Source organism: Silene latifolia, chromosome 1 (genome assembly GCF_048544455.1).
Source record: "Silene latifolia isolate original U9 population chromosome 1, ASM4854445v1, whole genome shotgun sequence".
Lineage (NCBI taxonomy): Eukaryota > Viridiplantae > Streptophyta > Magnoliopsida > Caryophyllales > Caryophyllaceae > Silene > Silene latifolia.
The window spans coordinates 20,218,993-20,291,081 of record NC_133526.1 but is presented as its reverse complement, the minus strand read 5'-3'; the positions used below and the strand labels follow the sequence as shown (position 1 = coordinate 20,291,081).

At 34.7% G+C, this 72,089-nt stretch overlaps 6 protein-coding genes across 6 annotated transcripts; 4 read left to right on the top strand and 2 right to left on the bottom strand.

The window, feature by feature from the left end:
- Window positions 1-16,280: 16,280 nt before the first annotated feature.
- Window positions 16,281-16,760, bottom strand: LOC141641575 (uncharacterized). Its single transcript, XM_074450233.1, has one exon. The coding sequence runs from the start codon at window positions 16,758-16,760 to the stop codon at window positions 16,281-16,283; it is 480 nt and encodes a 159-aa protein (XP_074306334.1).
- Window positions 16,761-37,680: 20,920 nt separating this feature from the next.
- Window positions 37,681-40,092, top strand: LOC141641566 (protein FAR-RED IMPAIRED RESPONSE 1-like). The gene is made up of 2 exons (XM_074450224.1): window positions 37,681-37,916; window positions 38,936-40,092. The coding sequence occupies exon 2, from the start codon at window positions 38,938-38,940 to the stop codon at window positions 40,090-40,092; it is 1,155 nt and encodes a 384-aa protein (XP_074306325.1). The 5' UTR covers window positions 37,681-37,916; window positions 38,936-38,937.
- A 270-nt stretch (window positions 40,093-40,362) lies between these two features.
- On the top strand, window positions 40,363-41,013 carry LOC141641558 (protein FAR-RED IMPAIRED RESPONSE 1-like). Its single transcript, XM_074450216.1, has one exon. The coding sequence runs from the start codon at window positions 40,363-40,365 to the stop codon at window positions 41,011-41,013; it is 651 nt and encodes a 216-aa protein (XP_074306317.1).
- Window positions 41,014-41,039: 26 nt separating this feature from the next.
- On the top strand, window positions 41,040-41,935 carry LOC141654965 (uncharacterized). Its single transcript, XM_074462094.1, has 3 exons — window positions 41,040-41,308; window positions 41,435-41,605; window positions 41,683-41,935. Exons 1-3 carry the CDS (start codon window positions 41,096-41,098, stop codon window positions 41,761-41,763), a joined length of 465 nt encoding a protein of 154 aa, XP_074318195.1. The 5' UTR covers window positions 41,040-41,095; the 3' UTR covers window positions 41,764-41,935.
- Window positions 41,936-53,564: 11,629 nt separating this feature from the next.
- On the bottom strand, window positions 53,565-55,025 carry LOC141641551 (protein FAR-RED IMPAIRED RESPONSE 1-like). Its single transcript, XM_074450210.1, has one exon. It carries the CDS (start codon window positions 55,023-55,025, stop codon window positions 53,565-53,567), a length of 1,461 nt encoding a protein of 486 aa, XP_074306311.1.
- A 6,212-nt stretch (window positions 55,026-61,237) lies between these two features.
- On the top strand, window positions 61,238-65,227 carry LOC141600914 (protein QUIRKY). The gene has a single exon (XM_074421172.1). The coding sequence runs from the start codon at window positions 61,593-61,595 to the stop codon at window positions 64,860-64,862; it is 3,270 nt and encodes a 1,089-aa protein (XP_074277273.1). The 5' UTR covers window positions 61,238-61,592; the 3' UTR covers window positions 64,863-65,227.
- The last annotated feature ends 6,862 nt before the right edge of the window (window positions 65,228-72,089 follow it).

Sequence of the window (72,089 nt, the reverse complement as noted above, 5' to 3'; positions counted from 1 at the left end):
GAGGCGGGTATTATAAAATATGTAACAGTTATCCGGCTTTTTGTGTGAGTGTCAAGTCGGTCCAAATGAAGGTTTTATATTTGGCATTATTTTACTGTTAATATTTGATTACTACGCCAAGAGTGTCACTTACATGTCTAATTTTTTTTCAAATATGAGGTTAGATGTTGTGCTAGGTATCTTGTGATAATGGAAATGCCAATATTAAATCTGAAAATTAAGTTAAAGGAGTATCATTTTATTTATGACACTCATAAAGATAATGCCCATAAAGCTTTGAGGTGAATAAATTCAATTTTTGGGTTTAGTGTGTTTAATTCATGCGAATAATGGTCGGCCAAAGGAAGACCATTATTTGACCAAATTGCATATACACGTTGGGTAATAAATATGTGACGATCACTCGGATTTTCAAGTGAATATTGAGTTGGCCTAAAGGAAGCTTGGTGTTCTACGTGAGTTTATCATCAATATTTGATTACAATTACTAAAGAGTAGTGTCTTTAACTAGTTAATATTTATGTTTAACAACTAAATATTAATTTTGCAAAGACACGTTAATTTTCTGAATTTATTCAAAATACAAGAATATTGTTTTTTTTTTCATTCTAATTGACATTTATGGTTATTATTATTTTTATCTGTCATATTCAGGTTACATTCTCAATTCAGATTGAAACCATCAATTAAATGAATAGTCGGAGAACCTGAGTAAATTTTGGGCAGTGATAATTTTGGCATGACATTGAGCATGTATAACCCTACTACTCATAAGGATTAAGGTATCGTGTGGACTCACGTGATTAGAGAGGTAAAACATTAAAAATACATATTTAGTAATTATCTAAGGTGTCATTAGGGAAATATTTAAGGGCATTGTTTCACTTAATTAAATAGCTGCAAAATTCAAACTTAAAGATAATAATAACAAACATAAGGTTAGACTTTTTGGTAATACCCCTCATATTCTATGGTTATAGGATCATTTGTGTGTGTGTCTAAAGTACAAGATAGACTATGAAAGATTAATAGGAAGCTTGCACAAATGTGTCATAGTTGGAAATGTGATCACTTATTTTAGAGGTATTTTGAAATGATCATATATAGAGTTGTAGAGCTCCTATGAGGGTGATTCAAATTGGAGGTGAAAGCTTATTTTTTTAGCTTTCCAACGCATGATCACAAGCTTTATTCCGATTGGTAACGAGAAAATGGCTGCTGTTTGAAATTCAATGCGCAAAGTTGAATTCGCTGAGTCAGCTACACGCTAATCTATTTCCTAATTTCGCACCTTCCTAGAATTTTACTAATATTATAATATTATATCCTATTCCTATCTCAACTTTATTATTATTATTATTATTATTATTATTATTATTATTATTATTATTATTATTATTATTATTATTATTATTATTATTTTATATAAAATGCGCACAACTTGCATTATAATAAAATTAAAAGGTTTACATGAAATTGGTGGGGAGCCGAGAGACAATCTGGGCTCCCACACCCTTAGCAATAGTAAAGCTAATACGAGTAAAAATGTAAGCGGCTACCGAGCCCCAAAGATCCGAGATGCCGAGAATTTCGGATCCGCTTGAGCAAGGCAACAAAGATCCGAACTCAACTCCCAAGTGAAGAGAAAGAGAAAGGTAGGAAACCATAACCCGCTACCGCGCACAAATCCCCATACTTAGCACACTTTTGAGCAAAGATCGGCGACAACCCGGCCCGCACAAAATCCGCTAACCCGCCCGAGTCAAAGGTGAAGAACCCGTCGGTCGACGCACACATCACGCCCCCGTCCCAAGAATAAAGCAATAAATCCGCAGGACGAAGAGAGCCACCATGCCCATCAACCAAACCGATATCAACCTCCTTCCCCGCAGAAATACCGGATCTATAGCAGATGTCGAAGAGAGTGTCCCGGACAAGGTTATGCCGATGTTTAACGCCCACAAGACCAAAAGACAAGAAACAGCATGGTCCCCAAAAACATCCCAGAAAAACCCGAGAGCAAGCGGGGACGGGGCCTAGATACCGAGAATAACGGAACACCCGGGCGATACCCCAAAGACACTACGGTAAGTCCGCACGTTCATAGTCCGCCCCAACCCCGAGATAGGAACCGCACGTAACCAATCGGAGGAGTGAGAGCCTGCCGAGACCGCCATAGAGCGATCCGGCGAGGTGTCAAAGAAAAACAGACTCGAGGCAAGAGAGCAACCGTCGTGAAATAAATATCCGCCAATTTCTTCATAAGTTTGGGGCGCAATTTCACTAGGGTGACCTAAAATATCGAACCCGTAGTCGCGATAAAACACTGTGCGGCATCATCAAAAGCAGGGCCGGCGGCTACAACACGAGAAGGGCCGAGGAGCTTAGCTCGCAAACCAACAGATCGCAAGCGGGACGCAATAAAAGCATAGAACAAAACATCTCCGACCGCATAAACACCAAGGCCACCCAGATGAAAAGGGAATGTAGCAAGGCGCCACTGCCAATCCCCAAAACCCGGCCCTGATGCGGTGACAATACGTTCCAAGCTAGAACGCAGAGCGGCATCAAAAGGAAGATGAACAGACCCAAAAACACTAGGGGAGCAAGTACGAAGAGAGAAGTAGAGCTTAGATATACCAGTACAAGCTCGAAGAAGAAGCAACTCACACTGCGGGTCCTCAATCCTCGCAACCAAATCCATCAGCTCAATGGTCTTGGTTACTCTCGTCGCCACAATCTCACTGCTAAAACCAGGACAAATCTTGTGACAGGTCCTCCCAAAGCGTAACACCGCGCAATGGCCGAGAAATAGAAGTGGGGAAAACCCCGGAGCCGGCTCGTGGATCCTCAACAGGCCAAAAGACCTCCGTCTTGGAGACATTTAGGTGTAAACCAAAACGAGGGCCATCCAACCTAATCAAGTCCAACACCTTCCCCACCTCCAAAGTATCTCCCACAATGGTGCCATCATCTAAGTACCATGCCTGCAAAGTGAGGTCAAAAGTGTCCGGATCTTGCAAACCAAAGGATGCAAAACCAACGCGAAAAGCAAAGGCCCCAATGGATCACCCTGCTGAACACCCTGACAAGACCATAAGCAGTGCTCCCCATAAAAAAGGCGGGCCGGGCTGGAATAACAAAACTCCACCCAACGGGAGAGAGCCGGGCACCGACGGCGGACCTCCTGAAGCATGGTCGAACGGTCAACAAGGTTGAACGCGTCGAAATCAACCGGCAACATAGAAAGCCCCACCCGTTCCCCCGAGCCTCAATGAGCGGTTCAAGGCATGCAAGATAGCCTCTCCTCCACCGGACACACCCACCCCGAACTGAAGCCCATCAAAATAAGAAGATAAGGACGGGCCAACCATAGAAGCACCAACCTTAGAGACAAGCCGTCTCCAGACCGTACCGACAGCAATAGGACGAACTCCACCACCCGGTTTAACGAGTGGTGTGAGAGGAGGCGCCGGCAATGTACTCACCAGGAGGAAGAGGGCACCGACCCTCAAGAAAAAGATTAACCACCCTAGTAATAGAAGTGATCAAATCATCGGAGATAGCCACGCAGCGGCGCCACTCAAACAGTCCATAAGGTCTTTGGGCACGAAAACCATCCCTCCCACAAGAAGTACCACGAGGGAAGCTCCGAATCATATCCAAGACCACCGCGGAAGAGGCAACCAGAGGATGATGATCCCCAGACAGAGGAGGCAATGAAGGAGGCGGGGCGACAGGATGCTTCTCACGCAGGGCCATGAGAGTGGCATCGGAGTAGGGGGCGACCCCAGAGGAAGAAAGCACTCGCACGACGGCGGAGATAATGCCCATCGATATTTTCCGCCGGCATTGGCGGAGGTTAAGGTCACTCAAATCGAGATCCTCATCCACATAAAAAGAAGAAGGACCCTCATCAAAGCACTCTCAGAATAACCGCAAACCCCCCGGTGTCCCCCAAGCAAGAATAGCCCGGCAATACTCTCCTCCCGATCGACGCCGAATAGCAGACCGACACTCATGATTACTCCGAGGAGCGAAAGTCCTGAGCAAACAAAGAGGTAAAGCAAGCAAACGAACCCAGCGGGAGAGATCACTAGGGGCATCAAACACCGCATCCAAGGCCCCTTTCAAAGCCCGAGCAAACCCAAGACGGCACTTAGGAGGAATAGATTTCACCGTGCGAAGGCCCAAAGACAGCAAACGATCCAACGAAGATATAGACCACTGAACGAGCTCCACACTATCATCAGAAGAAACCGAAGTAGAAGGAGCCAAAGGTCTCGGAATACCATGAATATGGAAGGAGTAAATGCCATCAACACACTCCGGATGCTCCACAATATCACCCCGATTATGCCGACATCTAGCACCAAGAGTATGGGTCATAAAACACACCCCACACAACCAGAACCCCATCCGTCTCAAAGAACTCTCGGCATTGGAATAAACAGTCAAACTATCAGAAAGAGTCTGCCGCGTAAGGTCCAACGCCCCGTCATGACAATGTCGGTCCTGCAAATGTTTCTTCCAAGCTGCCTTTGTAAGGCCCTTACCGAAACCATCCCGACACCCATGAATACTCGAAAAAGGACAATGATACCGCACAAGCTCAGGCATAAAAGAAATGCCTTCCTCTTCACGCGCAAGGAACCATGCAACACCAACTAAAGACTTTAAAGAAGAAACAAAAACTCAAAAAGCAGCAGCCAACATGACAGGAAGCAGGTCAACGTTTCAAGAGTCAACGCAGCACAAACCAAAATGCACCACGCAACAACGTTAAACGCTACAACGCACCAAAATCGCACACCGCACCCAAGCAACCACGAACCCAACAGCGGCCACCACAGAAACCCAAACCCCCACGGCCCAAACAGACCTTGGAAAAGCAGCGGGCAGCAGGACCACCACCGGAGAAGGCAGCCGAGGAGACACAAAGAGGAAAAGGAAAACAGAAACGCCGATCGAAAGAAAAAAAAAACAAACAAAAGGAAGCCTTGACACAACGAACCTGACCGGAGACGACAGCCAGCGACGATAAATGGCAGTGCCAGCCAAGAATTTGTCGAGCAAGAAAGCCGGCAAGAAACCAAAGACGAAAACAAAAAGATCTCGGAAACGAAAACCCCACAAAAGACAACACTCGTCGCAGATCTTAAACAGCAACCACACAGAAACCCAACAAAAGACCACCCAACACCGGCGCCGTGCGGTCTGAAGGACGACCCAGGGGGGTTGTTGATGGCGAAACAGTGACAGAAAAACCCGCAGGGTAAAGCCCAACGAGAAAACCCACACGCAAACCCGTAACGAGACCCTGCAACCCCACACCGGGACCCAGACAACCGAGTTGATGGCCGGCGCCGTGGTGGCTGGTTATGGCGTAAAGTGGAAGTAATACCCGTAGGGTAAAGCCCGACCAGAAAAACCACAAGCAAACCCACGACGAGACAACCTCACACCCAACACCGGGAACCCTTATTATCATTATTATTATTATTATTATTATTATTATTATTATTATTATTATTATTATTATTTTATTAATAAAAACCGCAACTTTTATTGAGAGATCAAAAATAATTCTTACAAGATTTTGGTGGGCAGCCAAGATACAATCTGGGCTCCCACTCCCTTAGCAATAGCAAAGCTAAGTCGAGTAAAAATAAAAGCAACAGCGCGCGCCCCGGCATCCTGAGACAGAGAAAATTTCTGAATCCGCTTGAGTTAGGAAATAACTTCCGTCTCCAATTCCCCCAAAGAAGAGAAAGAAAAAGACAAGAAACCATAATCGAGCGTCGTACACAAACCTGATACTTGACACATTTGCGCCGAGCAACATTAATCACCACACGGCCGGGCACGAAATCAGACATATCAGACTGAGTCAAGGGGGAAGACCCGGTCAGATCCACATACACGTCACGACCCCGATCCCAAGAATAAAGCTACAAATCTACAGGACGTAAGGACCTGTCATGCCCATCGATCAAACCAATATCTACCTCCTTACCAGCAGAGATCCCAGAACGGAAGCAACTATCTAAAAAGGTGTCGCGAACAAGGTTATACCAATGTTTGATACCAACAACACCAGCACACGACACAGCATGATCTCTGTAGATATCCCCATCAAAGACCCGAGAGCAAGCAGAGCACGGCCCAGGCACCGAAAACAAAGGAATACCCAACTGATAGCTAAGCACACAACGGTAGGACCTGCCGTTCATAGTCTGTTGTAACCCAGAAATAGAGACCGCACGAAGCTAATCAGAAGCGTGTCCACCCTGTTGGGACCTCCACAACGCAACCTGTCGAGGAGTCAAAGAGAAAAACTGATTCTGCAGTATCAACAACCCTCACGAATTATATGTCTGCCAATTTTCTTCATAAGTTTGGGGGCAGCGATCTCACTAGTGTTATGCATAAGGTCAGAACCTGTAAGCTCATCAAACATACTCAAACATTCTGAAGGATTCAAGCAAGTTATAATATGTCGAGTAAATCAGAACAAGGCAGCTAAATGATGTCTCTCGTATCTCCACATTAGTACTGTGAGCATTCTGAAGAAGCAAATCAATGATACGCTTCTGATCCGCCATAATCTCAAAGTTTTTTTACAAAAAACAATAACTGTTCTTAGAGATCTTAATCCAGTCAAAATAGCTTTTTCGTAATTTATAGCAAGCCCAATGCCATGATATATAACTATTAGTATTATATCTGATTCACTTGACTCAAACTCTGGAGGAGAGAGAGCCTCACACAACTTGCAAATTATCTCCAATATTTCTTGGTTAATTGGAATGACGAAAATAGATCTAGCCACTGAGTGCAATAGATTAAAATATATGTGACTCAGTACCATTTGACATCTCCCTAACAAAGGAAAAAAAACGAACTGGATTCGTTCTCGGAAGTGAATCAGACCATACTAGCCATTTTTTCTATTATCATCATCGAAGGCTCAGTCATTCGTAGACATGCATTAATATCAACGACTATAATTTACATATCTATCCAATCCCATTAGTTATATTTTTTTTGGTGGAATGTAAAAATTATATAGGACATCTATAAACATACATCATATTCCACATTATAGCCTTATTTATATAAATCATGTTGATCACATGAGCAGGTAACAAGTTTCAGACTAATAGGTTTCACCACAGGCTATGAACTATTAATCTATAAGGTATTACGATTATTAATAAGATGTTGACAACAACAACGGTTGACGCAGCAACAAACAACAACTAACTATGTTGTGACGTTGGTAGTGTAACGCAAGACCGTATTTGCGGTCGCACTGGGTTCTGGGGAAAAAAAGGTCTCGTAATAAAAAAAATTCTACTTATCATTACGTATATTTGTATTTTGCCACGAATATTGCTATATTTATTATTGTTTTGCCACTATTATTGTTATTATTATTGTTGTTCTCTTAGATTTTTTTTACGTCTTTTTTAGTATACTCCCTCCATTACGGTCATTTGTTTCACTTTTATTGTTTTTTCATTAAAAACAGTTGTGTTACGTAATTAATTCAACCAAAAATATTTCTTTGCAAAATATAAATTTCTATATTTTATTTGCAAACTATAATTCAAGGTAGATTGAACGATAAACATTGTGTTTCAAAGAATATAGTGCGAATTATAAACGCTGAAGAAAAAAAAATTATTTATTCTAACAAAAAAATCCAAAATTTATTTAATATTTGTTTTGATGTTTAATGATTGTATAATCTATACTATATAATTAAAAGGCTAGGCAAAAGCAATAAATTTAATTCCACATGTCACTAGCAATTAATTTAATTCCACATAGGATTAGTAATCAATTTACTTTCTATACATTTTAATTATCTATTTAATTTATTTACTAATTAACAAGTCAAAAGATGAGGAGACAAAGGAGTAGCAAAAAAAAAATGAAAAAAAAAAGTAGTTTATTATTCACATTTCACCCAACCTCATCCAATTTCAGTTCTAATTCCACTGACACCAAAATACCAACTTCATTCCCTTACTACTATCTATCTACGATCTATATATATCTATATAATTTACTTAAAAGATTACATAAACCATTTAATTTTATTAATCCATAAAATATTATATTATTATTAATTATAGTTAAAAGGGTAAAGTTAAACAAAGGCTACCTAAACCATTTAATTTTATTTCAAATGACATTTTATAATACATTACTTCGTATGATATTACTATAACTATATCTATACAATATTGTTAAAAGGCTTCTAAAAGCATTACATTTAATTCCATGTGTCATACTCATTAAATTTTATTCTATGTTGCATTTTCATAAAGGCTAGGCAAAAGCAATAAATTTAATTCCACATGTCACTAGCAATTAATTTAATTCCACATAGGATTAGTAATCAATTTACTTTCTATACATTTTAATTATCTATTTAATTTATTTACTAATTAACAAGTCAAAAGATGAGGAGACAAAGGAGTAGCAAAAAAAATGAAAAAAAAAAGTAGTTTATTATTCACATTTCACCCAACCTCATCCAATTTCACTTCTAATTCCACTGACACCAAAATACCAACTTCATTCCCTTACTACTATCTATCTACGATCTATATATATCTATATAATTTACTTAAAAGATTACATAAACCATTTAATTTTATTAATCCATAAAATATTATATTATTATTAATTATAGTTAAAAGGGTAAAGTTAAACAAAGGCTACCTAAACCATTTAATTTTATTTCAAATGACATTTTATAATACATTACTTCGTACGATATTACTATAACTATATCTATACAATATTGTTAAAAGGCTTCTAAAAGCATTACATTTAATTCCATGTGTCATACTCATTAAATTTTATTCTATGTTGCATTTTCATAATTTTTAAATTTGTATTGATTAATAAATTTACTAAAATTTCTTACAAAAGTGACATCATATATTTTTTTAACATATAAGTTAAAGTAAATCAAAGTAAAAGACTTTTAAAAGCATTAAATTTAATTCCATGTGGCATAATCATTAAATTTCAATCTATGTTGCATTTTTATGATTTTTAAATTTGTATTGATTATTAAATTTACAAAAAAGTTCTCACAAAAGTGTCATCATATATTTTGTAACATATAAGTTAAAATAAATAAAGGGATATTATCATTATTCTTAAATTAATTGTATACATTAAATATTTCTTGAGTTAAAAAAATTTCAAAAGTGATGTGATTATACAAATTCACTTACAAATTTCATAATTGTAACATATAAGCTAAACCAAATCAAAGGATATTAGCATTATTCTTAAATTAATTTTATACATTAAATATTTCATGAGTTAAAAAAATTCAAAAGTAATGAAATCTATACAAATTCACAAATAAAATTTAACATTTTAATTAAAGTTTTTGTAATAAAACTTGTTAATGAATTGATTAAAAGTTCTTCATACTTATTTCTTTAATTTATAAATTTGATTAAGTGTTTGTTGGAAGTCACTACTACAAATCCAGGCAACTACAACGCCCCTTTAACAACGATTATTCACGAAAATCACAATAGACGTTGTAGAATGTATGGCGCGAATTTTACTAAAATGAATTACAACGGGTATGGTTATAAAAACCGTTGTTATAAGTTTTAACAACGGGTTACACATGCACAACCGTTGTTAATAATTTGGCGCAAAATTGACGCAAAGTTAGTGAAAAGTAATCACAACGGTTACTTTTGGAACCCGTTGTTAAAACTTATTTGACAACGGTTGTTGATTTACAACCGTTGTTAAAACTTATTTGACAACGGTTGTTCTTTAATAACCGTTGTCAATACCTTCCATACTATAAACCACACAAACACAAGTCTGCTACAGCCACAAAACACAAACCTTAATACAAAAACACAAACCCAGCAGACAAACACAAACACAAACACAAAACACACACTTTCTCATCGTCTCTTTCTCTCTTTCTCATCGTCTCTTTATCTTCTCGCCATCACTGTTGATTTCATCGTCTAATTATCAGGTAAATCTCGCTGTCACTGTTGGTTTCATCGTCTTTCATCGTCATTATTTTCTTTTTCTAATTATTTCATTTGCATGTGTATGTGTTAGTTTTTATCGACCATTATGTTATTTCTTTAAGTATTATTCGCTTAATTAGCTAGTAAAACAAATTAAATAAACTAAAACAAAGAAGAAGCAAGATGATAGAGAGGAATGCATGATAAACATAATATATATATATATATATATATATATATATATATATATATATATATATATATAGAGAGAGAGAGAGAGAGAGAGAGAGAGAGAGAGAGAGAGAGAGAAGGGTTCTAGTAAGGCCACTACATCTAATAAGTCCCTAAGTCCTTATAAGGACCTTAGGATGGAAGGGATGGAGGGATGAGATTACATCTCATTCAAGGGTCACAAATGAACCTCTCTAATCTCCTCCCTAATTTCATGCACAACTCCACCTAATTTTGTACAACTCTTCCACCATTCTAATCTCCCAACTCACTTCCTCATTCACTCATCCTCTCTCATTTCTCACATTCACTCTTTCTCTCTCATTTTCTTCCCACCCTCTCTAAAAAAAAAAAAAAACAAAGCTCATACAAAAAAAAACCCAAACTAAAACAAAACAAAAAAAAATAACCAAAAAAACCACTCCACCTCCACCTCCATCACCCTCACCAGCCGACACCACCACCCTCCCTCCCTTCTTCCCGGCCCACCACCACCCGACCTCCCTCCCTTCTTCCCAGCCCACCATCCGACATCCCTTCCCGCACCACCCCACCATCCCACCATCCGACCTCCCTTCCCACCTCCCTCCCTCCATCAACCAACAACAACAACGCCAACAACAAGCAACAACAACCAGCAACAACAACACCACCACCGACATCAACAACCAGCAACAACAACAACCCCACCAACAATCCTCCTTACCGCCCCCTCTGCCGCCTCCCTACTCCTCTCCTCCTTGCCGCCACCATTCACGCCTCACCTCAACCCTCCTTACCCACGACAAAAACGCACGACAAAAACCCCACCACCACATTCCCGCCGCCACCATTCACGCCTCACCCTCATTTTTGTTATTTTTCCAGATTTGCGTTTTTGTTCTTTTTGTTATTTTCGTTTTGGTTATTTTTGTTATTTTTTCAGATTTGCGTTTTGTTCTTTTTGTTATTTCCGTTTTGGTTATTTTTGTTCTTCATTTTTTGGTTATTTTTGTTATTTTTTTATTTGGTTATTTTTTATTTTTGTTCTTCATTTTTGTTCTTCTTTTTGTTCTTCATTTTTTTGTTCTTTTTGTTATTTTTTTATTTGGTTATTTTTGTTATTTTGGATTTTGTTATTTTTGTTTTTGTTTTCATATTCAAATCTTTGTTTTTGTTATATTCTTTTATTTTGTTATTTGGTTGTTATTGTTATTTGATTTTTTTTTCAGATTTACCTTTTTTATTTATGTATATAATTTGTTATTGTCATGGCTCATTCATACTATTAACCTCTAAAGTTATACATTGTATAAATTGGAGTTATACAAATTTGGGACTAAAGTTATACATATTGTTTATTAAAGTTATACACTGCGTGCATTAAAGTTATACACTGCGTGCATTAAAGTTATACACACGATATATAAATGTTTCATTGTTAATTTTTTTTGATGAATCATGATTTTGTTATTTGGTTTTATTTTTGTTATTGTTATTTGGTTTTTTTTTATATTTGGTATTTTTGTTAGATTTACGATTTTGGACTAAAGTTATACGATTTTGGACTAAAGTTATACGATTTTGGACTAAAGTTATACAAATTTGGTTTAAAGTTATACAAATTTGGATTAAAGTTATACAAATATGGACTAAAGTTATACAAATAAGGACTAAAGTTATACAAATATGGACTAAAGTTATACAAATATGGATTAAAGTTATAAAAAAATTGGACTAAAGTTACAAAAATAGACTAAAGTTATACAAAAATGGACTAAAGTTATACAAATACGGACTAAAGTTATACAAATAATGACTAAAGTTATACAAAAATTGACTAAAATTATACAAATATGGACTAAAGTTATACAAATAAGGACTAAAGTTATACAAAAATGGACTAAAGTTATACAAAAATTGACTAAAGTTATACAAAAATGGACTAAATTTATACCAAAATGGACTAAAGTTATACAAAGTTGGATTAAAGTTATACGATTTTGGACTAAAGTTATACAAAATTATACGATTTTGGACTAAAGTTATACGATTTTGGACTAAAGTTATACGATTTTGGACTAAAGTTATACAAATTTGGTTTAAAGTTATACAAAAATGGACAAAAGTTATACAAAAATTGATAACTTTAGTCAATTTTTGTATAACTTTAGTCCATATTTGTATAACTTTAGTCATTTTTTGTATAACTTTAGTCCATTTTTGTATAACTTTAGTCCTTATTTGTATAACTTTAGTCCATATTTGTATAACTTTAGTCCATTTTTGTATAACTGTAGTCCTTATTTGTATAACTTTAGTCCATATTTGTATAACTTTAGTCAATTTTTGTATAACTTCAGTTCTTTTTTGTATAACTTCAGTCCATTTTTGTATAACTTTTGTCAATTTTTGTATAACTTTAGTCAATTTTTTGTATAACTTTAGTCAATTTTTGTATAACTTTAGTCCTTATTTGTATAACTTTAGTCCATATTTGTATAACTTTAGTCAATTTTTGTATAGCTTTAGTCCATTTTTGTATAACTTTAGTCCATATTTGTACAACTTTAGTCCTTATTTGTATAACTTTAGTCCATATTTGTATGACTTTAGTCAATTTTGGTATAATTTCAGTCCTTTTTTGTATAACTTTAGTCCATTTTTGTGTAACTTTAGTCAATTATAAGATTAAAATCAACAAATTATATGAATTTTTATATAGCTAAGATTAAAACAACAAATTTTATGAAAAATATTTTAGTAGATCTTAGATGAAAAAAAAGTATCTCATAAAAAAAACGAGATTTAAAACCCGAAATCTTAAAAAAAAAGTATAACAAGAAGAGATTTGAGAAAATAATAAAAAACGAGAAGTAACAAAATAAAAGAAAATAAAAGACAAAAAAAAATGAATGGAAAAAACAACTCAAAACATAAAAATAAACACCAAACGAAAAAAAAAAAAAAAAAAAAAAAACAGGTGGTGGGTGGTGAGTTGGTGTCGGGTAGGGTGGTGGTGGGTGGTGGTGAATGAAGATGAGAGGAGTGAGTGATTTATTTGGGTTTTGATTTTTTGGGATTTTGGGGTTTTTTTAGAGAGGAGAGAAAAGTGAGATGTAGAGAGAGGAGGAGGAGTTGTGATAATGAAATGATAAATGATTAGTGAGGTTGGTTTATTGAATTGATGAGTTAATTAGAGAAAAAGGTGGAGGGATTAATTTGTAGCCACATATTGACATCAAATCCTAGCCTTTCATTGCCTTGATCCAATGGCCCTTAGAAGGACTTATGGACTCAAATATATAAGTGGCCTTAGTTGATCCTTTTTTTTTTTTTCTCTCTCTCTCTCTCTCTCTCTCTCTATATATATATATATATATATATATATATATATATATATATATATATATATATATATATATATATATATATATATATATAATAAATACATAAATTTTAAAAAAAAAATTACATTAATAAAAATGCAATTCTTATATTTTCATAGAGGGTCTTATTCTCCTTTATGATATCCGTCCTCTCCTCCTTGGCTATTTGGAGGTTCCGTTCAGCAATTGCTATATCGTCATATAGCTGCAACTGCTGATGCTCCGTCAAGCCATCTTCTTTGGCGTCCTTCAGAATGGATCGAGCATCCGCAAGGTAGCTCCTGAAATCCTCAATGTGGAGCAACCGGCGGATGAAATCGTTGTTGTTCTCGATCATAGTAAGAGTCTTAAGGATGATATCATTCATTTTGTTGGAGTTTGGAGTTTGTTTTGAAAGATTAAGTAGGGTTAATTTATTTGGAGTTTGTTTTAGCAGTTAGGGTTTGGAGATGTATATAGTGAGATAATGGAATGTTAGTTGAGATAATGCATGTATTTATACTAAGCAATGTGTGGTTTGAGTTGTTTTTTAATTAATATATATGTTAGGAAGTTGTGCCATAATCATCATCATATCTCTCAATGCTGCTTCAAATCTTATTACTAACCCTTCTCATTCCATATTGTCCGTTCATATGCACAGGGATGGCAGTAATAATGCATGCATCGGAATTATAACGGGCCGTAATTATGCATGCATCTAGTAATATTTAATTTTTTTATTTTTTTATTTTTTAAGAACAAACAACAACGGTTATTTATAAAAAAAACCGTTGTCTTTAGTTATAACAACGGTTTTGTATATTACAACCCGTTGTTATAACTTTCCCCCCAAAATTAAGTCACACTTTCCACAACGGGTTTTTATACTTAAAACCGTTGTTAATAGTTTTAACAACGGGTTCCTTAAGAAAACCAACCGTTGTTAAAACCTTTTACAACGGACGCTTTAACAACGTCCGCTTTTTTATATAACAACGGTTTTTAACCGTTGTTATAGCCTGTATCTGTAGTAGTGAGTGTTGTATTTTTTTTTTATAAATTGTTATACTTTACTTTCCTAAAATTAAAACCTTTTTAATTAAAAATAAAAATAATTTTGTAGTTTAATAACATTCCTAAAAGTAAAAGTATGACATTTTACTTCAACTACTATTTAAAAACAAGGCAATTGAAAAACTATGAAATTTTTCACATTAGTCCAATTTACTTATTATGTGAAAAACTATTCACGCGTCTAAAAACAAGGCAATTGAACACCCATAATTTTCATTAACCTTTTTCCTAATTAATTTACCTCTTAAGGTCCTCATAATCAATTATCTTATTTATTAATACTCATAACTCACAAAATAAATGAAAAGGAATATGAAAAATGAGAATCAATGGTTGTATAATCTTATTTAATAATACTCATAACTCACAAAATAAATGAAAAGTAAAATGAAAAGTTTAAAACTAATGGTTGTATAATGTATATAAAACTAATAGTTTCCATTCACTAATCCTCCGTTTAATATTCATTGATCATAAATTTTCAAATTACATACTATATTTCATTGTTGAATATTATATTTGATTATGGTTAGTATGAACGTATGGTATATAAAAATGAATTAACATCTCTTATATGAAATTGTTATTGTTGTTGTTTTGTAGTATGATAAAGTATTTTAATTTTTAATGTTATTCGTTCTTATGAATCGTTTGCTTTATATTGGAATTTATATTTTTCATCTGGATTAATTTAAATGGCCTACATGTGAGAATATTTTGATTCTTTTGTTAAATCTTCGCCATGTTGATGTTTTCTCTTTGATCAATAAAACATGTGTATCAACTCTACAGCACCATCAAAGGCACGTGAATGTAGATATGGTAGAGCCTCATGCAAGTTGTTTGAAGAAAGAAGATAATCAAAAGGCACAAGACTAAGGCGAAAACTAAAGATAAAACTTAAGGTATAAACTAATAAATCATTGATGTATCGTTTTATTAGTAGATAAAGACAAAAAAATGTACTTTGTGTCAAGACAATGAGTTGTAAAGTTTGTATAACAGATTTTGTATAACTATTTTGTTCATATTAGGGTAAGTTTTTTTCACTTTCTCATATTTAATTTCGTAGATCAAACTATTTATGTTTCAAACACAATGTGTAATTATTGTCTTGTACTACTATACTACTATATCTTGATTTGTGCAAAAATTATTGTACATTTAGTTTAATTAAACATTATTATTCACTTTGAGTATTAAGAAGCACATCTAAATTTTAGTAAGAAAACTTATATTTATCCCGTGCATTTCACATGTAACAAAACGAATATACAATCAAAAGGCTACCTAAATCATTTAATTTTAATTCACATGACATTTTTATAATCCATTCATTCATAAATTATTATCCTTATTATTACTATTATTATTACTATTTTATTACTATTATTATTATTATTATTACTATTATTATTATTATTATTATTATTATTATTATTATTATTTTGCAGAAAAGCTTGGGTCTATATATCAAAAAATAATCATAATTTACAAGACCCCGTCCATTCTTTCCTACAAAGGAAGCCAATAAAGCCCCCTAAGATGAAAACAAAAAAACACCTAACAAAACCCAACAACAGACAGATTACAAAGAGCCAAAAAGACGCAAGTTTACATGAGATCTAATCTTAAAACAAAGCATCTCTGGAGTAGAGCAAGTCCCCTTAAAAATGCGATCATTTCTTTCCTTCCAAATGTAGTAAACCATAGCCATAAACCCTGCCCTTTGCTTCTTGGATAAACCCAGGGAGATAAAGGTCTGGATGACCTCCTGCAACTCAGAAGAACCAACACTAATTGACAACCAGTTAGCAATATCAGAGAGAACCTCAGTAGAATATCCACAAGAGAAGAAAATATGGTGAAGATCTTCAGCCTGGCATTGACACAAAGCACACCTGTTAACCATCACAATCCCCCTAGATACAAGCTTATCAATCGTGGGCAAAGTATTATGCATCAGCAAAACCCCTGTAAATGAATGTTTAGGGTGACATCCTTTACCATGAACAAGAGGAGCCCAGGTGACAGTGTCATGTCTCATTCTCAAAGCATTATAGTACATAGCAGTGTTGTACTTAAGCTAAGGGGAACAAGACTCCAGCATCAACAAAGCTTGGCCAGCAGTTCCTGTCAACTCCAGAAGCTTATCCTTCATACGAACATTATTCCGATACCAAGACTGAGATATACTAGCTGTAGCAGACCAGAAATCCCTCCCTTTAAGAACATAAGTCTGAACCCATCTGGATCAGAGGCACTGAGGTTTGAACAGCAGCTTCCATACCCACTTTGTCATTTGAGCACAATTCCAACTGAGAACCTCCTTTATCCCCATACCCCCTTCTGTTTTAGGGGCACACAACAGTTGCCATTTCATGAATATATGCCTCCTGTGACCCTCATCAATACCCCAAATAAAGTCTTTGCACAGTTTAGTGATTTTCTTGGCTATGCCCTTAGGTAATAGGACACTAGCACCCCAAAAATTATTCAAACCAAAGATAACTGAGTTAACAAGAAGGGTCTTGCCTGCATAACTCAAAGTCCTATTTGCCCAATGCATAATCTTGTCCTTAATCTTATCAAGGAGAGGCTGGTACATATCCTTAGTAATTCTAGCATTAAAAAGTGACAAGCCTAAATACCTGAAAGGAAAAACACCAGCACTAAAACCAGTAGCAGCCAAGATGAGCTCTTTGATATCAGATTTCACCCCTCCAAAGTAAAGGCTAGTTTTGGTAGGATTGGCTTGCAACCCAGACATAAGATCAAATTCATCCAAGGAAGTGGCAACAGCTTTAACAGAGGGAAGATCTCCCCCAGTAAAGACTAGCAAGTCATCATCAAAAATCAGATGTGTCAGATTCAGTTGGACACACTTAGGGTGAAAAGAGAAATTATCATATCTAGGAAGTCTTCTCAAAAGTCTTGACAAAACCTCCATACATATGACAAAAAGATAAGGGGATAGAGGGTCCCCTTGCCTAATTAGTCCTCTTTTCCCAGGAAAGAAACCCTCAATCCCAACATTAATTTGAAGAGAGTAATAAGGGGAGGTGACACAAGCCATTAGCCAGTCCACAAACTTAGTAGGATACTTCATTTGCACCAAGCAGTCTCTAAGAAAACCCCAGTGAACAGAGTCAAAAGCCTTCCTGATGTCAACTTTGAGAAGACATCTAGGAGTAAGGTATGCTCTGCCATATTTAGAGAGAAGTTCATGAGCCACAAACTTATTATTATTATTATTATTATTATTATTATTATTATTATTATTATTATTTTTATTTATTTTTTATTTTTTTTTATTTTTTTTAATTTTTTATGGGAAGATGCGCGCAGCTTTCATTAAAACAGAAGTAAAAGTTTACATGAAATTGGTGGGGAGCCGAGAGACAATCTGAGCTCCCACACCCTTAGCAATAGCAAAGCTAAGCCTAGTAAAAATGTAAGCGGCTACCCGAGCCCCCGTATCCTGAGATACCGAGAATTTCTGGATCCGCTTGAGCAAGGCAACAGCATCCGAACCCAGCTCCCCAAGGGAAGAGAAAGAGAAGGGTAGGAAACCATAACCCGCTACCGTGCACAAATCCCCATACTTAGCACACTTTCCCTGAGCAGCATCAGCGACAACCCGGCCCGGCACAAAATCTGTCAACCCAGTCTGAGTCAAAGGTGAAGAACCTGTCAGGTCGACGCACACATCACGCCCCCTGTCCCAAGAATAAAGCAATAAATCCGCAGGACGGAGAGAGCCACCATGCCCATCAACCAAACCGATATTATTATTATTATTATTATTATTATTATTATTATTATTATTATTATTATTATTATTATTATTATTATTATTATTATTATTATTATTATTATTATTATTATTATTATCTATACAATAACATAAAAATGATATTTTGAGCAATTCCTTAAGTATAAAGTGACATCATCTTACTCTAACTAAGTGATCATTTAAGAACCTTTATAAATTTTCTAACATAAATATGCACTAAATTTTTCATAACCACTAATGTAACTAAAAAGACAAAAAAAAAATAAAAAAGATAAATATGCACTAATTTTTTCATAACTACATGAGTAATGATTTTGGTAACTATAAAGACAAAATATAAAAATTGGTTAAATAAATGACTATGTAAGAACCTTGGCAACTAAAAAGACAAAAAATAAAAATTGGTTAAATTAACTCATTAAAATGATGTTTACATCAACTCATTATAATTCATTAAAGTTTAATTTCAATAACTCTCATTATCATTAGCACTAGGAGGGTTTATTTAGATCAATTATAACCGATAACTCAAAAGATATATCAATAAAAGTCATATAATCCAAGAATCTAAGATTATATATAAGACCACAAAAAGGCGGGGGGACTTCCATTCACCAATAATTTTTTATTTGCATACTTTTGTTTAGTCTTTTACACTCTATTTAATTGGATTCTAATTTATTTTTGTTTATTTTCAAAGTTACTTACCAAGGATCTAAACGTGAAATGTCGAGGTATAAACAATTAATATTTTATTCTTTTTTACTTTTATTTCACATATACCAAGTATTTTTGTTTCGCTTAAGTAAGTTTAATTTAGTGGTTACAATGCTCGAATATTAAAATGGAATACTAACTTAGGTGTTGTCATTAAGACAAATCAAACCATCATACAGATTTAGGAGTTTTGGTGTCATTCCTCATTACATAGTTTTGACTCATATCACAAAATTTCAAAATACCCTAATTATAATATATCTCCAAGTAAAAAAGAAAGTACAGAAAAAGCCGAAAAACACTTTCAAGAACAATACACCAAAAACAAAACAAAAAAAAAAAATCAAACCCGTGATTTTCACGGGTCACAAAACTAGTTTACTTCTATACTATATAATTAAAAGGCTAGACAAAAGCAATTAATTTTATTCCACATGTCGCTAGCAATTAATTTAATTCCACATAAGATTAGCAATCAATTTACATTCTATACATTTTAATTATTTATTTAATTTATTTATTAATTACCAAGCCAAAAAAAAAGAGCAGAAAAAGGAGTAGCAAAGAAATGGAAAAACAAAAAAAAATGACAAAAAAAAAGAGTAGTTTATTATTCACAATTTCACATTGCACCCAGCCTCATCCAATTTCACTTCCAATTCCACCGACACCAAAATACCAACTTCACTCCCTTACTCTTATCTATATATGATCTATCTATCTATACAATTTACTTAAAAGACTACATAAACCGTTTAATTTTATTTCACATGGCATTTCAATCCACGTGACAGTTTTTTAATCGATTAATCCATAAAATATTATATTATTATTAATTATAATTAAAAGGGTAAAGTTAAACAAACGCTACCTAAAATATCTTTAAAATCTATTTAAAAGGGTATCTAAATTAATGTGACATGGCAAATTAAAAGCGACGTGACAAATTAAATGGGACATAACAAATTAAAATTAACTCAACTATTTCTAAGAATATTTAAATTATTCCCTTTAAAAACGAAACCATTCATCTACCAATTTATGTGCTAACTCTTGATGACATTAACTTGGAGTGATACGTGCATGTTCATAAATTACACTAAATATATATAATTGAAGAAGTTATTTGTTAATCACTCCCATCTTTTGGGTTTCTAATCCCAACAATCCATCTTTATATATATATATATATATATATATATATGTATATATATATATATATATATGTATATATATATATATATATATATATATATATATATATATATATATATATATATATATATATATATATATATATATATATATATATATATATATATATATATATATATATATATATATATATATATATACATCATCTAACACTCTACACAACCATCAACTATATTATGTGTATGGATTGTATGTATTTTCAATCACTTCTTTTAAATGGTATTATGTATCCACAAGTCATAAATCTTTGTATTGATCTAATAATTTTTCTTTTTAGCCACCATATTCGATGAGAAGCTCGTAATCCCTCACCCATCTCTAAATTCTACGCTAACATTAGATGAATGAGCTTTAACCTTAATTTTTGTCTTTTGTCTCTTTTAATTGTAATTTTTATTATTAATACATTGTCTTTGTAATGGTTATTGCATTTTTCAAAGGTTATGTAATTGAAATTTTAGGAGACAATGGTATTTAAGTATGACAATCTAAAGAACATATCAATTACGTGGGTTTTGCGATGGGTGGCAAATACTCGAAGTACTTCATTTTTTGAAGTATATGGCTAAAGGTGAAAATTTTTGGAGAGATGACATACAATTTTGTATAATATTGTTTTAATATATAAAGTATTATGCCTTAATGATGTAATTGTTGTTCGAGTTTCTCCTTTGGAATTCTTAGTTTCGCAATTTATTATTTTATTAGCTACAATATTATGGGTGGTGTGAAATGTTAGTTTTGTCATAACAATTCTAATCGTGTGTGTTATGTTATTTCCTGAATTGTTGATACAATTTTAATATCTAATAATTAGCGAGGGTTCTCATTGATAATATTATAGTTTTGTGTAACAATTAAACTGTTGTACAAAAAATTAACTGACTTTATACAACCTTAAGAAGTTTTAACTTAAAACATGAAAATCGTAAGTTGAGTTGATCGTAGTATGTTATGATATTAAATCACTAAAAACATTACGGTAGAAACAAAACATCCCGTGAATTTCACGGGCCACAAAACTAGTTTAAAATGAAAAGCCAAATTTTAATGATTGTGTTTAATGCTACAAATTCTTTCAATAATTTCTCTTTTTTTAAAAAAAAATAAATAAAATAAATGCATGACAATATGGCTTGCTAAAATTTTGTAAAACGGGGAATGATTTAATGTATGCTTTGCCATGCCTTTTTATTATATACTAGTTTAATTTCCCGTAAAATCACTGGAATTCTCTAACTATTCGTTAACAAATGTTTGGTTACGTAAATTATTTTTACTACTTTTGTAGTGGCTTGATATTCACATAATTTTGTTGAGTTTTTTTTGGTGTGTTATTATAACCTATTATTTTTTTATTCTAATTTGACTTTTGTAACCGAATTATATCAATTTTGCCCGTGGACTGAATTATATTTTTCTTAGTCCAACTTTATCAAAATGATAATAAGAAGTATTAAGCATAAGTATATACTTCCTTTTTTTAAACTTTTGGAGATAACGATGATATTTTATGAATTAACTTATTATTTTTCCCTCATTTTCCATTAACCATTGTAACGTTTAATCAAATAAAAACAATTTAAATTAGAAGGGTGTAGTAGACAAAACAACATTAATACTCATGCAACATTCTCACATTAAAATTAAATGGTATACTATTTATTAGTAGTAAGTGTACAAGGAAATTAAAAGGAATATTATGTTAGAAATTTGTTTATGCACGAATAAGGATTGACAATAATGAAAACCGCACCGAATCGCTATGCTTTCCTAATAGAACAATTCGACCCTTACTTTAGTGCCTGGGTTGTATCGAATTTTTTATTGAGATAAGACGGTTGCCCTCTGTATTCGGCACAGAATACAGAGATATAATTAAGAAGTATTTTGTTGTAGGATGTTATGTTGTTCGTTCTTTATGATGCAAAAGAAGATTGTTCTGTTACCTTTTTCTTCTTTTCCCTTTGTCTATTTATAATGACAAAGAAACTGGAAAGCAGGGGATTGGGAGATGCATTTATGAAGAGTTACAACTCTTCAGAAATTCCGGTTTCAATTAATTAAAACCCGAGTAATTTAATTACTACCAACCTCCGTCATAGTTATTCGAACCGAAAACTATACCGTAATTCCGTAAATAATTATGCGAGTGTACACTTCGTACTTCCTGAACTCACATTATATTATTTAGAGATTACCCATCTACGAACCAATCTTAATTACGTTAAATGAACCGGTAATTACTCTTAAATCACCAACATTCCTCCCCCATTTAAGCGTAATTCAAGAATTTAAATAACCTAACAAACATACCAATTTATGCATAAATGAAAATGTCACGAAGATTGAATTTTCACATAGTGAAATTACACATTCCAAATATTCGAGTATCGGGGTGTGACTAAGCATTGAACCCTTTCTACCCATTTTGAATACATGAAGATAACTCACGCATAAACTAATTTACTTCTAAAAATTACATAAACCGACACTTAATTACAAGCCTAGTGTCCCATATCTATTCATGAACATATCAGGACTCAAACCCATACTCCCTTGAAGCGGCTGTACTTCATGTTCATATAGGTTGATTCTTTTCATCGTGTCCTTGCAAACACACTTTTTCAAAAGATCAACCATACAACATGCAAGTCTAAGCACACATGTGACACCCTTAAATCTAGCCTTAATTAATTACGTAAATTCTACAGAAAAACTGACAGGATATGTTTGTAATTGGTTCAACTAGACAAAACCTGTAATTTCAAAAAAAATTTAAACCAATCACAAACATTTCCAACATCCCAAGAGGCGGATGCCAAAACCTGCAATGCTAACGAACTACTTTACATGCCATAGCTAAATAAGAAAATAGAATGATACAAACCAAAAATAGAAAAGGGAGACATATGTCCCTTCAAATTATATACAAAACCAAAAGTTAAAAGGTTTACTATAAGAATAGCCAAACTAGGTCCAAGGTTCCTTATGCTCGCTTTCTCGTCTGTGACCCCAACAAAGCATCAACAACCTGTCAATCGCATTTTATACAAACACGAAAGCCACAATTCAGTGGGGAGTAACTTCGAGTCCTCCCAGCCACGAATCGTCATATTTAATGTAACATGTAATAAAACATGTAAACAACATGATAAACAATTTAATTATCAAGTATTCTAACCTATGACCCCCTAACTGACCAAAATAAACTATCATGTGAAATATATAACAAACCGTAATCCAAACTTTATCAATCAGAATCGCTTACATCTCACCTATTACGAGTTCATAAAATCACCATACAAGAAAGGGCAATATATCAAAGCGGGCATAAGTTCTTAGTACGGTCAATAGTCACTTTGTAACTCGAGTCTATACCACGAGGTAGGGAAGGTAATCGAACCGGTATCTTGGCTCAGCGGTTAATATTAATAAAACATGGCCAAGACACAACACAACCCTAGCCTAAAATCTCTTGAGACCTAGACATGCGGATACACACCACCGCACCCAAGACCCACAATTTTTCTAAAACAAAGTGAGTACCCTAAGGAGTCCACCAAAGGGTTGGCTAGTACTTAAGTTGACCACTTACTATCAAAATAAGTAACGAGGTCATGCCCCAACTTGGATATAAATCCACTAGTCAGGAACACAAAGGCTATCAAGCAGTGAACATATACTCGTCAAAGACTATAAAGACCTATCTATGATGAAGGCCGGAATACTCACCTAGAACCTAGTCCCAAAGCAAGTCCCGACTTGAATACTTTAGCCCACACCACACAAGACTCACCACACAAATCAAGTAAGACACCCACTTAACCATAAGAGGGCAAAGAGTCCTACTTACCAACATAAATTCTAACATTCTATCATGTGAAAGGCTATATAAATGTCTATTCAGCAAACAATCCAACAATATCCTCAATAAGTATTCAATACTAATTTCCAATTCTAACAATATTAACCATGTTAAAGGCTTCAGGGAATCTAGGGCCGTTTCTACAAAATAAGAAGCTACTTAAATTCAATCAACTATACATGTGAACTAAAACTTGATAAATGGCCTAAAACAAGAAAAAGGCCGATTATCTAAATCATTCAAAATTTCATCCAACCGAATTTTTACCCGCAACCTGACCCTGCGACAGTGCGGGTTAAATTGCGGTGACCAATCACTCAATTAATCGACATCGCATCGATCAAAGGGACTAAGGCTCAGTTTTCGGCACAATCAACAAAACATTACAATTATCGCTATATAATTCATTCTGAGCCTAATCTTTACAATTTCATTTTCTAACCTATACTAACATGTGCAACTACCAAAATAAATATAATTTTTACCTTTAACATAATTTTTACTACTAATTTGATTTAATTCAAAAGCTTACCCATACATTACTTATTCTAATTATATCATTAATGAACCTAAAATGACGAACAATGCATGGAAAACCGCGAAACAAGCAACGGGCCGACCCGGGCCAGCCATGGGCCTGCCGATTTCGCTGCTTAGGGCTCTTCGGCCGCCGCCCCCTACACCTCTCTTTTTTTTCCATTTTTGTTCATTATTACATCGTCTGAACACTAATTAATCGTTCCCAATTCAACTTTGTTAACTTAAACTAACAAAAGGCATAAATTAAGCATGCATGCATCAAATTTTAACATGTGAAAATTCTACTCAAACCAAAAATTACAAAACATCCAAAAACAACAAAGCATGTGACGATCTTTCGTCGAGTAACTCGAAATATGTTACCTTAAGCTAAAAAAAAGAGCAATTAGCACCTTAAACCCAAACCCTAACAAGCACTAGCCGCTATCCTCGACAATATACGAGTCCCCAAACTCGTCCTCCAATTCTTCACCTAATTAAACAATAAAAACACCATAATAAGTACATAAATACCGAAATTACCGAAAATTCATCTTAAAACAACTTCAAGAAAACTGAAATTAAAACATACTAGGTTGTAGATCTCGACGAGGGGATTCCGGAAATGTAAATTTCGTGAAAATCCAATAAGAAACGAGAAAGATGTGACGATTTTAGCTTGAAATGTATAAAAATGTGTTTTTGGGAAATGTTAGGTGATTGAAGAACAAGGAAAACCAGAAAAATGAAGGGGAAGGGGGAGTGACGCGTGAAAGGGAGAAAGGAAAGGAGGGAGTCGGGTTTGAGTCGGGATTTTTCGAGTCGGTTTTGGCTCGTTTCGATAATAATTAAAACCGTAGGTCAAATGCAAAATCCGACAAGACCAAAGTTTTTAAACACGAGATTACAAGAAAATTGAATACTCATACGACCCATTTCCAAATTCGTTTACCCAACGTTCAAAAGAATTGTCATTTTCCCCCCGATACGCCCTTATTTCGAAATAAAAAGTTTTACACGGTTTAAACTATTTTTAAACATCTCGAAACTATCAAAATAAATACTTTTCTTCAAAATATAATAAAATTATATTTCTTTGAATTATTTTTACTTTAAATACTTAAATATCAAATTTTATTTCATTAATAAATTATTTTCGAAATATATTAACGGTCCGAAATTACGGGGCGTTACACACACCTCGGGATATAAATTATTGTGTGCTTCAATCTCTTAACAATAGGCCTTCCACATTGAATTCAGCCTCTAACATTGTATTAGAGGGGAATTGGGTATTCTATCGCCAAGGATCTTATACGAGTTTTAGTCTCATCCCGTCAACCGACTTTATAACCAAGTCCCTAAATGATCCTTTATGCAAAGTGATCAACTAAAAAATGAGATCTCACCAAACAACCAATATCAATTCCCATTTATGATAGTCCATAAACCATGTTATAACAAACACCTCGGTGCGCACCGTTATTCACTATCAAAAATCAATGATGAAATTGGTCTAATACTTTTAGTAGTACCGTAGATTAATTTCCTTAGCTACACCTTAACCGGCTATGCTAATACTACGCATTCCAACTCTAATGTCAAACTCATAATGCAATTCTGCTTCATGGAAATCCATATACTCATGGTACTTTCCCAAGTAAAATAGACAACCAACAGTAGAAAATCGCCTTCTACATTTGGTACTTCAATTTGCAAAATACTATCCCACTAAAACCGAAGAAAATGACATATGACAAATCATAATTCATGGTTTACTTTATACATTGTCACACTTGCGACAAATCATAATTCATGGTTTACTTTATACATTGTCACACTTGCTTAATCCCTTGCCAAAGATGAGTACTAGCTATACTAGTTTACTTACTCAACTTGTCAAACCGCAATAATTAAGCCCTTGTGAAAATCCTAATCATGACTCCACTTTTATTATTGGATAAAAGCGTCATACTCAACACTTAGGAGTATTAGCCGGAGAATAGTAATCATACTCTCACCATTGATCCTAATACCAAGGATCATACTACCTTCCTCATGTTCTTCATAGAAGAACACGATGACAGAATCACCTTTTACAAGGTAATTAATTCATCTTTTGTTTACCAAAGATTAACTTGTCATTCATCCTACAATAACAAAAGATTGCTCCATTACCGGACATGTCAAAAGTTGTACATACAAATCTAGTGATTGTATTATTACATGGTTAAACCACCATGACTCCATAATCTCACCATGGTTATCACAAACCATAATTCCTGAGATTATATGGTCAAATCAAGTACATCACCATACTTTAAATACTTTACATAAGACATTAACATATTATACAATCATAACAAAACAGTTAGCACACTAACAAAATTATCAAATAACCGATCAAATATCCATTGATCATATTAAACAACCATTTTATTACCCTATATCATGATAACAAAATGTGTGCAAGTAGAACCAATTTTACTCCACATACATGTATAATCAAAATCAAAGTAAATAATTGACACCAGTGCAACATAATGACAATACTTCATGCAAATTCATAGTAGACATTTGATATGATACCATGTATGAATATCATGCATGACCATCAAAACTTAGAACAAATGAAAGTAATGATCATTTAAACAAAGAATCAAGTATCGTCATACTGATATAATGGATAAACACCATCACCTGACAATTAATCATTAATACATCATGTTAGTCAGAGAGGTTATCATATAGCAATAATAACCAACTAACCTTGAATTGAACAAACAAATATGTTGACGAACATGGTCAACAACATATACTTTATAATATCAAAATACACAACACAATTTTTAATAAAGTTTGATACGAATACCAATCTCATAAAACTTGTCTCACTTAAAACACAAGGTTGAATAAAAGTGAGACAAAAACTGAATGTCTCCTTTCATGAGTGAGCCACAAACTCTTGGATCCGACCAAGAGTATCTCAAGTTACCATACAACCGAAACTTGACACCACTCAAAACAATATACTATGTTATTGAGTCATACGAACACCCGTATAATATCGCTCAATCTTGTAATCCCGTAAATCATATCAATGATCTCATATAGATGACCACCAAGGCACCCATGAAAACATATGAAAAACTTTCCATTTACTCTTATCATCATGGTAATATGCAGAACATGGATATAAAATCGTTCGGGTCAATGCATTAGGTCATCCCCATTAATACATAACTTATTAATGAAACTAGTGTACAGATAATTAACATACACATGGATAAGATTGAATCATTGGTGCCAACAAACACACCTTTAATCGCTGTAAAGCCATGAGTCAAACATTGTATTCCCCAAGCTTAAATTAATTTACCAATATTAACATTGTTAATGCCAAAACAAAGGACTCATGTTATATCACAATCATTATCAAATAACATGAACTAACCATGATGCAAAGTATTGTCATTCGACTCATCGACAACCACAAGTAGATGTCAATAGAATTATTTATAAAAAATTAAGACATATCTTCACTAAGAAAGTCATCTACATAACATAAATAATGCTTTCGTACAATACATTATCATTCATATTAGTCATAATATCAATGTTTGATCTCTTATAAGTAACCATCACTGCATACATATGAATCATATTTGAATTTCCAATAAATCATACATGACAGACGCTTAAATGTGTCATAAGCCATGAATTACTAAACCAATAATTACATCAAAGTATCAAACTTCATTCAAGAGATTGGGTAGAATCTTGGCATATTAAATGCAAAGCAAATTCATGACATATCATCAGAGATTCCATTGATCACCAAAACATGTCAGAATGCATTCAAACAACTGATTCTTGTAAGCAATTCAACCATCCATCCATTTTAGTAACATAACACAGGCGGCCAAAGTGAATGTAAATTAAATAACGAATATGTTTACTAAATGCTCCAAACATGTTACTGCATGAATTAAAGCGACATAAAATGACAATTAAATTGAATCACTTATCTGCAAGTGTTGCCAAATTTTGATTTGTAAATTTACTCCATGAACATTCCCATATTATCAAACCCTCGTGAGTCGTGCCTCATGAGAATGTAACATCACAACAGTGTAGTCAATTACTAATACCCATTCTCATCTCCACTAAAACGCAAACAAATCTCTCTGATTTTCATAAGTCGATATCGTTGATCCAAAATCAATAAAATACTCTTTAAGAATGTGTCCCTTGACATATATAGTCAACATAATACAAATTTCTTCTCCATCCTTTTCTGCTATATTCTAAAATAATCACCCACAAATTTCAGTAGTGTTAACCTTCATTATCATTCCTTAACATTCGTCATCTTGAAAGATTTCAGAATTGTTCTATTAGATTGTTAGAAATTTGTTTATGCACGAATAAGGATTGACAATAATGAAAACCGCACCGAATCGCTATGCTTTCCTAATAGAACAATTCGACCCTTACTTTAGTGCCTGGGTTGTATCGAATTTTCTATTGAGATAAGACGGTTGCCCTCTGTATTCGGCACAGAATACAGAGATATAATTAAGAAGTATTTTGTTGTAGGATGTTATGTTGTTCGTTCTTTATGATGCAAAAGAAGATTGTTCTGTTACCTTTTTCTTCTTTTCCCTTTGTCTATTTATAATGACAAAGAAACTGGAAAGCAGGGGATTGGGAGATGGATTTATGAAGAGTTATAACTCTTCAGAAATTCCGGTTTCAATTAATTAAAACCCGAGTAATTTAATTACTACCAACCTCCGTCATAGTTATTCGAACCGAAAACTATACCGTAATTCCGTAAATAATTATGCGAGTGTACACTCCGTACTTCCCGAACTCACATTATATTATTTAGAGATTACCCATCTACGGACCAATCTTAATTACGCTAAATGAACCGGTAATTACTCTTAAATCACCAACATATTATTTATTAGTAGTCGGTGTCACTTGATAAATATTATAAAGAATACTATATTTACACTAAACTTGCTTTGGTCAATACATTTGTAATCTGTTGTTAATATTAATCCTAATAAATTAATATACATTAACAATTATGAATATATATTAAAAATATATATCTCCAAAACATTTTATCACTGTTAAAAATGTGAGACTAAAAAACTAATGATACAACTTGACTAAGTTAAGGCTATCTTCAACAAAGTTTGCTCTCCCTCGGTCATAACGGATGATTATATTTGATCATTGATGATCTCAAGTGTCTTCAACAACATTCGACAATGGCAATAACAAATTATACAATACAAATGCCTGTCATGTTGTTATCTTTTCTTTTATGTCCCTCTTATCTCTTAATTTCTCGTCCATTAATTTGATTCCCACTTACCACAAAACAAAGATATGAAAAGTTTTGAAAAATCAAACCAAAATGAAATATATATAGGTGAAAATAGACAAACTTTTATGTCATTTATTTTTTGCTAGGAATGTGCTAGAGCTCTTATCAATGGATCATCTTTTATAGGTAAAATTTTATTGAATTGATCTCATAATTGTAGAAGATGAAAAGTTTGGCATTAACGAGTGAGATATTGTGATTATGTTGTGGAGTAATGCTTTGAAGATATTGTATTCTGCCACGTGTTATTCTTGTAGCTAGTCAATCTAGGCTTTTTATGTTATTGTATAGAATTGTTGATTGCTCATCTCTAATCAGGGGCGTCCCAAGGGGGTGCAACTCCATCCCCCAAAATATGTAAAATTTAGTGCAGTAGTATTATAAATCAATTCAAGTGGTATAAATCAATTCAAGTGGTTCAGACTTGGGGCACGGGATATTTTTGATATTGTATATTTGTACTCTCTCCGTCTCGGTCAATTGTTGTCCTTTGGTTTTGGCACAAAGACCAAGGAAAGAAGAAGGGGCCAATTACCAAATGACAAGTGGAACAAATTAAATGTGAATGATCAAATTGTTCATCAAGTTCATTCTTAAAATAGAAAGGACAACAACTCAGTGAGACACCCCAATATGGAAAAGGACAACAAATAACCGGGACAGAGGGAGTATGTACTTGTATTCGGTTGGATTATTTCGGATATTTTTTTGAATTTTTTTTAAAAGTTAAGAACAATTCATTAGTAGAACGTCATACGACACTTACAAAGGATAGGTAGAATCGAAAAACAATCTAATGGAAACCAAAGAAAAATAACTTTCTAATAAACTAGGGAGTAGGGATCTCAAAACATGATCAAACAATTCGGCTCGTCCTATTACTGATAAGACTAAACCCACGAATGAATGGAAAACCCCCGAAATAAAGGCCAGAAAAACGATTTTCACCAAAAGGGAGACTTTTATTAAATAGAAGATAAATATGCATACTATTGATTGAAATTTGAAACAATTTTGGAGCTTACCATCGATCGATTGAAAATCGATGGGAGCCCCACATATAATTGATGGAGGCTAGGGTTTTTAGAGAGAGAATGCGGATGATCGAAATTTTTTAGAATTTTATTTAATCGATTTTGATATGGACTGGTTTGCTTAATTCAGAAGCAGTTCATTCGAGTTTAACTCCATTCTTTTAGGGATTTTTACATTTGTATCCTCAACTTTTTCGTTTTCTAGGGTGTATTCTTTTTTTTATATAAAAAAAATCGTTGTTCGTTAATAACTAACGGGTTCAAAAAGCGATAAATTCTTTTTTTCAAACCAATTATCTCGTAAAGGCCGTCAATTTGAAAAAAAAATCACCGCTTTCTGAACTCGTAGTCAGGAGTTATTATGAGGGGAACAAAAAGTGGACTGGACCGGCAAATCGGACCGACACTAGACTGAATACACACCGGTCCAGTCTCCGGATCCCAAAAAAAATATTGACCGGTCTCTGATCTGGTCCGGTCCACAATAACAAAAAAAAAATTACCTTGTAAAGTAGTATCCGTCTGGTCCAAACTTGGAAAAACCAGACCTAAAAGGTTCCGGTCTGGGTCCCCTCCTAACTGGACCGGTCCACGGTCTTTGAGTAGGTGGTTATCCGGTCCGGTCCGATTTTGGACCGGTGAATACCCTATTGACGGGCAAAGTTTTTTAACAAATAAACTTTGACTGACCATAATTCCCGGCTACAATTTCAGACATCGATGATTTTTTTTCGGAAAATTCACGTGGTACCCTCAAACTTTGCCATTTTGCACATGGTACCCAACTTTTTAAGTTTGTGTACATGATACCCTCCATGTTTGATTTTCATGCACAACATGCCCCTTTTGTCGCTATAAAAAAACTCAATAGCGCATAACTCCTAGACCGGAATTCAGAATCAACAAAATTTTTTTCCTAAAATGAATATCTCGTCATAATCTACAATTTGAGAAGAAAAAAAATTGTCGACTGACATTTTAAAGGGTTTTTTTTAACGAAAATTTCAAATCAACCATATCTTCGATCTTAAATTTCTGAATGACCATTTTCGTTTTATCAATTTATAGATCTCGAAGAGGTAATCAAATTGAAAAAAAAAATTAGTCAATTCTGATTTCTGGTTTATGATTTATGCTCAATTGAAAGTTTTAAGAACGATAAAAAGGGCACGTTGTGCTTGAAAATCAAATCTCAAAGATATCATGTGCACAAACTTAAAAAGTTGGGTACCACGTGTAAAATGGCAAAGTTCGAGGATACCACGTGAATTTTCCGTTTTTTTTTTTCAAAATGAAGATTTTGTAAAGACGATCAATTTAAAAAAAAAATTACTGTATTTTAAACTCGTAACCAAGAGTTATTGAAGGTCAAATTTTTTGGTCAAAAAGGAATATAGCTTAGAAAACGTAAAAATTGAGGGGTACGAGTGAGAATATCCCATTCTTTTAAGTTACATCTGATGTTTGAACTTAATTACTGTAATACATACACGGGAAATAACTTTTTTTCCTACATAAGGATATACCGTAATCTTTAGATTTAGTGATGTGCTTTCAAACTTCAATCTTAAAATTAACAAATAGTAACAAAACTCGAGTACTCATCGGATAGTTTTCATTATCCTTATTATTATTATTCATGATAAAAAAACAAAATCACAAATTATACTATACAATCATGTACTTAAAAAGTAATTATTATCAATACTATATATTAAGGGTGGTGCTCTTTCATGGACGCCTTTTACTTAATCATGGACGACATTACCCACATCACCCTTTTCATTTTACTCCATCACACACTTTCTCCTTTAATTTCCCCTAAAATTTTCAACACCCTTCCCCCACCGTCAGTCACCTCACTGCCGTCAACTCCGCCCTCCGTCCACTCCACCGCCGGCCACCTCTCCCATTTTCGACCACCTCCCCCGCCCCTGCCCACCTTCCCCACAAACAACCACTTCTCTCTCCGCCCTGTTACCTTCGTCCCTACCACCACCTTCGTTGGCCTCCGTCCAGTAATCATCACCGTCGTCGACAGCCCTATGTACGACCACCACCGCCTGCCACCTTCCCCAAAACAATTAAGTTTTTTGAATGAAACCCTAATTGTGTTAGTTAGCTTAATTGACTTTGTAATTAGTTAATTTTAATGCAAAAATTGATGTATTGTTGATAAAATTAGACCAATTACTTGTTTTATGTATGAATAAAGTGCATCATTGATGAATTTGGTTGTATTTTGATTAATTTGTTAGGGGAAGAGAAAAAAAAATAAGAGAGAAAGTTCTGTTGTTTTGTTGAGAAAGGGTATGCAATGGAAGAATTATGAAAAAAAGTCCGTGAAAAAGTAAAACGCATCCATGAAAGAGCAATGACGTATTGATTCCAGAAATCAAGGGACTTCAATGTAATTAAAGAAAGTTAAACAAATTAATTATACTATATAGTTTTAAATCACTAACACAGTGTGATGGACCCGATTAAGGTGATTAATTTCCTAAACATGGTTAATTTCCTTAAAATAAAATAATTAATTAAGATGGTCAATTTCCTTAAAATAAATTATACTATATTGTATAATTTTTTTGATTTGATTTAATACATTTATCTAATATATTTATGTAAATATATAATCTTCTTAAAATTGCATGCCTAAGTAGTAAAAGTAATTCCATAAGTAAAGAAAAGAATTGTAGTAACTATATGATAGTAATTACTCATTTGAATAGTAAAAGTAACAATATTATTAGCGAGATTAGTGAAAATGGTTGAAACAATAACGCGAGTAGTGAAATAATCAATCTTAATGCGACAAGAGTGAAAGTAACAATAATTACGGCGGGAGTAGTGACAGTAACAATAATTATGGCGGGAGTAGGGAAAGTAACAATGATTACGGGCAAGTAGTGAAATGTTATTACTATTGTTTAATTAATAAGAGTAAAATATTAATTGCGGGAGTAGTGAATTTGTCTCAAAATTTATTTTATCGTAATTTTAGGATATGTCATAGAAAAATATATTAATGATAAGTTTATGGGTTATACAACTTTAAATAATTTAAGTAGAGGTAGCCCGGGCGAGCCGGGCACCAATACTAGTACTAGTCAATATCTATCTATATTAATAAAGGAAGCTTTTTTCGAGCGATTACAGAGAGTCCAACTTATTCGAACTACTTAATTATAAAACAAATCTTTAATAAAAATAAAATTAGATTAAAATTAGAATAATAAAATTCATTACTGCAAAAGAATATTAGAATCTGACGTTCTATACACTACTAATTCCTATTGATAGTTCTGGAAATACTAGATGAATATGAATTCTACCACTACTACTTCACGTTTTTTATATTAAGATCAATTTTAAGAGATTTTTAAATAATCTGATTCTTTTGTGAAAATTTTTTACTTAAATTAATTCATATATTTAACGTTAAGATAATAGTTAGTTAGAATTTGACTTTGTTTTCTAAATTATGTTTATCATAATAAAAGCCGTAGGTTGTTAATTGACAATGCCATCTATTTCTCTTTAAGAAGTTTGTATTTCAATGGAAACGAATAACTGGCTCTTTGCACATATAAAAACAACTTCCAAACGCAATTCATAATTCGTTTTTACCATGTGGTTTCTTACTTTGATAAGATTTAACTTTTTTCTTCTTACTTATCCTTACGATTATATTACATTTGATATCATATCATGTTTATATGCATAGAAGTTTTTTTTTTAATTATATTCTTAGGTATATCTTGCCTAATATTTGAGATTCTAATATTTTCATCATTATTATTATTATTTTTGCAGGAAGCACAATTTTGACAATCAAAATTCAAAAGAGAATAGAACAACAAAGATTAGTAGTTGCCTTCGACCATAAGTAAGTGATTAAGAGGTTTCAATCAAGCCTAAGTCACTTACCTTTGACACACCGTGTAAGTGATTTTATTTTACTTTAGCGTGATGAATTACCTAAAACGATAAATGTATCATCCGAATTAGTTAAAAGTTAGCTTTGTTTTATTTTCCTTTTTATATTTTTGGCTTTTGAGTAATTAGCTAACGAGTATTCGCAGGTCTTATTTGCCATATGTGCATGCAGTGCTACAACTATAATCAAATAAATTCGTGATATGAGATCAAATTGATATTATTATAATAATGGATTTATTGTAGGGTAAATCTCACTCTAATACTTTTCAACTATATATTAGTAGTGTTATTGTTCCCTCATATTTGATTATAGCGAGAACTCGGAAAGTAAGAGTAGAACAAGCTAACCTTGCCATGCTCTCACGAGGCCTTTGTCCTTCCCAAACGACAGACTAAGAGAGCAGATTCTGGTTATAATAAATGTTGTCGAGGAAAACGTGAGAACTCGAGGAGCTTAATTACGTAGACAAAGTCAAATACATGTATTATATTTCAGTCTATATAATAATTTAGTAATAGATAGTAGATGATTTATGTTTAAAATTGGATTTAAATTAGAAATTGATCTTATTAACATTGGTTGTCTAGCATGACACAATTTTGAATCATGTATTTAATATGTTTGTTTGCATGAATTTATGTCATGGATTATATTACAAAACTAAAAATCATCGTAGAATTAGTAGAGTAAGTAGACGAGTTGAATGTACCCATCAACGAGCAGTATCGTAACCAATATCGTAATAAGAGATTTGTTATTCCTATATATGCATTCTATTTTTGTCTTATTCATATTATTTGACTCGTCTTAAACTTAAGACATACTCTGCTTTAAACGAGAATTTGTCTTTTCTCCGGAATTTTTCGCGCTGCCATATCTATTAATTTAATTGATTCAAAGTGATTGAGAGAAGCGCCAGTCTGCCACAGCCATTATATACATAATAATAATAGGTCTTCCGTAACACTTTTATTAAGACGGATTTATCTGTTATATATCCGTCTTAAATAAAAATTTGTGTAAACTCAATTAGGAGTGTACTATTCCGTTTGTTGCCTAATATTCATATTATTGTTGTCGTGTACAATTCTAGCAGTAGAATAGGAGTGCTTGCTATCGCCATACTCTACTACATATAAAGAGGACATGATTATATTTTAACTTAGTTTGAATAAGAGTATCATTTATTTGATCTATGACGACCTTAGTTCGATACAACGGAAAAAACAGGACCTGAGTGTTATAAAGCATGTTTTTATTGGACTTAAATTCAATTTACTCGAGTGTTAAAATTCATTAGTACTATTAAAATCAATTTAGGTAAGTTAAAATTAGCTCATCAGTACTAAACAAGGCTTTTTACAATTCAAGTGTGTATCGTATGACCTATATTGTAAGCCATGACTAGGAGAATTATAAGACACAACATTATTCTAGGCCCGTGCATCGCACGGGCATTAAATCTAGTATATACTTAAAAGAGGAACTTTTGAAGCGATTTCATTGGCTATTGTTTTGGTTTAATTTCATTGGCTACTGCTTTTGTTTAATAAATTATAATAAATTAATTAATAATTAATAAGAGATAATATATAAGCATTAGTGTAACCTAGACATATTATAATATTCTAATTACTTAATTATTTGTAGTTTAGTTTTGCACTACGTAATATAGATGCTCTCTACAACTAGAAGTTGTATGAAGTTATAATTCTTCACCATTATACATATATAAATATGTGCCCTACGTCTAGAATTTTTTTTATATGAAATTTTGCATGCATATTATATCCCTTGCCCTATTCCCCTATGCCATGTCGTTTTTTAGACATAATTTATTGTGTACTCTTAATGCGTAAATTTATTATATTTCCTTTTTCTTTATTATGATTTTTAATAATCTTTCTTTTTTCAGGCAGCTTTAAATCAAGGTATATTTTATGAGGAAAGAGTGAAAGACAGTATTAAAAGTCAAGATTCAGGAGCATTACCGTGAAAATCCGATCTAATAATGTAAGAAGTAGTCCTCCATAGTCTATAGCATTGAATGGTGATATTTTACATGTATTGCTTTTATATATCCATGTTTGGTTCATTAGTTCAATGATACTGGAAGTCAATAATAAGATTTTCATAGATTGTTTTAGTATGTTTGGTTTTTAATTTTAGTTTTCGGTAAAAGTCATACTTCAGATAATAATGATAGGATATTGGTAGTCGCAAACAATCTTGTGATATTAGAAACTCCACTCACTTTACTGATAGGATGATGATAGGGCGCCACCGGGTGGCGCCGAATCTCGGCGCCACCCTAATTAAATTAAAAAAAAAAAGAAAATTTTTTTTATTGATTTTCGTTTTTGCGCCAAATGTTGAAGGATAAATACGTAATTTTACCTTATCTTATAGTATTCCACTAAAATCAAAACTCTTAACCAAATCAAATTATCTTCATTAAAAAAAAAAAAAAATTAATAATCATCAAATTATCAGTGACAATACGTCACTTCATCACAAAACTCCTCTCCTCTGTTCATCCCTTCATCACAGAACATCACTTCCTCCCTTCATCACAAAACTTCTACATCGTCTCAAAATTTAACACGGTTGTTCTATTACCAATTCATTGATTGAATTCAATTTGCTCTTGAGTATTAAATCCAATTGGTACTGGGTACGTTCACAATCTTTGACGAAATCAACATCTTCAGACGCGAAGTTGTCGCCGGTTTGTTCGTTTTCACTACTACTCCCTCCATATTAGTCATTTGTTTACCTTTTACTCGCTTCATCTCAATCATTTGTTTACATATGCTAAAAATACTCTTAACAAAGAACACAAAACGTAAATAAATGAATGAGACGAGTGAGTACTAATTTGCTCTCTGTCCAGTTTATAATGATGATTTAGATTGCATTTTCTACATTTCGAATTTTATGGAATCGTTTAGTATGTTCTTTGCTTGATCGATTGAATTCATTTCGAATTTTATGGAATCGTTAATTTTATGGAATCGTTTATTCAGAGCAACAAATTGAGCTCTAGAGTTAATTTTATGGAATCGTTAATTTGTTGATTCAGTAATAGAAATAAGCAGACCCATATCCCCAAAAACTAGCTCCAACATCCCCATCTTCATACCCGTGTCTGAATCCGTTTCTGACTGCAATCCTGTTACCAAATGTTGGAGCTGCCACAATGAGCAGCAGCACAATAAACTGTGGTCTAAGAACTTATATAACTGATATTTTCATTGCAGAAGAAAATATATCAGACCTGTAGTATATTGCATGCTATAGTTTTAGGTGATTTATGTGCATAAATTCTGTAAATCGGATTTGCAGGATGTTGTTCATCATTGCATTTAAACATTCAAAACTGCAATTAACACCAAAGAATAAGCTATGGTTGACTATTAAAACTTTTCAGGTTTCTTTACTTTGCCACCCTCCCTTAATTGTCAATTAAGAAAGTGGATTATAAAGAATATACTCCACTACAATGCAACTGATTCTAATTATCAAAAGCAACAAAAAAGAATCACAACTAGAAGCCTAGAAAAATCACAAAGCAACACATTAAGAAGTGGTAGTGAGCTTACAGCATCTTTTGCGTCAAGCTTCTCAGCCCACCCATTCATAACATAAGGATCATTCACGGCAACACAAACTACCCGATTAATGTTGTTCGGTCAGTATAATAGAAATAAGTGATGAACAGCTACAATCCATTTTTGTTAATGTCAGGTATGGACAATCAAAGTGGCAGTAATATTGACGATATACATGATGAGCGGATCGAGACAGAACGTTTTTCAGGGGATGATAATGATGGGGAGTATAATTTTGAGGATATTGGTCTATCTGATGATGAGGAACTTATACCAGGAAGCAATTCAAGTACTTTAGAAGAGTGTGCGAAAGAGAATGGTGAAGAAGATAATTTTTACAACTCTGATAAAGAAGTCGATGATGAGAATGAACATTCTGTTGAAATTGAAGTGGAAGCGCCAAAAGATGGCATGAAATTTGACACAGTTGAAGATTTACACAAACATCTCACTGACTATGGTAAACAATGTGGTTTTTCTGTTCGATTAAGGAATGTCAAGCCGGCCCGAAATACAAATAAGCCAGCTAAGCACATTTTATGGATTTGCCATAAGGGTAGACAACAATTGAGTAGGTCGAAAAATAAAATGAAACCTCGACCTTCTCAGATGACAAATTGCGGCGCAAATTTCAACGCGAAGGAGTTTGAGGGTCAATGGATGTATACGAGTGTCAACTTGGATCATAATCATCCCCTTAAGCCCGAAGATATCAGATATTTACGAGCTTATAGAAAAGTGCCAAAAGAAGTTGAGAGGAGAATCATGATAAACGATGAGGCTGGTATAAGGCCTTCTAAAACCTATTTGGCTGAGGCGGTGAAAAGTCATGGCTTTCAAAATCTTCCCTTCCTAGAGAGAGACATGAGAAACCTGCTACAAAAGAAGAGACAAGAGAAATTGGCTGGACCAGATTCCGTAGCTTTGTATAATTATTTCATGAAATCCATGAAGGAGTCAAATAACTTTTTTTTCGCGATGGACTTGGAGTGTGATGGTCGTATTCGTAATGTAATGTGGGTGGATGCTAGGAGTAGAGCAGCATACAAAGACTTCAGTGATTCCGTTGGCCTCGATAGTACATATTTGAAAAATAAGTACGAGATGCCATTTGCTCCTTTTATAGGGATAAATCATCATGGACAAACAATACTTTTGGGTTGTGCACTACTATCTAGCGAGGATATTGAAACCTATAGGTGGTTATTGAGGACATGGGTAGATTGCATGGGTGGTGTGGCACCTAAAGCTATAATCACTGATCAAGAGTGTTCCTATAACAAAAGCAATTAAGTTGGAAATGCCGAATACTAGACACCGGTGGTGCCTTTGGCATATTATGGAGAAACAAAACAAAAAGTTCAAGAGTTACAAATACTTCCACGAGATTAAAGGAGCTATGTCGAGGTGTGTTTATGACTCAATGAGCGTTGATGAGTTTGAAGTGAGTTGGAAGGAGTTTGTTGACCTCTATGAATTGAAAAATAATGCCTGGTTGTATACTTTGTACAAAGATAGACATCGTTGGGTTCCCACTTTTCTAATCGATTGTTTTTGGCGGGCATGTCAACTACACAAAGAAATGAGAGCGTAAATGCTTTTTTTAAGGGTTACGTTAATAGTAAGACATCATTAAAAGAGTTTGTGCTTAAATATGATCTTGCCCTCGGTTCAAAATGTGACAAGGAAAGACTGGCAGAGCACCAGTCAAGGAACACAAGGTACCAGATTGTTACTAAATTTGCCGCCGAAAGATTTTTTCAACCAGTCTACACACATTATGCATTCCAAAAGGTGATGGATGAGGTAAGAGGTTGCATGTATACTACTCCTAGTATCCATACAGATGAAGAAGATTTCAGAGAGTTCAAGGTGGAAGACACTCGTGAATTTGGTGATTTGCCGATAGAGAAGAGGGTAGAGTACACGGTGAAGTTACAGAAGGGCACAAATGAAGTATATTGTAGTTGTAAGCTTTTTGAAACACGTGGCATCATGTGTCGGCATTCTCTAAAAATTCTTTATGATGCAGGGGTCCAACAAATTCCAAACTTCTATATTGTTAATCGATGGAGGAAGGATATTGATAGACCGTACATGAGAGTTAAAGTTCCTTATTATGATCCGGTGAAAAGTGAGTGTGTTATGAGGTATCAAAAAATGCAAGAGGAATTTGAAAAACTTGCCATTAAAGCAATGAATTCTCTTTGGTGACTTCGACATCTTTGTATTGACTGGTATTACGACTATTAGCCAAAATCTTACAACGCAGAATGACATTGCTAATGAGGGTAGAATGTCATCTGAACAAGTCAGCCAAAATGAAGATCGGCGAGGTATCATATTTTTCATGGATAATTCAGATGGATCTCAAACTAAGGTTGCATTACAAGACCCGAATCAAGTGAAAGCTGTCGGAAGACCAAGAATAACAGTTAGACAAAAGCAGACCGGTGTCTCAAGGAAAAAAAAATCACAGAGGACAAACCTGCAAAACAAAACATCTCAGGTTAGCGTTTTCATGTTATTGTCCTCAGCAGTAGGGGTAGTTAATTTTGGGTTTTGTTTTGCTACTGCATTTTAATGTTATCGTTATTGCTTTTGATTTCCATTGTTTTATCAAAAAAATGAATAGGAAAACATTCCAAAGAAGAGGAAAAATAGAAATACTGGAACTCCACAAGATGAAATGGCCTCAGATGAAGATGATTTATTTCTAAGACCAAGTGCGAGTGTTGCTAATTGTGGACCAACAACTCACTTATCAGATGCTATATATCATCCCGGTGAATATACAAGGATGTTGGTGAGAAAATACCCAACCTAGTAAAGTTTCAAGTTTCTTAATGTCAAAAAATTAATTCAGCGTTTTAAATTGTGCAGCAATATTTTGAACAAAGAGGACAATCAAATAACCTTGTGAATGAAAAATTAAGTAGATCAAACATGGAGCAGCAGTCATAGTTTGAAAGACCGTCTTGGAACGATCAAGTCAGCTGGCGCATTCGTTGAAATACTATTGTTTCATTTGATTCATCTTTGACGAACTTATTAGACTCTTTGACAATTTCAAGAAATAATTGGTGGAATAGATTGCTTTAATGTATTCAGTTTCAAATGACATTGTTGATGAAGTTGCTTAAGACGTAGTTGATGTATCTATTTTTGTCATGTACTGCATTTTTGACTAAATTTGTGAGCAATTCTCTGAGCACATTCTTATACTTACTGTTTTTCAATATTCCTCCTACCTGTTTTCACCCAAATCTTGGACAGGAAGTGCATGTTTCTCCTCTGTAATGCAATCATTGCCATTCTTGCCGTTAAGTCCAGGTTACATTCAGATGTTCAACATTCATTATATAATGCTGAACACGACATGTTATTGCAGGCTTTGTTCAAATGCTCATGTCACGAGTTTTACTTAGCCAAAAATTATGTTCTTTATATGTATAAACTCTTGAGAATGTCATCTTTATCATGGACTTGGAATGGTCAAGTTTCACCGTGTATATTTTCCTCAGTAGTCCCTCAAAGACTGGCATGATTTCATGTTCCAGTTACAGCATTTATGACCTGAACTTACTAACAGTTTCATAACTCAAGATCCAGGCCATGTTCTTGCGTGATTCCAGTTGGAGAAGATAGCCAACTCATCTAGCTTCGATTTGCTATATGGTTCACCTTGTGGTTCATCTTGAGTCAAGAGTTATGGCTTCTGAAAACTGTCACTGCGTGCTGAAATGTACAGCAGACGTTCAGCCTGACCTGTCAATACTAAATTGATCATATCTCTCAAACCAGACAACATATAGGGCTAATTCCTTTTGGAGGTGGTAGCTAAGTCAATTACCTTTCATTTGGTGTATGGCTCACACATTGGTTCAACCTGAGGAGAGAGATATGAAGCCCCAAAGTCCCTGCTGGAACATAGCATGCTGCTGAACTTTAAGTTCTGACCCGCTGTCACTCAAAGCTCCATATCTCGAGTTATAGATCATTATTGTGGGTGATTCTTATTGGATGTGAAAGCTAAAATCCTTAGCTTTAAAATGGTATATCCTAAATTCAATAATTCTTACTCTGTTCATTCCAGGTTAGACATTCAAATGCACACGAGAGCCTATGATTGCTACTTTTGAATCGAAACCAAATACGAAATTTTATTTATTAAACTAACGCGAAATTTAGGAATATTTCGACTACACTGACAAGACAAGAACTTACTTCACCATACATAACTTAATCCTAATTAATCAAAAAAAAAAAAAAAACAGAACTCAATCCCTAATTAATAAAAAAAAACAAATAGAAATTCGAAAAGCAATCTTCTCGTTGAGCTAGACCAATTCTCCAAGGCTTCATATGTCATCGTCCTGTGTGAGATCAATGATCTCAATCTCGTCATCTTTGGTTAAATCAATAAACACAACATAATCATCCTTTGTCAGATCTATAATCTCGACTTCTTTTTTTCTCGGTAATTCTTCAGACTCCTTCTTTACCTCTACAATTTTTTTTGCCAAATTAATAATATCAAATTCATTCGCCTCTTCTTTTATCTCCTTCAACAATAAATTATTTTTCGAAGGGAACACTCGCTTTTTGTTTGCCCCCGTTTTTTGTACCCGGCATGATTTACCAAATCCGAGTCCGTTCAAACTATTATTTCTAGTGCCTTTCATATTAAGATTTTTTTTATTTGTTTTGAGTGAAAGTGTTTACAGCTTATATGCTACTTATATAGCCATAGATCAACCACCATATCTTATCAAAGAGTTATCAACTCCTTAAAAGAAGGATTAGGATAACAAATCTGTTAAATTGCGCCAAAAAGAATGTGATTTTGGCGCCAAAATCACACTACAATCCTATACATAGTAAATATCTTTGTTTTATGGGCTAATGGGCTTATATTCACTGCGTAGTTGCTATACAAATGGAATTTAAGACGGAGCTTAAGACGGGTCAAATATTATTCTATCTCAGTATAGATAGAAGAAATTTTGTTATTTCGGTCATTTCCCTCTTTTGTACTCCATATTATTTAACATATTTAACCCGTTTCAACGTTAAGACGAATATACCCAACTTAAGAGAGAGTTAAAGTTCTACACAAACGAAATTTGAGTCGATCCGTTAAATTTGTGTTAACTTAATATGTAACTAGTTTAGATCCTGCGCAATTAATGCGTATTTATAAAGTTTTTTTTTTGTACAACTTAATCATGCTAAATTAACACCTAACTAATTTTTCATATTCCGCGTCATTATATTTTAATTCGAGCAAAAAAAAAATTGAACTGGAAATTAATCCAAGAAAAATGTGTAATGTGCTGAAATGTATTTTTTTTATAAAAAAAAAAAAAACTATCTTTTATATCACAAAGTTAATGATTTCAATTTATAAATTCTTTTAATTTTTATGATATAAAAGGAATAAAAACGATTTATAGTGAGTGTGTTTTTACATAATATGAATAGTATTAGTCAAGTCATTTTCAAATAATAATATCAATCAATAAAAGATTTAATAATTTTTAGTTTTATATTATTTATACTTTATTTAAAATATTATAGTTTCTGAAAATTATATAATTTGATGAAAAGATTAATTTTAATGAAAAGAATTATATAATGAAATACATTATAATTAATAATTTCCTTATTTTGTGAATACAATTAAATTATCAATAGCTTACTTATTTAAAAAGAAGCTTTTTCACAGGAAAATTTGTGAGTTCACTTATTCTTTTAGTAGATAGGGGATACTATATCGATTTCACAATGAACATATTATCAAGTTATGGTATCAATAACTAATATCACAATGTACTTTCAAAATTTTAATTTAGACCAATATTTCATGTTATATTTATTCTTAGGTGCATATATAAAGTTAAATATTTACAATGTAGAAAATGTTAATTATCCTATTTGGATCGTTACTAAGTTAATTCGATATTAGGTCATTCATCGTGTCGAGTCATCATCTGGTCACATGTTATTTTGGATGGGTTTCACATCAAATCGAGTTAAGAAAATATGTTACCGATATAGTCAATTTAACATCGGTTATTCAATTTAGTTAGGCTTAACTTAGTTCACCATCCTTCGAAATCATTTTGTTTAGCTTAATTTAGCTCAATTCAATTCAGTACCGTCTTCAATTCAATTCATTAACACTTGTGTATTTTAAGTATAACTTTACTTTATAAATATATTCCAAACATATAATTTTGTCATCGATAAAAATTACTCCCTCCTATTCCCGATAACTATCTCGTTGTTGAAATGGCACAAGAATTAAGAAAGTGAGTTAAATAATGTAAAGTATTGTGGTGTGGGTAAGGTAATTGGAGAGAGAAAAGGTATTGTGGAGTATTATTGTGGATGAAGTGATTATAATAAGTATTGTTGTGGGGGTGAGGTGAGGTATTGTTGTGGGGTTAAAGTGATTAAAATAAGTATAAAAGTTTACTAAAAATGGACAATGGGACATTATTATGAAAAGACGAAAATGAAAACTAAGACAGTTATGTAGAATAGGAGGGAGTATAAAATATTAAATTGTCGCGATAAAATTTTAACATATTATATAATTCCTCCATCAGTAATTTGGTTACCTTTGATTTAAATACCGTTCACGAAGTCACGAGTAATAAAAAACGTAAACAAATCACGTACAAAAAATGGAGCACAAGAAAACAACATAAGAGTATACTTTGCCATTTTTATCGTCTTAATTTATAATATAACATGACGGTCCAATAGAAATGTTTGTTTCAACCACTTTAATTTACAAAATGACATGTTTCATATTCAAATTCTAACTAAAACAAATACAAGAAAAAAAAAATTAACAAAGGTGTAAGCAAAAATGAAGTTAAGCTTAAAGATTGTAACTTTGGTGACAAGTAACTAAATATTCAAACTAAGGAATAAATAAAATGCAAACAATAAAGTATTGGACCAATAGTAAAAAAAAAAAAAAGTAATCGTAATGAATAGACGGGTTTCGAATTAAGCTTTACATACTCCAGTTATGTGCAACTTAGTTTAATTTAATTATGCTCAATTTAGCTCGGTTATTCAATTTAGTTAAGCTTCACTTAGTTCACTATCCTTCGAAATCATTCTGTTTTGCTTTACTTAACTCAACACAGTTCAATACCGTTTTACCTGGCTAAGTTCAATTCAATTCAATTCAATTCATTAACACTTGTTTATTTTGAATATACCTTTATTTCTATAAATATATTCCAACATATAATTTTGTCATCAATAAAAATTATAAAATATTAAATTGTCGCGATACAATTTTAACATATCCCTCCGTCAGTATGTTTACCTTCGATTTAAATAGCGCTCACGAATATTAGAAAAACGTAAACAAATCACCTACATAAAGGGAGCACAAAAAAACAAGACAAGAGTATACTTTACCATTTTTATGGTCTTAATTTTATAATATAACATGACGGTTCAATAAAAATGTTGTTTCAACAACCTTAATTCGCAAAATGACATATTTAATATTCAAATTCTAACTAAAACGAATATAAAAATAACAAAAATGTTAGACATGAGTCTCGAACCCGTGCAGAACTTGCCCCCTCTTGGAGTAAGAAACCATTGTGCCAAAGCCTCTTAATAGTTGCTATTAGGGATTGAATATTATTTATAACTTGTAAAAGCTGTTGCCTCATGGTACAAATGCCGGTCAACCGATTCCACAAAAATAGGCACTTTTGGATTTTTTTTTTTAATTATTATTATTGTTAGTTGTTACAACTAATTACTAATGTGAATTTCCTATATTACCCTTTAGCATTATTTAATTTAAATTTCAAATTTAGATGGAGGGAAAGTCAAATAAGTAATAAATTTACGATAATACCCTCGGTGGCGCTCAAATTGAGCGTCACCGGGTGGCGCCATCTCATTATTCTTACTGATAATATTACTGTAACCCTAAATATAAGATACTCCATTTCTATTATAATATTTTTATTTTATTATAATATAACATAAATATACCAGGATAATGTTAATCTAATAATCGTATCAATTTAAAGAGTTTGTATCTAATAATCGTATCAAAAATTTACGGAAAAAGTTTAGTAATTCTACCGTCCTCTCGGACGACGGTACTCCTCACATACAAGCCATTATAATATTCCGCTTGGGTGGATTGTGTTTGTGTGTGAGGAGTACCGTCCTCCGGGAGGACGGTAGAATTTTTGCGGAAAAGCAAACCAAACAAATAAAATAAAAGTATAACCTTGTGTTATTACTACATTACACTCATCAGTATACATCTTTAACTTTGAGGTTTAATTTGTTCCTCATTTCGTCTTCATCTTTTCTGTTATACTTTAGTATACATACACAGATTTTTCTTTTCCAATATTAGAGTGATCATATTTATGTTCAATAATGTGCGTTAGTTTCCACTTTGCTTACCCCATTAGTAGTTTCTCATACAATAATGTGTGTATATGATCAAGCCTATTTAATTTTAAATACGGGCCATTGAGCATAATTGTTTCGGGTTTGTCCAATTTATTTATAAGTCACCTCACTTATGAATCGGTATAGTAAAAGAGATTGATTGGCAAATAAATCATACTATCTCCGACTCAAAAAATTCTTTTTGTTTTATTAATATACTCAAAAAATTCTTTTTGTTTTATTAATATACTCCTTATACATGATTTAGAGATGTGACAAATCGGAGGTAGTACTAAAAAAAAGAGTGCTTTGTATTAAATTATTACCTATTTTGTAAGAAAGTGTAACAATTTATTTTTATTTGTTAGTATAGAAAATATACATTTAAATTTAAGTTGGTTTTTTTTTTGGGTCATTTGGTTTGAATAGCCATTTAAAATTAATATTTATGACTTTTTTGACGATGTGGTAGTCTCCAAATTCACTAAAACGCCTCACTATATTTAAACATAAAAAAATATTTATAAAATAATTATTAGTAAGTACTTTTTTCAATAGTTTTGTAAACTACTAAAAAAAATATGAATAATAAATAGAATAATGAGATGGCGCCACCCGGTGACGCTCAATTTGAGCGCCACCGAGGGTATTATCGTAAATTTATTACTTATTTGACTTTCCCTCCATCTAAATTTGAAATTTAAATTAAATAATGCTAAAGGGTAATATAGGAAATTCACATTAGTAATTAGTTGTAACAACTAACAATAATAATAATTAAAAAAAAAAATCCAAAAGTGCCTATTTTTGTGGAATCGGTTGACCGGCATTTGTACCATGAGGCAACAGCTTTTACAAGTTATAAATAATATTCAATCCCTAATAGCAACTATTAAGAGGCTTTGGCACAATGGTTTCTTACTCCAAGAGGGGGCAAGTTCTGCACGGGTTCGAGACTCATGTCTAACATTTTTGTTATTTTTATATTCGTTTTAGTTAGAATTTGAATATTAAATATGTCATTTTGCGAATTAAGGTTGTTGAAACAACATTTTTATTGAACCGTCATGTTATATTATAAAATTAAGACCATAAAAATGGTAAAGTATACTCTTGTCTTGTTTTTTTGTGCTCCCTTTATGTAGGTGATTTGTTTACGTTTTTCTAATATTCGTGAGCGCTATTTAAATCGAAGGTAAACATATCTTGACGGAGGGATATGTTAAAATTGTATCGCGACAATTTAATATTTTATAATTTTTATTGATGACAAAATTATATGTTGGAATATATTTATAGAAATAAAGGTATATTCAAAATAAACAAGTGTTAATGAATTGAATTGAATTGAATTGAACTTAGCCAGGTAAAACGGTATTGAACTGTGTTGAGTTAAGTAAAGCAAAACAGAATGATTTCGAAGGATAGTGAACTAAGTGAAGCTTAACTAAATTGAATAACCGAGCTAAATTGAGCATAATTAAATTAAACTAAGTTGCACATAATTGGAGTATGTAAAGCTTAATTCAAACCCGTCTATTCATTACGATTTTTTTTTTTTTTTTACTATTGGTCCAATACTTTATTGTTTGCATTTTATTTATTCCTTAGTTTGAATATTTAGTTACTTGTCACCAAAGTTACAATCTTTAAGCTTAACTTCATTTTTGCTTACACCTTTGTTAATTTTTTTTTTCTTGTATTTGTTTTAGTTAGAATTTGAATATGAAACATGTCATTTTGTAAATTAAAGTGGTTGAAACAAACATTTCTATTGGACCGTCATGTTATATTATAAATTAAGACGATAAAAATGGCAAAGTATACTCTTATGTTGTTTTCTTGTGCTCCATTTTTTGTACGTGATTTGTTTACGTTTTTTATTACTCGTGACTTCGTGAACGGTATTTAAATCAAAGGTAACCAAATTATCGATGGAGGAATTATATAATATGTTAAAATTTTATCGCGACAATTTAATATTTTATACTCCCTCCTATTCTACATAACTGTCTTAGTTTTCATTTTCGTCTTTTCATAATAATGTCCCATTGTCCATTTTTAGTAAACTTTTATACTTATTTTAATCACTTTAACCCCACAACAATACCTCACCTCACCCCCACAACAATACTTATTATAATCACTTCATCCACAATAATACTCCACAATACCTTTTCTCTCTCCAATTACCTTACCCACACCACAATACTTTACATTATTTAACTCACTTTCTTAATTCTTGTGCCATTTCAACAACGAGATAGTTATCGGGAATAGGAGGGAGTAATTTTTATCGATGACAAAATTATATGTTTGGAATATATTTATAAAGTAAAGTTATACTTAAAATACACAAGTGTTAATGAATTGAATTGAAGACGGTACTGAATTGAATTGAGCTAAATTAAGCTAAACAAAATGATTTCGAAGGATGGTGAACTAAGTTAAGCCTAACTAAATTGAATAACCGATGTTAAATTGACTATATCGGTAACATATTTTCTTAACTCGATTTGATGTGAAACCCATCCAAAATAACATGTGACCAGATGATGACTCGACACGATGAATGACCTAATATCGAATTAACTTAGTAACGATCCAAATAGGATAATTAACATTTTCTACATTGTAAATATTTAACTTTATATATGCACCTAAGAATAAATATAACATGAAATATTGGTCTAAATTAAAATTTTGAAAGTACATTGTGATATTAGTTATTGATACCATAACTTGATAATATGTTCATTGTGAAATCGATATAGTATCCCCTATCTACTAAAAGAATAAGTGAACTCACAAATTTTCCTGTGAAAAAGCTTCTTTTTAAATAAGTAAGCTATTGATAATTTAATTGTATTCACAAAATAAGGAAATTATTAATTATAATGTATTTCATTATATAATTCTTTTCATTAAAATTAATCTTTTCATCAAATTATATAATTTTCAGAAACTATAATATTTTAAATAAAGTATAAATAATATAAAACTAAAAATTATTAAATCTTTTATTGATTGATATTATTATTTGAAAATGACTTGACTAATACTATTCATATTATGTAAAAACACACTCACTATAAATCGTTTTTATTCCTTTTATATCATAAAAATTAAAAGAATTTATAAATTGAAATCATTAACTTTGTGATATAAAAGATAGTTTTTTTTTTTTTTATAAAAAAAATACATTTCAGCACATTACACATTTTTCTTGGATTAATTTCCAGTTCAATTTTTTTTTTGCTCGAATTAAAATATAATGACGCGGAATATGAAAAATTAGTTAGGTGTTAATTTAGCATGATTAAGTTGTACAAAAAAAAAACTTTATAAATACGCATTAATTGCGCAGGATCTAAACTAGTTACATATTAAGTTAACACAAATTTAACGGATCGACTCAAATTTCGTTTGTGTAGAACTTTAACTCTCTCTTAAGTTGGGTATATTCGTCTTAACGTTGAAACGGGTTAAATATGTTAAATAATATGGAGTACAAAAGAGGGAAATGACTGAAATAACAAAATTTCTGTTCTATCTATACAGATAGAATAATATTTGACCCGTCTTAAGCTCCGTCTTAAATTCCATTTGTATAGCAACTACGCAGTGAATATAAGCCCATTAGCCCATAAAACAAAGATATTTACTATGTATAGGATTGTAGTGTGATTTTGGCGCCAAAATCACATTCTTTTTGGCGCAATTTAACAGATTTGTTATCCTAATCCTTCTTTTAAGGAGTTGATAACTCTTTGATAAGATATGGTGGTTGATCTATGGCTATATAAGTAGCATATAAGCTGTAAACACTTTCACTCAAAACAAATAAAAAAAATCTTAATATGAAAGGCACTAGAAATAATAGTTTGAACGGACTCGGATTTGGTAAATCATGCCGGGTACAAAAAACGGGGGCAAACAAAAAGCGAGTGTTCCCTTCGAAAAATAATTTATTGTTGAAGGAGATAAAAGAAGAGGCGAATGAATTTGATATTATTAATTTGGCAAAAAAAATTGTAGAGGTAAAGAAGGAGTCTGAAGAATTACCGAGAAAAAAAGAAGTCGAGATTATAGATCTGACAAAGGATGATTATGTTGTGTTTATTGATTTAACCAAAGATGACGAGATTGAGATCATTGATCTCACACAGGACGATGACATATGAAGCCTTGGAGAATTGGTCTAGCTCAACGAGAAGATTGCTTTTCGAATTTCTATTTGTTTTTTTTTATTAATTAGGGATTGAGTTCTGTTTTTTTTTTTTTTTTGATTAATTAGGATTAAGTTATGTATGGTGAAGTAAGTTCTTGTCTTGTCAGTGTAGTCGAAATATTCCTAAATTTCGCGTTAGTTTAATAAATAAAATTTCGTATTTGGTTTCTGATTCAAAAGTAGCAATCATAGGCTACTGTGTGCATTTGAATGTCTAACCTGGAATGAACAGAGTAAGAATTATTGAATTTAGGATATACCATTTTAAAGCTAAGGATTTTAGCTTTCACATCCAATAAGAATCACCCACAATAATGATCTATAACTCGAGATATGGAGCTTTGAGTGACAGCGGGTCAGAACTTAAAGTTCAGCAGCATGCTATGTTCCAGCAGGGACTTTGGGGCTTCATATCTCTCTCCTCAGGTTGAACCAATGTGTGAGCCATACACCAAATGAAAGGTAATTGACTTAGCTACCACCTCCAAAAGGAATTAGCCCTATATGTTGTCTGGTTTGAGAGATATGATCAATTTAGTATTGACAGGTCAGGCTGAACGTCTGCTGTACATTTCAGCACGCAGTGACAGTTTTCAGAAGCCATAACTCTTGACTCAAGATGAACCACAAGGTGAACCATATAGCAAATCGAAGCTAGATGAGTTGGCTATCTTCTCCAACTGGAATCACGCAAGAACATGGCCTGGATCTTGAGTTATGAAACTGTTAGTAAGTTCAGGTCATAAATGCTGTAACTGGAACATGAAATCATGCCAGTCTTTGAGGGACTACTGAGGAAAATATACACGGTGAAACTTGACCATTCCAAGTCCATGATAAAGATGACATTCTCAAGAGTTTATACATATAAAGAACATAATTTTTGGCTAAGTAAAACTCGTGACATGAGCATTTGAACAAAGCCTGCAATAACATGTCGTGTTCAAAGATTATATAATGAATGTTGAACATCCGAATGTAACCTGGACTTAACGGCAAGAATGGCAATGATTGCATTACAGAGGAGAAACATGCACTTCCTGTCCAAGATTTGGGTGAAAACAGGTAGGAGGAATATTGAAAAACAGTAAGTATAAGAATGTGCTCAGAGAATTGCTCACAAATTTAGTCAAAAATGCAGTACATGACAAAAATAGATACATCAACTACGTCTTAAGCAACTTCATCAACAATGTCATTTGAAACTGAATACATTAAAGCAATCTATTCCACCAATTATTTCTTGAAATTGTCAAAGAGTCTAATAAGTTCGTCAAAGATGAATCAAATGAAACAATAGTATTTCAACGAATGCGCCAGGTGACTTGATCGTTCAAGACGGTCTTTCAAACTATGATTCCTTTGCTCCATGTTTGATCTACTTAATTTTTCATTCACAAGGTTATTTGATTGTCCTCTTTGTTCAAAATATTGCTGCACAATTTAAAACGCTGAATTAATTTTTTGACATTAAGAAACTTGAAACTTTACTAGGTTGGGTATTTTCTCACCAACATCCTTGTATATTCACCGGGATGATATATAGCATCTGATAAGTGAGTTGTTGGTCCACAATTAGCAACACTCGCACTTGGTCTTAGAAATAAATCATCTTCATCTGAGGCCATTTCATCTTGTGGAGTTCCAGTATTTCTATTTTTCCTCTTCTTTGGAATGTTTTCCTATTCATTTTTTTGATAAAACAATGGAAATCAAAAGCAATAACGATAACATTAAAATGCAGTAGCAAAACAAAACCCAAAATTAACTACCCCTACTGCTGAGGACAATAACATGAAAACGCTAACCTGAGATGTTTTGTTTTGCAGGTTTGTCCTCTGTGATTTTTTTTTCCTTGAGACACCGGTCTTTTTTTGTCTAATCGTTATTCTTGGTCTTCCGATGACTTTCACTTGATTCGGGTCTTGTAATGCAACCTTAGTTTGAGATCCATCTGAATTATCCATGAAAAATATGATACCTCGCCGATCTTCATTTTGGCTGACTTGTTCAGATGACATTCTACCCTCATTAGCAATGTCATTCTCGCGTTGTAAGATTTTGGCTAATAGTCGTAATACTACCAATACAAAAGATCGAAGTCACCAGCAGAATTCATTGCTTTAATGGCAAGTTTTTCAAATTCCTCTTGCATTTTTTGATACCTCATAACACACTCACTTTTCACCGGATCATAATAAGGAACTTTAACTCTCATGTACGGTCTATCAATATCCTTCCTCCATCGATTAACAATATAGAAGTTTGGAATTTGTTGGACCCCTGCATCATAAAGAATTTTTAGAGAATGCCGACACATGATGCCACGTGTTTCAAAAAGCTTACAACTACAATATACTTCATTTGTGCCCTTCTGTAACTTCACCGTGTACTCTACCCTCTTCTCTATCGGCAAATCACCAAATTCACGAGTGTCTTCCACCTTGAACTCTCTGAAATCTTCTTCATCTGTATGGATACTAGGAGTAGTATACATGCAACCTCTTACCTCATCCATCACCTTTTGGAATGCATAATGTGTGTAGACTGGTTGAAAAAATCTTTCGGCGGCAAATTTAGTAACAATCTGGTACCTTGTGTTCCTTGACTGGTGCTCTGCCAGTCTTTCCTTGTCACATTTTGAACCGAGGGCAAGATCATATTTAAGCACAAACTCTTTTAATGATGTCTTACTATTAACGTAACCCTTAAAAAAAGCATTTACGCTCTCATTTCTTTGTGTAGTTGACATGCCTGCCCAAAAACAATCAGTTAGAAAAGTGGGAACCCAACGATGTCTATCTTTGTACAAAGTATACAACCAGGCATTATTTTTCAATTCATAGAGGTCAACAAACTCCTTCCAACTCACTTCAAACTCATCAACGCTCATTGAGTCATAAACACACCTCGACATAGCTCCTTTAATCTCGTGGAAGTATTTGTAACTCTTGAACTTTTTGTTTTGTTTCTCCATAATATGCCAAAGGCACCACCGGTGTCTAGTATTCGGCATTTCCAACTTAATTGCTTTTGTTATAGGAACACTCTGATCAGTGATTATAGCTTTAGGTGCCACACCACCCATGCAATCTACCCATGTCCTCAATAACCACCTATAGGTTTCAATATCCTCGCTAGATAGTAGTGCACAACCCAAAAGTATTGTTTGTCCATGATGATTTATCCCTATAAAAGGAGCAAATGGCATCTCGTACTTATTTTTCAAATATGTACTATCGAGGCCAACGGAATCACTGAAGTCTTTGTATGCTGCTCTACTCCTAGCATCCACCCACATTACATTACGAATACGACCATCACACTCCAAGTCCATCGCGAAAAAAAAGTTATTTGACTCCTTCATGGATTTCATGAAATAATTATACAAAGCTACGGAATCTGGTCCAGCCAATTTCTCTTGTCTCTTCTTTTGAAAGGTGTTTCTCATGTCTCTCTCTAGGAAGGGAAGATTTTGAAAGCCATGACTTTTCACCGCCTCAGCCAAATAGGTTTTAGAAGGCCTTATACCAAACCTCATCGTTTATCATGATTCTCCTCTCAACTTCTTTTGGCACTTTTCTATAAGCTCGTAAATATCTGATATCTTCGGGCTTAAGGGGATGATTATGATCCAAGTTGACACTCGTATACATCCATTGACCCTCAAACTCCTTCGCGTTGAAATTTGCGCCGCAATTTGTCATCTGAGAAGGTCGAGGTTTCATTTTATTTTTCGACCTACTCAATTGTTGTCTACCCTTATGGCAAATCCATAAAATGTGCTTAGCTGGCTTATTTGTATTTCGGGCCGGCTTGACATTCCTTAATCGAACAGAAAAACCACATTGTTTACCATAGTCAGTGAGATGTTTGTGTAAATCTTCAACTGTGTCAAATTTCATGCCATCTTTTGGCGCTTCCACTTCAATTTCAACAGAATGTTCATTCTCATCATCGACTTCTTTATCAGAGTTGTAAAAATTATCTTCTTCACCATTCTCTTTCGCACACTCTTCTAAAGTACTTGAATTGCTTCCTGGTATAAGTTCCTCATCATCAGATAGACCAATATCCTCAAAATTATACTCCCCATCATTATCATCCCCTGAAAAACGTTCTGTCTCGATCCGCTCATCATGTATATCGTCAATATTACTGCCACTTTGATTGTCCATACCTGACATTAACAAAAATGGATTGTAGCTGTTCATCACTTATTTCTATTATACTGACCGAACAACATTAATCGGGTAGTTTGTGTTGCCGTGAATGATCCTTATGTTATGAATGGGTGGGCTGAGAAGCTTGACGCAAAAGATGCTGTAAGCTCACTACCACTTCTTAATGTGTTGCTTTGTGATTTTTCTAGGCTTCTAGTTGTGATTCTTTTTTGTTGCTTTTGATAATTAGAATCAGTTGCATTGTAGTGGAGTATATTCTTTATAATCCACTTTCTTAATTGACAATTAAGGGAGGGTGGCAAAGTAAAGAAACCTGAAAAGTTTTAATAGTCAACCATAGCTTATTCTTTGGTGTTAATTGCAGTTTTGAATGTTTAAATGCAATGATGAACAACATCCTGCAAATCCGATTTACAGAATTTATGCACATAAATCACCTAAAACTATAGCATGCAATATACTACAGGTCTGATATATTTTCTTCTGCAATGAAAATATCAGTTATATAAGTTCTTAGACCACAGTTTATTGTGCTGCTGCTCATTGTGGCAGCTCCAACATTTGGTAACAGGATTGCAGTCAGAAACGGATTCAGACACGGGTATGAAGATGGGGATGTTGGAGCTAGTTTTTGGGGATATGGGTCTGCTTATTTCTATTACTGAATCAACAAATTAACGATTCCATAAAATTAACTCTAGAGCTCAATTTGTTGCTCTGAATAAACGATTCCATAAAATTAACGATTCCATAAAATTCGAAATGAATTCAATCGATCAAGCAAAGAACATACTAAACGATTCCATAAAATTCGAAATGTAGAAAATGCAATCTAAATCATCATTATAAACTGGACAGAGAGCAAATTAGTACTCACTCGTCTCATTCATTTATTTACGTTTTGTGTTCTTTGTTAAGAGTATTTTTAGCATATGTAAACAAATGATTGAGATGAAGCGAGTAAAAGGTAAACAAATGACTAATATGGAGGGAGTAGTAGTGAAAACGAACAAACCGGCGACAACTTCGCGTCTGAAGATGTTGATTTCGTCAAAGATTGTGAACGTACCCAGTACCAATTGGATTTAATACTCAAGAGCAAATTGAATTCAATCAATGAATTGGTAATAGAACAACCGTGTTAAATTTTGAGACGATGTAGAAGTTTTGTGATGAAGGGAGGAAGTGATGTTCTGTGATGAAGGGATGAACAGAGGAGAGGAGTTTTGTGATGAAGTGACGTATTGTCACTGATAATTTGATGATTATTAATTTTTTTTTTTTTTTAATGAAGATAATTTGATTTGGTTAAGAGTTTTGATTTTAGTGGAATACTATAAGATAAGGTAAAATTACGTATTTATCCTTCAACATTTGGCGCAAAAACGAAAATCAATAAAAAAAATTTTCTTTTTTTTTTTAATTTAATTAGGGTGGCGCCGAGATTCGGCGCCACCCGGTGGCGCCCTATCATCATCCAAATAGAATAATCACAATAAAGTAAAATTAAATTATGAGATAATACAAAGTATTGTTACCTAATGAACTTAGAAGTCTGAGTACGGATTTTTTTAACATGTGCCCTTAGGGCACATGATAATAAGCTAAGTAAGGAAAGATTTTCAAGATTATTTCACTAATTAGGGTAAATATGAGTTCCAACTCTAATTTATCATGATATATTCTCAACAATATTTTCGTATGAATTATAGTGGAAGTAATATTGTTAGATTAACATATGGATATTATATTCAACGTATATATTATACATCAATATTGATTGATAAGTTATAACTCTAGCTCATATTAGTACCAAAATGTGTGTAAATACAAGTTGTACCCACTTTCTCGCATTTAAACGCATTCAAATCTTCTTTATTTTGTTAAACTGGCACCCATAGAAAGAATTATTGAAAATTATATTAACATCAATCATTACTCAAAAGTGGTTTATCTTAAAAGAACAATAATCACGTTAGTCTTTTTTAATAACAACCATGCACACAAAGAGGTAAAAAATCGTTCCAAAAACAGATCATTATTTCGAAATGACCCGGCCAACGGCCGGGCATGAAATCTAGTTTTATATAAAAGTAAAATAATTCACAATAGCAAGAATGAAAGTCATGAGACTTCTAAATTAAGTAGAAGAGTACCAATGTAGCACAAATTCTGTCACAAGTCTTACTCGAAGAGTACATACACCAAACAATAAGCTAAAAAAGTAAAGACTAGAGGTATAGTTGTTCTCAAATACTCATCTGAACTAAGACTCTTGTGCTTTGTTACTACTGTCTTTGAAGTTTCTTCACGTTCATTATCTTTGATCACATCATACGCAGGCGGTAATTCCGGATTAATGACTCTGCTACCTTTTTCAATTTCTTTGGAACGAAATAGGTTTTGCTCCTTTGCTTCTTTATAAGCAGAAACTTCGGAAAATCTCAAACCCGAACCACTAGGAATATAATCGATGACCTCATCATCATCATCATTATCATCATCGACATATTCATCGTATTTAACCTGACTGAAATCTAAGGGCAAATATAGATCAGACAAAGTACCCTCTTCAGCATTACTCTCTAAATCAGATTTTTCGGACGAATGTTTAGACACTTGGTTTGGATCTAGTTTGACTGAGATATCATCATCCGACAATGGTTGTGGTCGACTTAAACTAAATACATGCTGTATGGTTTTTTGCACATTATGACTCTTGCGCTTTAGGACGACTAGCGGTGATCGTGTATTATTATCCCCCGCGTGTTTATGGCGGATCTCCGGGTTATCAAGCCCTTTAGACACTTTACGTGTCGATTTACCCTTTGTAGTCTTGAAAGGCTTCCGATCACCAGAACCCATACGCTCAAGTTTGTGATTTCAGAAAATCAAGACTCGAAACTCGCGTGTGCCGAAGCAGGTTTAGGGTATGAAATTTGATGAATCGTGTGTTAATGAACGTATTCAGCTTTTCAATTGAAATAATCATAAACTTGAATTGAAAAACAAAGCAAACAAGACTCTTATTTGAACTACAAAGATTACAACTCCTATCCTAAGTAGGAATGTAAACAACACCTAAAACCATTAAGTAGTTATCTTCCCTTAAAATTAGGAGAAAAAATCATTTATTTTGCAAGAAAGTAGGAAATAAAATCATTATTGAAATCCGAGAAATAACTTATGCCATGTATTATGAACACATCAGATCAGCTAAACTACAGTCTACAACCAGAGACCTGGTAGGATTTACCGGAAACTAACAGAAATCCGGAATTAGGAAAGATGATGCATTAATAGGCCGATTAGTACTTTTCTATCTAATCTATCCCAAATTTATTCCCGAGTTTAACCACTCTTTTAGGGAGTTGGTCATCTTCGGCAGCTAGTCTGATTATCAAAGTTTCGAGCTTGGTTACCCTGGTCCCTGGATCTTTTGTCAAGCACATTATTTTTTGGTCTAAATAAAGTATTCATAGAATCACGGGCTGTGTTAGCAAGCGACTGTACTGTAACTGATCAGAGACACTCCAGTCAAGGAATTCTCCCTTGATGCAGTATCTCTAAGGCCAAGAGCAGAGGAAAGACTAATGTTTAGCATTAAGCAATTCACATCTCTTAATCACTCTACGTCTGTTGAAGGACATCAGCCGTAATTAAACATTTTCCTGATTCGTGTTAAATTAATACTCCCTCCCAGTCACTATAATGTTCCCTCTTTCCCAAAACGGATTATTCAAGTAATGTTCCTCTTTCTATTTTTAGAAATTTTTACCCTTATTTTATTCATTTCTCTCTCCTATAACCAAACCCCACACAACTCTTTTACTCCTATTTTATTACTTTCCTTTATGTTTTGGCCCCACAATTCTTTATTTAACTACTAATAATTCATCTCTCTCTCTCTCCTACCACCAACCCCACACAACTCTTTTACTAATATTTTAATACTTTTCCTTAAGTATCGTGCCCATATCAAAGGGGAACATTATAACGACTGGGAGGGAGTATAAAAAATACTCCCAAATCCCGACAAATGGCAATGGCTGATGCTAAGCATTTTCCTGATTCATGTTACACATTTTCCTCAATTAAATTTAGCATTAAGCAATTCACTTTCCTAACTCAACTTGAAGCATCAGCCCCTCGAATAAGGTTGATCGACAATTTTAATAGAATGGTAACGGCCCTTTGTTAGGTTACTTCCGGAAAAAAAAAATCAGGTCATATGGTTCATCAAGCTAGGTCCCTCTGTAAGCATTTATTTATTATCTCAGAGATTTGTTTTCAGAATTTAGAGTACACTTTTATTCACATAGATAGATGATAGATGATATGCTAGAAAGGAAGCTTTAGGCAGGCAATAGGCAATTAAGAAGAGCACACGTCAGAGCAAGAAAAGTGTAGAAGAAGAATGTTGGCATTAGCTTAGAGAACCTTACTTTAGCTGCTGGTTGGAGTATCTGATTCTTAGTAAGCAGAACAGCAGAAGAAGCTTCCTTGGGATTTGTGCTGAAAAGTGCAGGTGGGTTCAGGTCCACTTGACCTGAGAATGAAGGTTCTACAATTCTCAAAATATCAAAACTGCAGGTCGGCCTATGATACCCGGACTAAGCTGCAAGTGAATTTCGTGTTCATTGCCTTACACACAGTGTGTGATTGTAGTCGTGAGTCGTGACACAGAGAAAAAGTGAATAGGATATCGGAAGTAATCTAACAACATTTGCAAAATCATTTCGGAAGAGTTTAAATGAAAAAAAAAAAAAAGGTAAAAATGCATCTTATGCAACATGTTAGACATAATAAGTACCATTACCACAGTGACTCAATGGCTTCCGCAAATTGCTTGCGGGGTAAAACAACATGTTAGAAATGGCCTGATAAAATCCTAAGAGCAAAGATAATCCTATGTTAGGAAGGGATTTGAAAAGGGTCATAAAAGAATAATGGGACATATCTAGGACAATATAAAGGAGATGCCTTTTGCACTTAAAAAACACCTTTATTCAAAATGTTTTAAGGCTCCTTTTTGTAAAACAAAGAAAAAAAGGGAGGGGCTTACTCATGGCCCTGATATATTGAGGTGGAATCATATGCTTACTACAGGAATACAGGGCATTTAAGCCATTTCCCCTTTGGTTATTATGTCCTTGATTCCCTACCTTCAAGTTTTATCTTCCACCCACCTAAATTTATTCTACTTCGTACAATGTAAGCTTAAAAACTATAAGTTGATTTAATATAAGTTTGAACCCAAGTCGAGTATGAGTATCACCGCTCATGACTTTACGACCATTATTTAATTGGCAAAACGTAACGTGACGAAAATGATCAGTCTTAGGCCAATAAACAGCGTCAGCCGCATAATAATATAGTACCGCGAGTTAATAACACGGCGATGGTGATTAGAAGCATAATAGAAACATAAACCCAATAAATTAGACAAGAAACAGCTTTGTACAACAGAAATGATAATCAATAATCAAGGTAAGGAAGCAGATTACTAAACCAAAAAGGAAGGAAGCTGATAAAAGTCGGATTAAATCTACTGTTAATAACCAAACAAAACCTTCTAAACAAGAATAGAATCTCATCTCCACCATCTCAGACTAACCCAATAAAACAAACACTTAAACAAAACATTCTCTTCAATCTGAACACAATTCACACACTTCAAACCCACAACACGGAACCCGAAAACCCGAAAACAGGAAATCAAACACACACTCACGGACTCACGGTCACCCAACAAACAGTAGTTCCATATTAACAGTTCAGCACTACATAAATAACACCAATATCAATAAAAAAAGGACATTATATATTACCTTCCGCTATCAACGGTCATTTGGTCCAGCCAAAAGGTGAAAAAAAAGTCTTCATTTCTTTTTTCAATGAGGGTTTTGAAGTAAAGGTATGATATGAACCCATCATCGCCACCTCGTCAACCGGAGCATCAGGGTGTGCCGGGGGAGCAAAGGCCGGTTAGGAAACTATTAGTCGAGGTTGTCGATGCACGAGACTTGCTCCCGAAAGACGGGCAAGGGAGTTCCAGCCCGTATGTGGTGGTGGATTTTGATGGGCAGAGGAAGCGGACTTCTACTAAGTATCGGGACCTTAACCCGATTTGGAATGAGGCGTTGGAGTTTATTGTTTCTGACCCGAATACAATGGACTATGAGGAGCTTCATGTTGAGGTGTTACATGATAAGAGAATGTCGCCGTCTGGGGCGGCGAGGAAGAATCATTTCTTGGGGAGGGTTAAGATTTGTGGGTCCCAGTTTAGTAGGAGAGGTGAGGAGGGGTTAGTGTATTTTCCATTGGAGAAGAAGAGTGTGTTTAGTTGGATTAAAGGGGAGCTTGGTTTAAGAATTTGTTACTGGGATGATGTTATGGTTATGGATGGATATCCGCAGGGTGGAGGTGAGTGTGGCGGAGGCGGTCAGGAAATGGCGCAGGCTCCTCCCGAACAGAGACAAGACGACGACGGGAGGGCTGCTATGGAACAACAACAACAACAACAACAACAACAACAGCCGCCATACCAGCCAATGCCAATGCCAACTGATGTGGCAATGGAGACAGCTTGTGGCCAATATCTGCCACCGCCACAACAACAACCGCCTATGGTCATCATCGAGGAAGCTCCAGGACAACCGCAAATGCAAGGGGGCCCACCACCAATGGCGACAACAGAAACCGTCATTCACCACCAGCAATATCCCCCACAACAACACCCACCAGACCAACAGCAACAGCATTATCCCCAACAACCTCACCCGTCTGAACAACACCACCACCACCATCCTCCACCACCAGAGGCACGTGACTTCTACCCGCCACCACCGGAAATGATCAGGCGCATGGGAAACGGAGAAAGAGTAAGAGTGCTAAGAAAATTACCCAATGAATTCTCCCCAAAGGTAATCTCCGTCAAACACCCACCAGAAACCGATAAAATATCGGCTTTTGACCTCGTCGAACCGATGCAATACCTCTTCATTCGAATCGTGAAGGCGCGTGGTATCTCCCCTCACGAAACCTCCTACGTCAAAATCCGAACCTCCAACCACCTCGTCCGGTCCAAACCGGCTACGCACCGGCCGAACGAACCGCCGGACAATCCAGAATGGAACCAAATCTTCGCCTTATCTCACGCTAAACAAGAATCATCGTCAACCTCCCCCGTCGCCGGAACCCTAGAACTTTCAATTTGGGAAATCCCGACGGAACGATTTCTCGGCGGCGTATGTTTCGATCTTTCCGACGTACCGGTCCGCGATCCGCCGGATAGTCCGCTAGCACCGCAGTGGTACCACCTCGAAAGCGGTGCTGGCGCCGGCGAAGTCTCAGGCGACATTCAGTTAGCCGTATGGATCGGAACTCAAGCAGACGACGCGTTTCCGGAAGCGTGGTGTTCAGACGCGCCGGCGAGTGTGGTTCACGCGCGAGCGAAGGTGTATCAATCGCCCAAGTTGTGGTACTTGAGAGTATCAGTGATTGAAGCGCAGGATCTTCAGATTCCGGCGAATCTTCCGCCATTGACGGCGCCAGATTTGAGAGTCAAGGTTCAATTAGGGTTTCAGTCAGTTAGGACACGGCGAGGTTCGATGAACACACACGGTGCCGCGGTGTGTTGGAATGAGGATTTGATTATGATTGCAGGGGAGCCATTGGAGGATCAGTTGATTTTGTTGGTGGAAGATAGGACTGTCAAGGATCCAATGCTTCTCGGACACGTTGTCGTTCCTGTGGCGTCGATTGAGCAGCGAGTCGATGATCGACATGTCAATTCTAAGTGGATTGCATTGGATACGGGTGGAGGGCCTTACTGCGGTAGGATCCACCTTAGGTTGTGTTTGGAAGGCGGGTATCATGTGCTCGACGAGGCTGCTCATGTTTGTAGCGATTATCGGCCTACTGCTAAGCAGTTATGGAAGCCTCCGATTGGGATATTGGAGCTTGGTATCCTTGGTGCTCGTGGCCTTCTTCCGATGAAGACTAAGGGCGGAGGGAAAGGGTCGACAGACGCTTATTGCGTTGCTAAGTACGGGAAGAAATGGGTTCGGACAAGAACGATTACTGATTGTTTTGATCCGCGATGGAATGAGCAGTATACTTGGCAGGTTTACGACCCGTGTACCGTGTTAACCATTGGGGTGTTTGATAATTGGAGGTTGTTTGCTGACCCCGGGGAGGAGAGACCGGACTTTCGAATTGGAAAAGTTCGTGTTCGAGTATCGACATTGGAGAGTAACAAGGTATACACTAATTCATATCCTCTTTTAGTTTTGCTTCGGTCGGGGTTGAAAAAAATGGGTGAAATCGAGTTGGCGGTCCGATTTGTATGCCCTTCGTTGTTACCCGATACATGTGCTATATATGGGCAACCAATGCTTCCGCGAATGCATTATCTTCGCCCACTAGGGGTGGCCCAACAAGAGGCATTGCGCGGAGCAGCCACTAAGATGGTGGCAGCATGGCTAGCCCGGTCCGAGCCACCTCTAGGGCCAGAAGTGGTACGTTATATGTTAGACGCCGATTCACACACTTGGAGCATGAGAAAGAGTAAAGCGAATTGGTTTCGAATTGTCGCGGTTTTAGCTTGGGCAATCGGGTTGGCTAAGTGGGTAGATGAGATTAGAAGATGGAGAACTCCATTAACCACAATTCTAGTACACATTCTTTATTTGGTTCTAGTTTGGTATCCGGATTTGATTGTTCCAACGGGGTTTCTCTACGTCTTTTTAATCGGAATATGGTATTACCGATTTAGACCCAAGATACCCGCCGGCATGGATACTCGGTTATCACAAGCCGAGGCAGTTGATCCCGATGACCTAGACGAAGAATTCGACACAATCCCAAGTTCACAACCATCCGACCTAGTTAGAATCCGATATGACCGCTTACGAATATTGGCAGCACGGGTGCAAACAGTTTTAGGGGACCTGGCAACCCAAGGGGAGAGGGCCCAAGCATTAGTAAGCTGGAGGGATCCGCGGGCCACAAAGCTTTTCATTGGGGTATGTTTAATGGTAACTATTATTCTTTACTCAGTTCCTCCGAAAATGGTTGCAGTTGCACTCGGGTTTTATTTTTTGAGGCATCCAATGTTCAGGGAACGTATGCCTCCTACTAGTTTGAACTTCTTTAGAAGACTTCCTAGCTTGTCCGATCGATTAATTTAGGAGTGGCGTTATCACTTACCTTAATTTAGGATCTAATTTAGCGACGATTTTTCGGCCTTTTAGTGGAGTAGTTTTGAATATGGACACTAGTTGAGTCTTCTGAAAATCAAAGTTGCTGTAAAACTAGAGGAGAGGCGGAGAGCAATCAGTGTCAGTAGAAATGATTGCCTGACAGTAAGATTGAAATAAGTTGAAAATGTGGGGCAAAAGGAAGACTAATTTTTGTAAGACAGATTTTGGAGCCAAGGAGATTGGTGTAGTTTACAGTCTTTGTCCCCATAAAGTACATTGTAAATTATTGAATGTAATTCCTTTTCTAACATTTTTCCCAACTAATGAAAGGATTACTTTCTATTGTGTGTTTTTTAATCCTGGTTTGTAAATATCATCGTCAACATTTTTGGTAAAAAAGAGGGTCTATTCCTATCATCTCACTAACAAACATAAATTCTCTCTAATTTAAAAAAACCCCAAAAAATAACCAACACCTCTTCCACCACCATTGCCACGCCGCCACCACCACGTCACCACCAACACCACGCCGCTGCCACCAAACGTCTTAGGTTAGTGAGTTTTTTTTGGTTAAATTAGTATAGTAATTGAAGTTAAACTTTGAAAATAAATTATTTATAATTGTATTTTTCCCTTATTATTGTTGTTAATCGATTATATGACTCGGATTTGGTTATTTAATTGAATTGATGTATTTCGTTTTCGATTGGGTTTGTCGAAGGATTGTTAGGTTGGGTGGCCATGGAGCAACATTGGAACTCAACGTGGATACCATGGTGAAACGTTGAATATCAACGTGGTTGCCATGGGCTAACGTCTGTGTAACCATGGTGTCACGTTGAATTTCAACGTTTCGCCACGGTGATTTTCTTTTTTTATTAAAAAAATAAATAAATAAATAATCACCATGTCCAAAAGTTGAAACTCAACGTCACGTTGGGATTCAACATTCGTTCATGGTCGAACGTTGAGTCTCCACGTTTGGTCCATGGTTTATTGTTGAATCTCAACACTTAGTTCATGGCTAGTTCATTTAAAACGGGTATATAATCCATCTCCTACTTGCTTTTTGTTTGTGACCGTCACGAGCTTGTGACCTTTTATAATCCCATCTCCTACTTGCTTTTCGACTTGCTCTCCCACTTAGGCCCTGTTCTTTTGGACTGAAACTTATCTCGATCGAATCGAATCGAACTTATAAGATCTCGAATCGAATCGAACTTATAGGATCGAATCGAACTTATTGGATCGAATCGAATCGAACTTATAGGATCGAATCGAATCGGATGAACTTATAGGATTCGAATTGAACTTATAGGATCTCGAATCGAACTTAAATTAAGTGAGGTATAGGATCCGAATCGAATTTATAGGATTCGAATCGAATCAATCGAACTTATAGGATCTCAAGTTCGAATCGAACTTATAAGATTCGAATCGAATCGAACTTATTTGATTCGAATCGAATCGAACTTATAGAATCGAATCGAACTTATAGAATCGAATCGAGCTTATAGGATTCGAATCGAATCGAATCGAACTTATAGGATCTGAAGTGAACTTATATTAAGTGATTTTAAGTCCAAAAGAACAGGGCCTTACAACTGGTGAGAGGTCACAAGTTTGTAACAAAAAGTGTCCGTCACAAGCTTAGTTTCTCATGCTACATAGCCCGGAAGTATTTTAACATTACAAATCAATAATGACTATTCAATAAATAAGAATTAAGGAATAATGAAATATAGATGATACTCGGTATCAAAACCAAAAGGTTGAAACATGTTATTCACATTACATATCATCAATCACAAATTCTCATTTAAGACGGGTATATCCGTATTAAGTTTAAAACGGGTTATATAGTAGTGTCTTCTTAATGTTACTGTTTATCATTTGATTTTAGTTAGGATTCAATCCAGTTAAAACCACAAAAATGGTGAAGCTCTCAATTAGTATGATTTTAAGGAGTAAGGATTCTCTTCATTTCCTTCTCTTTATTTCTTGTCCATTTCCTCTCACATTCATATATTATATTATTATTCCTCATTTATCTCATCAATTACTTGCACTATTAAATCGTTCTAAAATATGATCCGAACTGTTAAAAGGAAATGGAAGAAAATGGAGAGAAGAAGAAATGGGGAGGGTGTGGGTTGGATTTTAAGACAGCAAATGCAATTATGTCATTATGTGAATACATACACACGAGGTCTCCACATTCGACGTTATAAGGATTATCCACATTCATACTAACATCAGACAAAGCCCCATACTGAAACTTGAAAGAAAACCATGAACTTGCCTTACCAAGTCCAACAAGAACTGGCCCATATCAATATGGAGTCGCAACTTCATGTTTGTCTCACAATGTTTCTAATTGAAAGTGTGTGCTCCACTTTCCGTCCCAATCATTTATTTACTTTTACTTTGATATGAACATTAAGGAGAGAGGAGGAAACTAGACAGCTAGACCTGACTAACGAGTCGGATCAGTTCGGGAATTCAATTTCAGGTTTGCAAAAGTTCGGGTCATGTCAGGTTCAGGTCATTTGCGAGTCTACTATTATCAAATTGTTTATGGATAACATTTAGTGTGCAACAATAAAAATTCAGGCCGAGTTATATTAGGTCATATCAATTTGGATTTGGGTCGGACTCGGGTGTTGGGTAGGATATGAGTAGGGTTCTTCGGATCAGGTCATTCGAGCTGGTTCAATTTTGCCATGTCTAAAAAAGACCACGTGTGATTGTAGTTAATTGATGACAAGCGAACAATTGTACAATTGGAAGATCAAATATTACATACACAAGATATTGAAATTCTCAAATATGAAATTCTCTATATATAATTTGTAAGTATCAATTCTCTACATCTCATTTTGAAATATGGATTTCGAATAAACATACTTTTCTGAACTACGACTTCATCTTGGAGAACCAAATTAATTACAATTAGTCTTGCTAAAGACGGGTCGGAGCAAGTGACGGATAATGTCACTCACAAAACGGATAGGGGGGACAAGGTGGGGCACCCCCATGTGCTTTCCTCTCTCCTCTATTTGGGTCATTTGTGAGGGAAAATGGTATCCGTCACTCCAAAGTGACGGATACGTGCCGTCACAAATGAGATTTTGTGAATTAAGACCTTGTTCTTTCTTGCTTAATTTCAGTTCATCTCTTCAAGAATGAACTATTACTTCAATTTAGTTCAGCTCCATTCAATTCACTTCAGGTCTTCAGCCATGTTCTCTTGTACTTAATTTCAACTCATTTAAGTTCAGTTCATCTTTATTCGGTTCAGTTCAGCTTTATTCAATTTAGTTTAGTTCAATTCAGTCCAACTTTTCTCTTCATAAATTAACTCTTTGCTTCAGTTCAATTCAGTTAAGATCCATTCAATTTGTCAAATCGGCAGATATTGAGAATGCATAGTAAAGTATAGATTATATTCAATGATAATTGTGTTATTACAAGAGGTATAAACAATGCTATATATACAATCGAATGAATCTGCTATATACGGAAGGAAAATAATTCCTTGCTAAAACAGAGGAGGGAGATTATATGTTGCTGTCTTTGGATAATAGAGCCAACGGCTCTATTTGACTTCGAGCAGCTGCTTGGTACCGGTTCTATCATAATACCCCTCGCTAGTTGGAGTGTGTAGATTTGATACACCCAACTTGGAGAGTAGGTTGTCAAATGATTCCCATCCTAGAGCCTTGGTGAAAATGTCCGCGAGTTGAGCTTTGGTGTGGACATAACTGGGAGCAATGACACCGTTTTGTATTTCATCGCGAATGAAGTGGCAATCAACTTCGATATGCTTGATGCGCTCGTGGAAGACGGGGTTCCGAGCTATATAAAGAGCATATTGATTATCACATTTGAGTTGGATTAGTTATTTAGTTGAGTATGGGGAATGCCGAGAGAGTTGAGCAGACCTTTGAGCCATTTTAGTTCCTTGATGGTGAATGACATAGCTCGGTATTCGGATTCGGCGGATGATAGAGAGACCGTGGCTTGTTTATTGGTCTTCCAAGAAATGGGAGAGGAGCCTAATAATACGAGGTATGCCGAGAGAGACCGACGACTTGTTGGGCATGTGGCATAGTCGGCGTCACAATAAGCATTAAGGCATAGGCCACTGTCGGAGCGAAGTAATATACCTTGACCCAGAGAGTTCTTTATATAGCGAACGACCTTTAGGGCAGCTTGCCAATGATCGGTTGTAGGGGCGTGCATAAACTGGGCCAGTATATGGACCGAGTATGTCAACTCGGGTCGTGTAATGGTAAGATAGACGAGACGGCCAACTAGGCGGCGGTATGGTTGAGGATCATGCATAAATTTAGCCTTGGAGAGAGCGAGCCGATGGCTCTGTTCCATCGGTATGGGAGTGGGTTGAGTACCCAATAGGCCTGTTTCTATCAATATATCAAGGGCATATTTCCTTTGCGAGAGAAAAATGCCGGAATTATGACGGGCTATTTCGAGGCCAGTAAAGTATTTGAGTGCCCCAAGATCTTTTATATGAAAACACTTGCTTAAATATTCTTTGAAAGTGGTAATAAAGCTAGTGTTGTTCCCGCAAATGACCAAGTCATCGACATAGACTAGTATGTGAACCTCGGTGTTGGGGCGAGAAATAGAAAATAACGAGTGATCATACGGACACTGTTTAAACCCATATTTGACAAGAGCGGAAGCGAGTTTAGCGTACCAACATCGAGGTGTTTGGCGAAGGCCATAGAGCGACTTTCTGAGCCGACAAACTTGGCCTGCTGTGGAAGAGTGAAAACCGGGAGGTGGTGTCATATAAACTTCCTCGTGGAGGTCATCATGGAGGAAGGCATTGTGAACATCCATTTGGTGTAGAGCCCAGCGTTTGGCGGCAGCGATGGCGAGCAAAGTGCGAACTATGACAAGCTTGACGGTGGGTGCAAACGTCTCATTGTAATCCACACCTTCAACTTGTCTATTTCCCATGACGACAAGACGAGCTTTGTATCTTTCAATGGACCCGTCGGCATTATACTTGATTTTGTAAACCCATTTGGAACCAATTGCTTTCTTGTTTGGAGGGAGAGCCTCGAGACTCCAAGTATTGTTTTTCACAAGGGCATCTAGTTCAAGCTTCATAGCTTGGCGCCATTCGGGTACCTTAACTGCGTCTTTAAAGAAATTAGGCTCGTGGTGTTTAGTCACGGCCGACAAAAAAACCTTATGATTAGGAGAAAACTTAGCATAATTAAGATAGTGAGAAAGAGGGAAAGCGGTACCAGATGAGGCGATGAGCGAGTGCAGCGACGGACGTGGTTTGGAAAGCACGAACCCGTTAAGATTAGAATTTGGGATTTTAGTTCGATGACCTCGACCCATTTGTGGCGAGGCAGGGGGAGAGGGATGTGGTGGCGACGAGTCAGGCGGAGTAACAGGGGTGGTAGTTGTGGTTTTGGGGGACTGTGGAGAAGATGGGGTAGCGTTCTCAGTGAGGTGGGTGCCCGTGTTGAGGGCAGCAGTGGTTGGGGAAGATGGTTGAGAAGAGGTAGAGTAGATGGGTGTGGTTTGTATAAAAATGGTGTGATCGATAGGTGACAGAGTATCGTTGAGAAAAGAGGGGTTGCCATGATCCGGATCATGGATGTTAAGCCTTTTATAGGGAAATTCGGTTTCAATAAAAATAACGTCCCGTGAGTTAAAATACGCACCGTTGTCCAAGTCATAAAGACGCCAACCTTTCTTTCCAAACGGGTATCCTCTAAAAAGACATTTACGACTGCGAAAAACAAACTTATCGTGGGACCGATTTAAAGTTTTGGCATAAGCAAGACAACCAAAAATGCGAATATTTTCAAAAGGCGGAGATTTATCAAAGAGCATTTCATATGGTGTCTTGCCCTTGAGAAGAGGTGTCGGATTGCGATTTATTAAGTAAACGGCACTCAAGACACATTCGCCCCAAAATTACAAAGGTAAACTAGCTTGAAAGAGAAGTGCACGGGCGACATTTAAAATGTGACAATGTTTCCGTTCCACCCGACCATTTTGTTGGGGGGTGTCAACATTAGAGGTTTGAAAAAGAATTCCATTTGCCGTAAAAAAGGAAATGAGAGGTTGAAATTCTGTACCGTTATCGGTTCGTAAAATCTTGATTTTCTTTTCGAATTGACGTTCTATCATGGCAAAAAAAATTAATAAAGTTTGTTTGGTATCACTTTTATCACGTAAGAGATAGACCCATGTAGAACGAGAGAAATCGTCGACGATAGTAAGAATATATTTAGACCAACAAGAAGCATTTTTGGAATATGGACCCCAAAGGTCACAATGTATTAAATCGAAAGAAGAATTAGCATGACTTGAACTTAAATGAAATTGAGTGCGAGTTTGTTTTGCACGCAAACAAATGTCACATGTTTTGCTATGAAATTGTCCAATGTCCGAGATGCTTTATTAAAAAAAAGGTAAAAAACGGGAAATGTTTGAAGAGGGGTGCCCCAACCTTCGGTGCCAGAATTCCATGGAATCGGCTGACCCAGCTAGACAAGCGCGTACTTTGTCGTTCCTGACACCTTGAAGGTAATAGAGTCCCTCATGCTGTTCACTCGCCCCAATCACCGTCTTTGAGGTACGGTCCTGAATGAGACAAAGATTGTGAGAAAATTGAATTGTTAAAGACGTATCTTTTAAAAGACTCGAAACAGAAAGTAAGTTACAGTTTAAATTTGCGGCATATAAAACGTCGCGTAAAACAAGACGAGATGAAAGATGTATGTCACCGTTTTGGGTGGCAATGGTAAGATCTCCGTTGGGTAATCTGACGGATAAAGAAGTAATTTTCCTCAAATTCGAAAAAAAAGAAAGGCAACCCGACATGTGATGGGATGCCCATGTGTCAACAATCCAAGTAAAAGAAGGGATATTACCATTGAGACGGTCAGTAGAGACCTCATTGTTTCGTGCCTGCAATAAATTACCAAGCTCATCCAGTTCTTGTGGAGTCAAAGAATTAAGATCGAGTTTATCGAATTGGGCCAACGGAGCACGAGATGTAGAGGTAGCAGTGGTAGACGTCTTACCCGACGCCATAAGGGCTTTAGGAAACGAACCAGAAGATGACCCAGGTGCAGCCGGTTTGGGCCTGTCAGTAGAGGATTTGCTACGGGGGTCGGGTACAAAGACGACAATGGTGAGGACAGTAGCATTGTGGTC

Coding starts and splice junctions, on each gene's coding strand:
- LOC141641558 (XM_074450216.1), top strand. CDS start 40,363: ATGTCAACTACACAAAGAAATGAGAGCGTAAATGCTTTTTTTAAGGGT.
- LOC141641551 (XM_074450210.1), bottom strand. CDS start 55,025: ATGAGGTTTGGTATAAGGCCTTCTAAAACCTATTTGGCTGAGGCGGTG.
- LOC141641566 (XM_074450224.1), top strand. CDS start 38,938: ATGGACAATCAAAGTGGCAGTAATATTGACGATATACATGATGAGCGG.
- LOC141654965 (XM_074462094.1), top strand. CDS start 41,096: ATGTCATCTGAACAAGTCAGCCAAAATGAAGATCGGCGAGGTATCATA. Junction 41,309..41,434: donor TGCAAAACAAAACATCTCAG/GTTAGCGTTTTC, acceptor AAAAATGAATAG/GAAAACATTCCAAAGAAGAG. Junction 41,606..41,682: donor GTGAATATACAAGGATGTTG/GTGAGAAAATAC, acceptor TAAATTGTGCAG/CAATATTTTGAACAAAGAGG.
- LOC141600914 (XM_074421172.1), top strand. CDS start 61,593: ATGAACCCATCATCGCCACCTCGTCAACCGGAGCATCAGGGTGTGCCG.
- LOC141641575 (XM_074450233.1), bottom strand. CDS start 16,760: ATGTACTATAATGCTTTGAGAATGAGACATGACACTGTCACCTGGGCT.